The following is a 72,089-nucleotide window of genomic DNA, read 5'->3' on the forward strand; positions in this document are numbered from 1 at the left end:
ATTACTGAGAGTTCGTTCTTCTGTTTCATCCTTAGGTTCTAAAAAACCAAACTGAACAAAATCCCAAACATCATGAGCTTGCAAAGTGGTCACCATCTTAATGGCCCACACATCATAATCCTTCCCTATAAACGGTGGGAACTGACGCTGGAAATTTGAGAAAGACACCTTTCTTCAAAAAATTCTCTTGTGAAACCCTAAATTTCCCCTTTTATAAGCTTTGCAAAGCTCATTTTCAAAAAATTCCTTATGAATAAACTCCTTGTAATAAAACCCTTGTTATATATATATATATATATATATATATTTGATACCAATTTGTTGGAAAGGTAGAGGAGCCAAAACACAAATTTCACACACAAAACACACGAGTTGCGGCTCTTCTATTGATCACACAAAACTTGATTATTACAATGAACCCGGTGAAGGATATTTATATGTTTCCAACTAGCGACTCGCCTAAAATAACTTGACATGCAACCACACACTAAATTTGTCTATCACTTAACTCGACTTGACTCAACACTTAGTTAACTGACTCTCTAATTTTAGATTATGCGAGATTTAATTACCTATTTTAACAACCAAATGATAGATCACAAAATCGTTATTTTTTGTATGCAAAGCGCCAAGTGACATGTCAGGGTACAAAAGGTGCAGGCATGTTATCCTTCCACTACAGGGAGAGAGGATGTCCCTCGCAGTCTTGGACATTCAAATTCTATGTCTTTTAAATACAAGTCTCCACTCCTTCAAACTCCTCCTCCACTCTCTCTTCAATCCCATGTGCAAACAAAGAATAATGGAAATTGGTTGAAGAATAAGAGTGGCTAGTGCAACTTCCAGAAGAAGGTCCAAACATGTACTTCCAATCCTTTCCCATTGCAGTTATAAGAACAACAAGTATAATTCAGATTTTGACTAGACATGACAAATGACACCACACATACTTTATATCAAAAATTAGATCCACATACATGAGTAATTTTCTCAATGGCCTTACTCCCCTAATCGTCTTGCATACACAATGACCTAACTCCACTTACAACTGATTGTTGCACAATGTATGGAATGCATTCCACATACTCAATTTTTGTACTGTAATATGTAAGAATAATGATGGGGCCCAAGGAAATGAGCAAGCATGACATAGATTTAGTGCTCTGTTTGGACTAATTTGGCCCTTGCAAGATTGTAATTTTGGCAGTTTCACAATGCAAATTCTACACAGGTTGGCTTTTAGGCAAATATTATATCTTAGATTTGTGATCTCCCAAGGTTACAGTAATGGGCAGGTAATTTTATGCGTAATATTTTTATGACAATCAAACTATGATTTACAATTGTTGTCCAACTAGTAATAACATTTGGATTTCTAGCCTAGAAAGTCCCCTCCACAGGTAATATCAATTACAGAATACTAATAACGAAGCTTGGTGATGTCACTGGAGACATCATACCATAAAAATCGTAATCCTACTGGTCCTCGTCCTTTCTATGTGATGAATTGTTGATTATTGAAACCAAGAGTGTGTCTAAATATTCATGTTTGAAGAAGTAGTTTAAGGGTATAACACAGTTAAAACCGACGAGAAAAAGCTACTTGTTTTCACTCGATATCTAATTCATACGTTGGGAAAAAAACATGATGTAACAATTTGAATTGAAAATAACACATTGCTAGCACCTCTCCTCCCTTTATACATCTCATTTGTCCCAACCAAACTAAATTTTTGGAAATCTCGAAGTATTATCCCAATTGTACTAAATTTTTGGAAGCCTCAAATGATCACCCACTTCTATGTTGAACTTGATGCAAGTTTGTTACCCCTTTAAATTTTCTATTTCCAAGTCAAAAGCGACACAAGCGACATAACCATGCATTACTCTAAATGCAGGCATACCTCTATTAACACAAAATCCCGCGAAACGAAATCTTTTTCATAGGCCACCAGATGGGTGCTCAACCATTGTTCTACAGTTAGGTTCACCATCTTTCTCTGACCACATGTCTATGGATGATAAAAACGACTAAAATTAAGCTCCCTCAATTTTCCTCCAAACTCGAAGCACACATCACTCCACAGATGGTGGGGCACAGTGTCTTCGTTTATAGTACTCCATCGGTTGATATTCCATAGCACCATCTCCTTAGAACTGCATGGCATAAGTCAAGGAATGAATCCATCCATCTTCGAGTCCCTTCCCGTTTATTTTCCAGGATTCGCGGTGTCATCAACGTGCCTATAAGATCATTGCTTCTACCCGAGCTCAACCGATAGCTAATTCTCTGCGGGGCTTCTCTCTTCTTCATGTGTTCCATTACTGCACATTTTTCCTGCTCGCATCACGGTCAATGCCCTTTCCTTGCGACCCGCTAAAAGGCCATTGTGAAATGTTCTCAATGTTTTATTCTTTAACACATCGGGTTTGAAACGCCACTGCATTGTTATGCCACAAAAGCATCAGAGTCTATTCAAAAGCCTCAGATATGATTACCACATTGACTTGTGGAGCCCACTTGTCGATACCGCATTTCATTCTTGTGATAAATTCTGGTCGCTACTATCTGTGTTATCAACGCCATATGCATTGGACACACTACATAGGCAGTCCACAATGCATTTTGCTGCCGCATTTTCAATTCCGATTCCATAAATTACCCTCACTATCCATTTGTCAAGTTAGTAGTTCCAAACTCTCCATTAGAGGACAATATAAAAAACAACGTCCAAAGAGAACACAAGCGGAACACGCAAGATATGCCTTCGAACACTTAATTGGGAAAAACACATTCAAATATGTCTCCATTGTTACCTGGGCCAATTTGTGAAAAACCTGGGCCAATTTGTGGAAAACCTTGGCTAACGGACCAGGTGAGGCCACCCTGGGTGCTTTACAATGGAATTGTTTTTAGTGTGATTTTTTGGAAATTTTTACTGCTTTTCCGGTCAATTTTTTCTAAAATTCGGAATAAATTTATTGAAATCACAAACTTGATGGATAATCATGTGCAATCGGAGTGTCCTAGGGGTTTTCCAGTGTGCTGAATCCATACGGCATAAATTTATTGAAATCACAAACTTGATGGGTAATCATGTGCAATCAGAGTGTCCTAGGGGTTTTCCAGTGCACTGAATCCATATATACAGTAAAAAGAACTAGTTTAAATCATAGTTACCAAATTCGGCCGAATCGGCTTGAAAAATTCGAATATTCGGCAGTTCGATTCGGTTCGGTGATTAATACGGTTAAATTCGGTTCGGTGATTGGTTTCTTCTCCCAAATAATAGAACTGACGTGGACTTGGTATTATTAAGGAGGGTTAAATTCGGTTCGGTGATTGGTTTCTTCTCCCAAATAATATAACTGACGTGGACTTGGTATTATTAAGGAGGGTGAGATTCGTAGTATTTCCACCGATTAGAGAACATTTCTAATTTCCCTTGCTCCAATAGAGAAAATAAAAATTGAAAATATCAGTGAAATTAGGAAAAATCTGTTTTTTCGATCTTCAATTTAGAAAAGAAACAGAAAATAAGTGAAAGTAGCTTATTCTTTCTTTGTTATAAGATTCTAGGAATAGAAATAAATAGAGTTTAGATGGCATATATAAAGAAGAAAAATAAAAAGTTAAAAAGACAGAACAAAATAGAAAGTAAAATTGATATTAGAAAATTTTTGTTTTTTCAATCTTGGAAACCGAAATGTGTGAAGTAATTTAATTTTAAGTAATTAGTTTTTATTTATGGAGGGATTGATGTTTTGGAGAGAAAAGATGAATAGTAAATTTTTTAGATAATTATATTATTTAAAATTAATAAAAAATATTCATAATTCAAAATATATTAAGAAAAATTTAATAAAAAAAACAGTTTTTATGATGTCTATTATCGAATTTTTTGCGAATTGAATTTTTTTCATTCGAACTATGGTTTAAATATCACAAATTAAGATTTCACTTCAATTTTTTCCATCAAATTCCGGCACCAAAAAATATAAAAAATCACACTAAAAATAACTCGAATACACCAAACACTTAAATCAGCGCATTACATGAATGTGATGGTCTAACACCACGTCACATAACCGTGGACCAAGTTAAGGTGTCACCTACCATAAAATACAGTAATGGCCTACGATCTACTGTCTTGAGATTCACTATTCTTTGAAAAAATGCTTCCGAGTCTCACTGTAATGAACACTAGCTTCTGTAGCAAGGAACACTATGTTTTGTTCGTGCCATCTTCCTGCGTTCCTAGGTCATCACTATGTCATTTAGTGGTTAACCACACCTATTGCTACACCAATAACATCGGAACACTCTTTATAAACCTTTTAAACCTTTAAAAGATTTCAGAGAGTGGGTATTGATGCTATCAACTTTTCTCGACTATTTCAAAAATTATCGTCTTGCATTTGCATCCAACTTCACAATTTTGACCTCTCTGACCATCCAAATATAGTGTTGCGATGTGAGAAAGGCATCCACGCAACCTTATTTGCATCCCCGAAATTCCAATCTTTTGAACTACATGGCCCAAATGCTCAACCTCCCCCTTGAAGAAGTCACGATCTCACAATTTTGGCATTGGTGACTAAGCATAATCGCCAATAGTGACAAGCATGATTTTCATATTTTTGCGTGCAATGGGGACGTAATCTGTCAACTCGTTCCTTATATATGCTTTTCCCTTTGTATTGTAACTGTTAGTGGAATCCATATACAGGGTGGATGACATTTTGCAGTCGTTTTTACCATACAACTACGATCGCGAATATTTGCATATTAAACAACATCCTCCTTCATGTTCCTCCCGGGGAAATGTTTTGCAATGACCTCATTACGCCCTTTCCTTTCCATGTGATTCGTTCAATGACTCCCGCGAGTCTGACACTGAATTTTATTCAGGATTTAGTAGTGTCGCATAAGTATCCACTGCTTGGTTATGCCTCGAAATGTCATTTGCTATTGCAGAGTGCAGAGGGTGATGATTACTTTGTTAAGGATATTTGTTGGCGATACTGTGTGTCCTTTTCTTGTGCTTCTTTCACTCACGCTCTCAACATTCCATGTAAAGTAGGCTCAAAATAGAGTGCATATTAGGTTCTAGGGTATGCATCCGCAACCACATTTTCACTACCAACTTTATAAGTTATTTTTGCCCCATCCTCATCAAACAATGCAATGCCCGTCTTTACGTATGCTAGACCTTGAGCTCTCTGTTTGTGGAGAAATATACAATATTAGCCTATAATTCATGACAACACCAAGTTCATTATTCTTTTTGTAGCACTTGCAAGTTTCATTGGACGAAACGACTGCTGATAAAGATAGGATGCATCTGTGCTCTCACCACTCCTCCATCTCGTCATAAAACCATGTTGATCAGTGCACTGATAACATCGATATGAATGGAAAAGGTATTTGAAGCATCAACGAGAGAAAAAAGTAGTGATTGTGTGAATTTTGACTCGAACAGTCAATATTATGCCATTGTCAGTGGGTCCAAGCATACAATCTCTTCAGTTATTCTAACAATGGCTTTCGAAATACAGAACACGTTTTCAACAAACCCTCCACAAGAATTGGAGAAACCAAGAAATATCTTGACCTCAGGAATATTGGTTGGGGTTCTCCATTCCTCAATTACTGCCACGTTCTCGATGTCCATAGCGACAAACTCAGATGCCAATCGCAAGTTCTTGCATGGACGGTTTTAAAAGGTGATATGTTTCCAATTTGGCCTAGTTGTGTAACCATGTTCCATTTCTTCGTGGGTTTGAACTCTGAAAAGGAGTACGTATTATCCACATGGAAGTGCTGGAAGAAATAACAATCAAATCTTTGCTTCATGTTTTGGGAGAAACGAAGGGCCCTTCTTACCTTGTAACACCCACTGAAATTAGAAAATTCGTGATGACAATAGCTTCATTTGCAGGCGTGTGACCATATGTTGGTGTAGGGGAGTTGGACGAGAAGATCGAGGATAGGAAGTGTTGTTGAGTAACAATTAATAGGTTTTTTCAGAGAAACCAATTAATAGGTTAGGTCGTGAGTGGGGGCACTTATTCCTCAAAAGTCTTGATAGATTTGTGCCTAGACCCACCCATTTTTTTTGTCACTACATGTGTACACATGAGTCTTGAAAGGGAAAAAAAACATCCCACTTTCATTGATATTGTTAGTTTTTGTAGCATTGGATGGTGTTTTAGTCTTTACAGTTGTCAGAGAGGCCAAGTAACACTAGAACTCCATAATTTAGAAAAGGTTTCACGAAAATCCACCTAGAGATGCCTTAATTAAGTTAATTAATTAGTAACTATAATTAACAATAATTAATTGAGGAAGGTGAGGTCTCTCTAGAAACTTAAACAGATTGACTAAGAAATAATCTCAGCTATTGATTAAGTTTTAATAATGGACGTTGGAGTCCCATAATGAGATTATAAGAAGAAGTCGATGGGATGAAGGAACAGACTAGAGATTGATTTCTTTGGGCAATTTGATTTTCTAGAGAGCAACAACATTATGTCGGAAGAGTTCGAACTAGGGAAGGGAAGTAGAGACAAAAAGGGGCAAAGACAGTGAGTCCAAATGAAGTTTTACAGTTTTGGAGAGTAAAAAAGAGGAGGTCGAAAATTTTCTCCACGAGGCAGTGCAAAGCCTCAAGTGGGCTGTTTGAATTTGCTGAAGGGGAAGATGTTTTTAGTTCCAGAGGTCGGGAAGATTTTCTAGAGGGTTGGAGAATCATTTTCCCAGTCAGTAGTAGGAAGGATTGTTAGATTGACAGCTGTTTCAGGCGGTGTGTATAAAAAGCAGCGCTAGGGTGACACAAAGCCTGTGTAGACCACTTGGATGGCTAGCTTCCTAGAGGTCAAACAATGTCGAGATCGCTGAGAGAGAGGGTAAAATTCCTCATTAATTTTTCCCAGTATTTCTCTTTGGTAGAATTGCTAATTTGGCGACATTAATTGTACTCAGAATTTTCTCATTGTATCATAATAATAAAAACCCTCAACAGTTGCAACCGATTTTCCCACATTGGGTTTTTCTGGGTACTTTAGTCGAAAAATAACGCTATTATATTTTTATGTGTGTGTGCCATTATGTTCTCAGTTTCCAGTTTATCTTCCACAATATTTTTATTTGTGAATATTGCAATGTGATTAATTCGTTGTTGTCATAGCAATAAATTGCTAAAGTAACTTACAGTTATAAGAATTAATTACAGTTGTTGCAATAGAATTTCATTACTCAAATTTTCGCATGGTATGAGAGCGAATTTATTTAGACAGAGAAGCTCATAAGCGGAAGGAGAAAATTTTTTGTTAAGAGGGAGCAACTGGATGAATTTTTTGGGGGTTGCGTAGTGCCTAGCCAGGCTTTTTGAATTGTTGGGCAATTCAATTTTTAGGTACATGGTTGTAGACAAATTCGGCCTTCCAGAGTGAGTGATTCCAGTAGGTAGAGGGAGTACCAGTAGCTCAAATTTTCGATGAGAAGATTCCTTGTTTGGGCGCAAAAGGGTTTTGCAATAGTTGCTAGAGCAGAATCAACGTTGGGTGAAAGATTACAAGAAAGAGATGTCCAATGAGAAGCAAATGATCCTGGATGGAGTCTGAGACCATATAGTTTCACATATGTTTGGCAAGAACACTGCTAAGGAGATGTGAGATGCTCTCACTCAGCTATATGAGAATCCTTCCGAGCAGTGGAAGATGTTCCTGAGAAAAAGGTGAGAACATTAGGATGTATAAGGGTGAAGGAATTGATCCCTTTTTCACTAGAATTCAAGAAATTTGGGATTGGTTTACAGTGGTCGGAGAGGCACCTCAAACTATAGAGCTTGTGTGTTTGACCCTGAAAAGTGTCTTCGAGGAATGGAAATCTTTGTCCAAGAATTTTGGGATGAGATACATTACTAGGGCGAGATATGATGTGGTTAGACCCACAACAAGAGGAGATGAGGCAAGCACTTTTGAAAACCTCCATCAACTGAAACAATAATAAGGGTTTGAAAGGTGAGGAGGAGTAAGAAAATGTGGTCCTTGCATCAAAGGGTCCCAGCCATGGACAGGGGGAGAAGAAGAAAAAGAAGGACCTATTTAAGGTCAAGTGCTCTACGTGTGGAAAGTTTGGCCACTACAGTACTCAGTGTCCTCAAAGGAAGAAAGACAAGCAAGAGAAAAAAGACCAAGCGACGACATCCCTAGAGATAAACAAATTGTCCTCCAGGTTGGAGGAAGACTTTGCCATGTTTGCAACTATACCTCCACGAGTGAGGTGGGGCGATATGGAGCTATAGTCCCAGAGTTTCGCAGATGTTTGGGCAGGGTCCATTCAGGTATCTTCCTTATTGATCATTACCTTACTACAAGGGCCTACAATATTCAGTAGTAGGATGGATTAGTGCCAGTTGACGCAGTAAGATTCCAGAGTCACAGCTGTAGACTGTTTGCAGTGAAGCATTGAGGGGCATAGATGCGAGGTTGACAGCAGAGCGGGAGGCTCAATGGCAGAGTCAACAACAACACAGATTCCCCAGTGGATAGTGTAGTGGCTAGCAGCAGTCAGATGCTCAGGAGACAAATGTAGCACAAAGACACAATTGATTCAATATTTCGGGTGCCTCTTAGTTGTAGTAGTTGTCGTAGTAGCAATAAAAATGAGAGGGAGTTGCAGTGAAGATGCATAGTTGAAAACAATATAACAATGTCAACAGCAGCACAGATGCAACATCGGGGTTGCACAGTGGTTGGTGGGCAGTGGAAGGCAGTCACAGTAGCCAAATATCAGGAGTGTGTATGGGAAGATGATACAGAGACAGGGTATTGGATTACTTCATCACTAGAAAACCTTCCTCGCTAAGAGGAAGTGTTAGTTTTTGTAGCATCAGATGGTGTTCTAGTCTCAACAATTGTTGGAGAGGCTAAGTAAAACTAGGACTCCATAACCCAAAAAAAAATTCAAGAAAATCCACCTAGAGATGCCTTAATTAAGTTAATTAATCAGTAATTAAATTGTTCTTAAGTCTAACTTAGGGAAAATGATTAATTAACAATAATTAATTGAGGAATGTTAGATTTATCTAGAAATTCACACGGATCGACTAAGAAATAATCTCAGCCATTGATTAAGTTTTAATCATTAGGGGAATTTTGAGGTCTAAAATGGGCCTCCTAAGAAAAATGTACAACCAAATTAACTTTGTAAGAACCAATAGGATTCAAGATGATAATGTCAACCATGGGGGATGATTCACCTTTTTTGAAGTAAAATAAAATAAAATAATAAAATTACTTTTTCTCGTATTTTCAACTTATTTACCTAAAGATTTACTCAAATTTCGAGTGAAAGTACTCATTGGATGCAAAATTTAATTCCTCATCCTAGGAGTACCCATGTTGCATAGTTTTCATGGACCTTACTACATGAAAAATGAGAAATACATGGAAAAACGTGATTACAATCATGTTTTTCATGTATTTCTCATTTTTCGTGTAGTAATGTCTATCAAAAGTATGCAACATGGGTACTCCTTGGATGAGGAATCAAATTCTGCATCCAACGAGTGTTTCCGCTCGAAATTTGAGTAAACCCATTGAGAGATAAGTTGAAAACATGAGTTGAAAAAATAGTTTGTTTGTTTGTTTGTTTTTTTTTTTTTTGTTTTATTGTTTTTTTTTTATTTTTTTTGTTTTTTGTTTTGTTTTGTTTTTTGTTTTTTTTTTTGTTTTTGTTTTTTTGTTTTTTTTTTTTTTTCCTTCAAAATTTTGATGATGTAATCTAAACTTATTTTATTATCTCCCCTATTATTTTATAATTTCCTAAGGAGACCCATTTTGGATCTCAAAAGTCCCCTAATGTTTGGTCGTTGGAGTCCCACAGTGAGATTATAAGAAGAAGTCGATGGGTAGATGGAGGAACAAACTAGAGATCGATTTCCTTGGACAGTTCGATTTTCCAAAGAGCAGTAGCATTCTTCTAGAAGAGTTTGAGCCAGAGAAGGGAAGCAAAAACAGAGAAGGGTAGAGACAGTGGGTCTAGAAGAATTTGTCCAATTTTGGAGTGTAAGAAAGAGGAAGCCAAACATTTTCTCATTAGGAGAATTTTGAGGTCTAAAATGGGCCTCCTAAGAAAAATTTACAACCAAAATATTTTTTTTAAGAACCGATAGGATTCAAGATGATAATGTCAACCATGGGGGATGATTCACCATTTTTGGAGTAAAAAACTAAAAAGATTAAAAAATAATAAAACTACTTTTTCAACTCGTATTTTCAACTTATCTCCCTAAGTTTTTACTCAAATTTTGAGTGGGAGTACTCGTTGGATGAAAAATCTAATTCTTCATCGAAGGAATACCCATATTACATACTTTTGATGGACCCTGCTACACGAAAAATGAGAAATACATGAAAAAACGTGATTGTAATCACATGTTTCTCGTATTTCTCATTTTTCGTGTAGCAAGGTCCATAGAAAGTATGCAACATGGGTACTCCTTGGATGAGGAATCAAACTATGCATCCAACAAGTGTTTCCGCTCGAAAATTGAGTAAAACGATATGGAGATAAGTTGAAAATACGAGTTGAAAAAATATTTTTTTCTTTTTTCCCTCTAAAATTTGATGATGTAATCTAATCTTATTTTATTATTTCCACTATTATTTTATAATTTCCTTAGGAGGCCCATTTTAGACCTCAAAACTCCCCTAATGCTAGGAGGCAGCGCAAAGTCTCAAGTGGGCAGTTCGATTTGGGTGAAGGGGAAGACGTTTTCAATTCCAAAGGTCGGGATGATTTTCCAAAGGGTCGAAGAAGCATTTTCTGAGTCAACAACAGATAATACAACTACATTGGAAGTTGTTTCAAGCAGTGTGTGCGGTAGGCAACACTAGGGTGACACAGAGCCTGTGCAGACCATTTGGGTGACTAGCTTTTCAAAGGTCAGAAAATGTCAGGATTGCTCAGAGAGAGGGTAAAATCCCTCAATAAATTTTTGCCAGTATTTCTCTTGGGTAGATTCGCCAGTTTGGCAACATTTATTGTACTCATAATGTTCTCATTGTTGCTTGATAATGAAACCCCTCAGTTGCTACAACAGGTTTTCCCACATTGGGTTTTTATAGGAACTTTAGTCCAAAGATAACAATGTTAGATTTTTATGTGCACGCGCCAAAATTTTCTCAGTTTCTAGTTTGTCTTCCGCAATATATTTTTTTTTGAAGATTACAGTGTGATTAATTCGTTATTCGTAGAAATAAACTACTAAATTAATTTATAGTTAGAAGAATTAATTCCAATTACTGCAATAGAATTTTAGTAGTGAATTTTTCATAGACCTGACTCCCTGACTACCTGCTACTGACAACAGAAGACCAATGTTGAAATAGACTTTGTTTAGAAGCTCGTCCATGAATGTTACTAAATTTAAATTGGTTTGATTTGACCTGGTTTCGTAATTGCGTGCAATCTCTTTGGAGTTGTATGGTTGTGAAACTTTGGTGATTTATAGGCCTTCCTAATAAAAGGATGAGGAAGGAGGGGGTCTAAAATTCTAACTGTTAGTTATACATATTTCCAAGTGTTTGTTGTACAGAGAAACACGAATATAGAAATCAGATTGGGTTGCATTATTAAGCCATTTTGGTTTTGAAAGAGAAACACGAGTGGGAAGCTTCAACTCATCGATTGTTTTATAATTGTTGATTGGGTAAAGTTAGGATTGGATGGAATCTATTTGAAGAAATAAAGTGCTTCCCAAATTCGAAGTTGCTTCAAGCCTTTGTTCCATTAGATGTTGCACAAATGCTATCAGTGGTGTGCGTCACTACTCTTTTTTCTCAAAGGGTATATCGTTAAATACATGGGATTTCTTATGCGGGTTAGACCCATCAAAGGTCTGGATTTATTTCCCTTCACGAAAATATCAGTTGCACTTTTGTATACGGCAAGTCGAGAACTTGGTTCTTTTCCATTACTATACAATCCAACATGTGCGATTGCACTTTCAAATTCTGCATGCCAGGAAATTGGTCCTAATAAATTCAATTACAATCCGACTGCTAGGAAAAAACTTGGTCCATTCTAGCACATGGATCATGGAGAAGAAAATTAAGAAATAAAAATCATAATCAAAAGAATAATGTTGCAGGAACTATGCCACTCCACATCCCGAAGGTTGGAATCGTTCATTGTGTAGATTGGTTTTGACAATGCCCCCAAATTTTGGAACCACGCTTCCGCCCAAAATCACAATTCTTGCCATTGTGGAACTATGATGTTTTCGTGCAAAAACTTTCCATGGTTCCACAATAATTTGTGCATGTTTATGGAGGAAAATGCATGGTTCCATAGTGCGTTGCACGTGGTTCTGAGGGGGTGACATTTTTGTTTGTTTTTTTTTCATTAACTTTGGGTTGAGGGTGGGAGGTAAGGTGGGTTTAGGGATGAGGGAGAGTGAGAGTAGATGCATGTTTTCATATATTTTGTAGCTAATTTTACAACTCTCTTAATAGGAAAAAACAACTACTAATAGATCTTGTGATAATGATTATCTATCTCAACCTCTTGTAGATGGCCTAATTGCATATCTTGATGAGTTTGTTGATGGAGCACTCCACTTAGAGACCTTGGGAATCTAGAAAATGGAGCATGGCACGGTCTTATTCCCCTTTCGGATGGAGGTATAGTGGATTTATGTAGCTATTTTGTTGGAGACTTGAGCACATGGCATGATTAATCATTGTTTTATGTATTGTTGACGTCATCCACTTGGATTTGATAGTGGATATCGGTTTGTTATGAAATCATAAGCTAGATCCAAGGTTTGACATTGGATGTTCTTACTCTATTGTAGATGAAGATGGAGCTTTGTAATTGCTAGAATCTAGACGGTTAATTCCCGAACTATTAATCATTAATGTACCATGGATGCCATTTATATCTTGAATTATGTACAAATATGTATTTTTTCTTATATCCTGCAACGAATTTGGCATTTTGGATTTTTTTTTGAATATAAATGCAATTTAATACACACACATTATATGGATGCTTCAAGAATCCGAGGACTTTAGGAAAATGTTGCTTTTGACACTTTGTTTCTAAAGAACGCACCTGCTTCATCCTCGCTTTGTACAACATTGATGCGAAGCACACAAGGAAGATTGATCCTCACACGTAAGGAATGACTAGGAAGACCATTCAGAAGAAGTAAAACTCTGAATCAAAGAGGGGGGCCTCTCTTAATTGACACAAGCAAGGGAAAGTAAAACCAACATGAACCTATTCAAAGCCCAAAGGGTTGAAGAATATTTTTTGGAGTTTAAAGTCCAAAAGTCTATAGTTGAAAGCAGTATGAAGAATGGCATATGACACCCTCGTTTGGGGGATCTTCCTTGATGATTTCTACGAGATTCAAATAATTCCTAAGCACCTCCCTTGAGGTATATGGTGGTGACATCTCATGGTTAGCATTGTTCAAATTTGTGCTTTCCATGAATTGTATCTATTTGTGCATGATCGTTGCTAGCCTTACGTTGTCCTTATACTCTACAAACACCTTTCAATTAAACTAATTTTACAGGGTAATACTAGGCCTTGTAACCCACCACCTGTGGTTAGTATGCATATGAGAAAATGTTTCTCCTAGATGGTCCTTAGCTGGTAGCCAACAACCCCTTGCGTCCACCATATAGCTCGATGTGCCATTATCCTCACCGCCTGAGCTAGCCACGTGGCCCCTTGCCCATCTATTATGATCATAGGTTTGAAGGTGGTCTTTTCATTGGTATAGTTGAGTAATTTTCCTTACTTAACATGGACACTTTTGGGCATGGATTATTTGGGGGATTTGGCTGAAAGAGTGGGCTAGGTCTATACTTGTGTCTCCTCCTCTCAATTTGGTGGTTACTCTTGTATCCTAGTCCCATGGGATGTCCTTTACTGACCATTGGCTTTAGGGTTTACACTACATGGGAAACCCTAATTTTGGTTGTGTGGTACTGCTTCCCGACACCGTATATAACCCTATCTTCCACTCATTCTAACCTCATTCATCATTTTTCTCATCTGGGTCGACATAGGGTTAGCCTCCCCCTTGAAGAAGTCATAATCTCACAATTTTGGCATTGGTGACTGAGCATAATCGCCAGTAGTGACAAGCATTATTTCCATCATTTTTGCGTGAAATGGGGACATAATCCATCCACTCATTCCTTAGATACGGTTTTCCCTTTTTATTGTAACCGTTAGTGGCATCCATATACATGGTGGATGAAATTTTGCAGTTGTTTTTACCATATAACTATGCTAGCGAATATTTGCATATTAAGCAACATCCTCCATGTTCCTCCCATGGAAATGTTTTGCAGTGACCTCATTATGCCCTTCCATTTCCATGTGATTCGTTGAATGACTCCCATGATTATGAGACTGAATTTTATTCAGGATTTAATAGGGTCACATCAAAAGTATCCACTGCCTGGTTATGCCTTGAAATGTCATTTTCTATTGCAAAGTGCAAAGGGTGATGATTACTTTGTTGTGTTAAGGAGATTTTGTTTGAGACATTGCATGTCCTTTTCTTATGCTTCTTTCACCTGCGCTATCAACCTTCCATATGAAGTAAGCTCAAAATACAATGCATATTAGGTTCTAGGGAATGCGTCTGCAACCACATTTTGATTACCAACATTATAAGTTATTTTTTTCCCATGCTCATCAAACAATGCCCATCTTTACGTAGGATAGACCCTGAGCTCTCTCTTTGTGGAGAAATATACAATATTAGTCTATAATTCATGACAACACCAAGTTCATTATTCTTTTTGTAGCACTTGCAAGTTTCATTGGACAAAACAATTGCTGATAAATATAGGATGCCTCTCTGCTCTCACCACTCATCAATCTCTTCATAAAATTGTGTTGATCGGTAAACCGATAGCATCGACATGAATGGAAAAGGTGTTTGAAAGATTGACGAGAGAAAGTAGTAGTGATTTTGTGAATTTTGACTTGAACAAGTCAATATTATGCCATTATCGGTGGGACCAAGAATACAATATCTTCAGTTATTCTAACAATGGCTTTAGAGATACGAAACAAGTTTTTCAACAAACCCTCCTCAAGAATTGGAGAAACCAAAAAATATCCCAACCTCAAGAATATTGGTTGGGGTTCTAAATTCCCTAATTATTGCCATGTTTTTGGTGTCCATAATGACACACTCAGATGTCATTTGCAAGTTATCGTATGAATCGTGTTAAAAGGTGATATGTTTGCAATTTGGCCTAGTTGCATAACCATGTTCCATTTCTTCATGAATTTGAACTCTGAAAAGGAGTTCCCGACACACATATGTATCATCCACATGGAAGTGCTAGAAGAAATAACAATCAAAGCTTGCTTCATGTTTTGGGAGAAATGAAGGGCCCTTCTTACATTGTAACACCCACAAGAATTTAGAACATTCACGATGACAATAACTTCATTTGCAGGCGTGTGACCATATCTTGGTGTAGAGGAGTTGGATGAGAACACTGAGGATAGGAAGTTTTGTTGAGTACCAATTAATAGGTCATGATTGGGGGGCACTTATTGCTCAAAAGTCTAGTATAGATTTGCGCCTGGCCCCACCCATTTTTTCGTGACCACAAGTGCACACATGAGCCCTGAAGGGGGAAAAAACACCCCGCTTTCATTGACCTTGTTTATTTTTGTAGCATTGGATGGTGTTCTAGTCTCGACAATTGTTAGAGAGGCTAAGTAACACTAGAACCCCATAACCCATAAAAGGTTTAAGGAAAATCCACCTAGAGATGCCTTAATTAAGTTAATTAATCAATAATTAAATTTTTCCTAAGGATAACTTAGGAAAATGATTAATTAATAGTAATTAATTGAGGAAGGTGAGATTTATCTAGAAACTCACATCGATCAACTAGGAAATAATCTCATCCATTGATTAAGTTTTAATCTTGGTCATTGGAGTCCCACAGTAAGATTATAAGAAGAAGTCAATGGGTAGATGGAGGAACAGACTAGAGATCAATTTCCTTGTGCAATTTGATTTTCCAGAGAGTAATAAAATTCTACTGGAAAAGTTCAAGCCATAGAAGGGAAGCAGAGACAATGAGTTCGAAGGAAGTTTTCCTGTTTCAGAGAGTGAGAAAAAGGAGGCCAATTTTTTTATCTAGGAGGCAGCGCAGAGCCTCAAGTGGGTAGTTCGATTTGGTAGAAGGGGAAGACATTTTTAGTTCTAGAGCTCAGGAAGATTTTCCAGAGGGTCGGAGAACCATTTTACCAGTCAGTAGAAGCCATGACAACTAGATTGGCAGTTGTTTCAATTGGTACACGTGGAAAGCAACTCTGGGGTGATGCAAAGCTTACGTAGACCACTTGGATGGATAACTTTTCAGAGGTCAGACAGTGTCGGGATTGCTCGGAGAGAGGATAAAATCACCAGTAAATTTCTTCCAGTATTTCTCTTGGGTAGATTCGCCAGTTTGGCGATATTTATTGTACTCAAAATTTTTTCCCACACTGGGTTTTTCTGGTTACCTTAGTCCAGAAATAAAAGTATTATATTTTTATGTGTGTGTGCCAGTATTTTTTAAGTTTCCAGTTTATCTTGCAAATTATTTTTATTTATGAAGATTGCAATGTGATTAATTCATTGTTGTCGTAGAAATAAATTGCTAAATTAATTTATTGTTACAAGAATTAATTCAAGTTGTTGCAATATAATTTCATTAGTGAAATTTTCACATGGTATCAAAGTGAATTTATTCAGACAGGGAAGCTTAGAATCCGAAGAAGAAAATTTGTTGTTTAGAGGGATCAACTAGATGAATTTTCTAGGGGCTGTGTAAACCCTAGCCAGGTAGTGCAAATTGCTGGGCAGTTAGATTTTTTCAACATAAGGCTGCAAAAAAAATTGACTTGCTAGAGTGAGTGATTGCAATAGGTAGAGGGAGCACCAATAGCTCAAATTTTCACTAAGCAGATTCCTTGTTTGGGAGCAGAAGGGTTTTGTAGCAATTACTAGAGCAGAATTAGCATCAGGTGAAAGAGTACATGAAAGAGATGGTCAAGGTGAAGCAGATGATCTTGGATGGATTTTGAGACCATATAGTTTCACATATATTTGGCAAGAACATTGCCAAGGAGATGTGGGATGATCTCACTTAGCTATATTAGAGTCCTTCCGAGGAACGAAAGATGTTCCTGAAAGAGAAGCTGAGAAACATCGGGATGTATAAGGGTGAAGGAATTGATCCCTTTCTTACTAGAATTCAGAAAATTAGGGATCAACTTGTAGTCGTGGGAGAGGTGTCGCAAAATATAAAGCTTGTGCATTTGGACTTGAATGGTGTCTCCAAGGAATGGGAAATCTTCATCCAAGGCATTTGGGATAGGATACATTACCATTGTGGGAGGAGATGAGGTGAGCACTTGTGAAAACCTCCATCAGCGGCAATGACAGTAAGGGAACAGGAGGAGATGAGGTGAGCAGTTGTGAAAACCTCCATCAACGGCAATGACAGTAAGGGTTTGAAAAAGTGACCAGGAGGAAGAGAATGTGGCCATTGCATCAAAGGGTCCTAATCAAGGACAAGAGGAAAAGAAGAAAAACAAGGACCTATCTAAGGTAAAGTGCTTTAGGTGTGGAGAGTTTGGCCATTACAGTAATTGGTGTCCTCAAAGGAAGAAGGACAAGCAGGAGAAGCAAGACCAGGTGGCAACATCCGTAGAGAGATAAATTATTCTCCAAGTTGGAGGAAGACTTTTCCATGTTCAACTATACCTCCAGGAGTGAGGTGGGGCGATATAGAGCTATAAACAGATAGTCCCAGATTTTCGCAGAGGATTGGGTAGGGTTGATTCAGGTGTCTTCCTCATGGATCATTACCTTGAGCATAGGGGACCACAATATTCAGTAGTAGGATGGACTATTTTCAGTTGACGCAGTCAAATTCCAAAGTGACATTTGTAGACTATGTTATCACCCTGTAATTTGAAGGTTGTAGGAGAAATCACAAGAATGTAACATCAAACCAACTTCGGGTGGGAATAAAGCCCTTCCAATCCCAGAGAGGGCTCTCTCTATAAAATTTATCTTTGTTGCTTGAAAATCTTAGACTAGTTATGATAGTACTTGTGCTTTGGGTTTTGGAAGACTAATTGTATTCAATTTAATTAGCATCTATTGGCAATGGAGTCAAAAGGTAAACTGGATGGTTGCATCAATTTTTCACAGAGTAAACTCAGGGAAAGTTAGGAATGTTTACTGGATCTTTCAGAATAATAAGTGGATGATGGCAGAACAATGAAAACCTTCAGCAGAACTAGAGAGCAATTAAAAATTCTTTAGTGTGGCATTCAATCAATCAGGCAGAACTAAAGAGTAGTCAAGAATTCTTTAGTATGGCCTTCAGTAGAAAACACAGAGATTTCAAAAGCAGCCAAAATAAGGTACTCAAACGTAAATCCTATTTATCACATTTTTTGTTTTGTAATTGGAATTTAGATGATTAGAGTAAGAGATGATAGCGAAACACTTTAACATAAGAAAACATCACTAGTATTTAAGCCACAAGAATCCTATGAATGGTCTACTTAGTATTGATGCTCTAGTGCTTTAAAAAAAACTTACAATGCTCCAATAGATCACTAATATTTCTGATCTCAAATAATCGGCCCCTAATAATTCAAAAGCAGAAGTACTTATACAAAATTTACAAAGTGTTTACAATAAATTTTGTGTCTAACAGACAGGACATTTTTAGACTATAGATGAACAAAAAAGCTCTAAATGTTGCAGATTAATAGTTCTAGTGGAATGTGTTGTGCAAATGCTGTTGCTGTGGAAGTGGGAGCAGGTAGGATGTGGACCCAAATTTGTGGCTATGCTGGTAGATGAACTAATAGATGTAGATGTATCTCTCTTTTTCTTAGTAATTCACTCAACTGCTTGTTGATCCTCTGACTTGATAATCTTAGATTTCCCTCACTGATAGTTGACCCTGTCACTGCCTTGCTGTTTTATTATCCATTAGTGTCACAAAATATTTTGGAAAATATATAATAATATATATATTTGAATAATATTTCCAAAATATTTTAAATGAAATTTATAATTAAATTTCTACAAAACCATGTGTTGTTTCCAATCCATGGTTTTGTTTTCTCCTTTCATGAATTCACAAAACCATGTGTAGTTTTGTTTCTATTACTCCTTCCTCCGTAAATTCATTTTATCTGTATGTAAATTCCTTTTACCCTTGTGGAATACCTGGATGGTTTTGCAAAACCATGTGTTGATTTGTATGGTTGGAAGAGTATTCTCACTTTACTCTTTTACTTTCACCTGCACCATGATTTTACACTTGTAAATTGATTTCACCATGCCTGTAAATTGATTTCACCTTAACCTTTTATCATGAAATGCATTTACATGAATGCTATCTTTTCTCTCCTGTACATTAATTTCATGTGAAATTTTCCCTTTCATTTTATCTGATAAATTCATGATATCTGTGAATTTTATTTCATGTGTCATTGTAAAACCATTTTACTTTTGAATCTCATTCCACAACTTTAATCTCATATTGCTTGTAGCTATATAATTTTACCTCAAGTATGGTTTCACCCGTAGCTTTGAAATATTACCGCATTCTCATATCTCTGTATTTCACTTGAAATTAATCCACCCTAGATTCCCGTCACATTTATAAGATTCTTAATGGTTTATCGCACCGCTTTAAAGTGGTAGGTGGTATTATTTTGGAGGACGCGATAGCAAAAAGGTGGGCTGGAAAACCACTAATCTCACGTGCTTTTTGAGTGTTAAGTGTTGGATGCGCTGAGCGCGCGATATGGAATTTTAACTGTTCATTTATTTTTACGAATCTCAAGGCAAATAAAAATGAAGGGGGTTTAATTCTTAGTGTGGGGTGGGCCATTGGTTGACTTTGCAGGGGGAAGAGGTAGTATAGGCTTTCGGGGAGAAATTAATATAAAGTCCAAAACTTTATATTAATATGGTTTTGTGAAGTAAGGGGTAAAAAGAGGGATTATATATATATACTGTATGGGATTTATCCCACATTCACAAGGGAACATGCTTCATGATGGTTTATATAAACCCATAGTTACATTATGTTTTGACAAAATAAGTCCAAGGATACCCACTTGTGCTTGGTGTTAGGTGTGCTAGGCTTAGGTATTGTGAATGCAGGCTCCATGGAGATGGAGCGGGAGCTCAGCTTCTAGGCTTATTTTTATGCAAATTTCAATAAAATCCAAGGCTTTAAAACCAGAAGCTCTGCAATATATAACCTTTTTTTCACACAAACCTATTCTTAATGATTTGAAAGCAGGTATTCCGCTTATGCTGGGGTAATATTCAAATGAATTAACAAGGAAAGTGGGTGATAAAACAAGAAGTTGAGTAAAGGATGATGGAAAATGGAGAGGAAGCGAGGCGAGTCAGTAAGCCAAAAGCTTCATCATGAGAGCAACAAATAATATCTGAATCATCAGATTTCCTATAATTATAGGACCCTAACATCGGCTCCAGCTTAGGGATGGAAGTCTCCTTGGAGGTGCCAAGAACCACAGATCTCTGAGTTTATAGATCAGTGCCTTCTCCATTGGGTTGTTCCCAAATCTGCAACCTGTTCTGCGAACTCTCAAACTAAAATCAAAACCACTCTGCATACTAGTACACACTTAACTGAAAGTTGAGAAGCAAATTGAATTTGAAACTAAAAAAAAAGGGTCAGAGTCCTGAGATTATTTGCACCCTGCTACCTACCCTATATTGTTGAAAATCAGGCTGACTTAAATAATACAGAAATGCCAATGAAGCCAGTCAAGCAGCTGGAGAAACAAATGGATTGCTTGATTGATTGTCAGTAAACTCAGAAGTATAATTTGATCATGTGTCCATATAATCAAAGCTGTGATATATAATGGCAACTGATGATGTATTTGGTCCTTATAGAGAAAACATGTTTGAAAACTTGAGCCAAAAAGAACTTCCATGTAATCTGCTATAGGATCAACAAAAGCATAATGTATGATATTTGCTTCTTGTCCTTCAATGACTAATTGATCAACTGTATCCTCAATATTAAACCTTGAAACTACTTCTTCAGTCTTGTACTTGAAAGCATAATCATCTTCAATCTCCCATTCAAAAGATAGTAAAATTTCCTCTTGCTTTGGAGAAGGAAGATTTCCCAAGAATTATTTAGGATCTTGGAAATTATATAACTGAATTTGAGAATCCAAAAGTTTAATGCCATTTTCATATTTTTCAGCAACTAACTCAAGAACACATATCTTAACTTAAGGAGAAAATTTTCTTGATTTGAAAATAAGAAACACAGCTCTTAAAAAATATTCATCAAGCTGAAATTCTGATAACCCATCCCTGAATTCATTTAAATTTTCATGAAATGAAAGGTTTGCCACAAACCCTGTCATCCTGTATCACCATTAATGCTTTGGAATATGGATTCTTTGGTTATGGAATCGTTCTGAACTTTGAAGCTCTGGATCTTGAACAATGGAGTCGTCAGGTGAAAGGTACAACCTTCTGGTGTCTAATCGTTGTTCACCATCAAAAATCATATCTGAACTTTGATGCACTTTTCTGAGGAAGATAAAATGTTCTTTCCCCAGTATGGTCACCACCATGTTATCACCCTATAATTTGAAGGCTGTAAGACAAATCACAAGAATGTAACATCAAACCAACTTCGAGATGGGAATCTAGCCCTTCCAATCCTAGAGAGGGCTCTCTATGTAAAATTTATCTTTGTTGCTTGAAAATCTTAAACTAGTTATGATAGTACTTGTGTTTTGGGTTTTGGAAGATTGATTGTATTTAATTTAATTAGCCTCTATTGGGCAATGGAGTCAAAAGGTAAACTGGATGGTTGCATCAATTTTTCACAGAGTAAACTCAGGGAAAGTTAGGAATGTTTATTGGATCTTTCAGGATAATAAGTGGATGATGGCAGAACAATGAAAACCTTCAGCAGAACTAAAGAGCAATTAAGAATTATTTAGTGTGGCATTTAGTCAAAACTAAAGAGTAGTCAAGGATTCTTTAGTATGGCCCTCAGTAGAAAACATACAAATTGCAAAAGCAGCCAGAATAAGGTACTCAAAAGTAAATCCTATTCATCACATTTTCTATTTTGCAATTGGAATTTAGATGATTACAATGAAGAGATGACAGTGAAACACTTTAACATAAGAAAAACATCACCAGTATTTAAGCCATAAGAATCCTATGAATGGTCTACTTAGTATTGATGCTCCAGTGCTTTAAAAAAAAACTTACAATGCTCCAACAGATCACTAATATTTCTGATTTCAAACAAGCAAAAGTATTTATACAAAATTTACAAAGTGTTTACAATAAATGTTGTTTCTAAGAGACGAGATTTTTAGACTAAAGATGAACTAAAAAGCTCTAACTGTTGCAGATTAATAGTTCTGGTGGAATGTGTTGTGCAAATGTTGTTGCTGCGTAAGTGGGAGTAGGTAAGATGTGGACCCAAATTTGTGGTTGTGCTTAAAATTAACTAGCAAATGCAGATGTATCTCTCTTTTTCTTAGTAATTCACTAAACTGCTTGCTGATCCTGTGGCTGCCCTATTGTTTTATTATCCATTAGTGTCATAAAATATTTTGAAAATATATATATATATATATATATATATATATATGAATAATATTTCCAAAATATTTTAAATGAAATTTATAATTAAATTTCCATAAAACCATGTGTTGTTTCCAATCTGTGGTTTTGTTTTCTCTTTTCATGAATTCACAAAACCATGTGTAGTTTTGTTTCTATTACTCCTTCCTCTGTAAATTCATTTTATCTATATGTAAATTCCTTTACCCTTGTAGAATACCTGGATGGTTTTGCAAAACCATGTGTTGATTTGTATGGTTGGAAGAATATTCTTACTTTACTCTTTTAATTTCACCTGCAACATGATTTTACACCTGTAAATTGATTTCACCAAGCCTATAAATTGATTTCACCTTAATCTTTTATCGTGAAATGCATTTACATGAATGCTATCTTTGCTCTCCTGTACATTAATTTCATGTGAAATTTTCCTTTTTATATAATTTTACTTCAAGTATGGTTTCACCTAGCTCTAAAATATTACCGCATTCTCATATCTTTGTATTTCACTTGAAATTAATCCACCCTATATTCCTGTAACATTTATAAGATTCAAAACCAAAACAGTCAATGGTTTATCGCACCGCTTTTAAGTGATAGGTGGTATTATTTTTGGAGGACGCTACGTAGCAAAAAGGTGGGCTGGGAAAACCACTAATCTTGCATACTTTTTAAGTGTTAAGCGTTGGATGAGATGAGCGGGCGATATGGAATTTTAACCGTTCATTTACTTTTATGAATCTGGAGGCAAATAAAAATGAAGGGGCTTGAATTCTTAGTGTGGGGTGCGCCATTGGTTGACTTTGCAGGGGAAGAGGTAGTATAGGCTTGCCGGAGAAATTAATATAAAGTCCAAAACTTTATATTAATAGGGTTTTGTGAAGTAAGGGGTAAAAAGAGGGATTATATATATATATATATATATATATATATATATATATATAACTTTATGGGATTTATCCTACATTCACAAGGGAACATTCTTCATGATGGTTTATATAAGCCCATAGTTACATTGTGTTTTGACAAAATAAGCCCAAGGCTACCCACTTGTGCCTGGTGTTAGGTGTGGTATTGTGAATGCAGGTCGCATGGAGATGGAGCGGGAGCTAAGCTTTCGGGCTTATTTTTTATGCAAATTTCAATAAAATCCAAGGCTTTAAAACCAGAAGCTCTGCAATATATAACCTTTTTGTCACACAAACCTATTCTTAATGATTTGAAAGTAGGTATTCGACTTATGCTAGGGTAATATTCAGATGAATTAACAAGGAAAGTGGGTGATAAAGCAAGAAGTTGAGTAAAGGATGATGGAAAATGGAGAGGAAGCGGGGCGAGTCAGCAAGCCAAAAGCTTCATCACGAGAGCAACAAATAATATCTGAATCATCAGATTTCCTAAAATTATAGGACCCTAACAAACTAGTTGCAGTCAGGTGCTAAGGAGTGCAGATGCAACATTGACAACAGAGCCAGAGGCTTTATGGCAGAGTCAAAAATAGTGCAGATTCCCCAGTGGGCAATGCAGTGGCTAGTAGCAATTAGATGCAACACAAAGACACAGTTGATTTAGTATTTCAAACGCCTCTCAGTTTCAATAGTTGTCATATCAACAATAACAATGAGAGGGAGATGCATTGCAAATGCAGAGTTGGTAGCAGTATAACAGTGTTAGGAACAACACAAATGCAACATTAGAGTTGCACAATGGTTGGTTGGCAGTGGTAGGTAGTGACAATAGCCAAACATCATAAGCGTGTATGGGAGGATGATGTAGAGACATGGTGTTGGAGTATCTCAACACTAGAACACCTTCCTAGCTAAGAGGGATTGTTAGTTTTTGTAGCATTAGATGGTGTTCTAGTCTCGACAGTTGTTAGAGAGGTTAAGTAACACTACGACTCCATAACTTAGAAAAGGTTTAATGGAAATCCACCTAGAGATGCCTTAATTAAGTTAATTAATCATTAATTAAAATTTTCCTAAGTCTAACTTAGGGAAAACGATTAATTAACAATAATTAATTGAGGAAGGTGATATTTCTCTAGAAACTCACATGGATTGACTCGGAAATAATTACAGCCATTGATTAAGTTTTAATCTTGGTCGTTGGAGTCCCAAGATGAGATTATAAGAAGAATTCGATGGGTAGATAGAGGAACGGACTAGAGATCGATTTCCTTGGGCAGTTCAATTTTCCAAAGAGAAGCAACATTCTGTCGGAAGAGTACGAGCCAGAGAAGGGAAGTAGAGATAGAAAGGGGTAGAGACAACAATAGTGAAGATTCCCTAGTGGGCAATGCAGTGGCTAGTAGCAATTAGATGCAACACAAAGACACAATTGATTCAGTATTTCAGACGCCACAGTTGATTCAGTATTGGTAGAGTCAACAATAGTGCAGATTCCCCAGTGGGCAATGCAATGGCTAGTAGCAATTAGATGCAACACAAAGACACATTTGATTCAATATTTCAAACGCCTCTCAGTTGCAATAGTTGTCATAGCAACAATAACAGTGAGAGGGAGATGCAGTGCAAATGCAGAGTTGGCAACAGTATAACAGTGTTAGGAACAACAAAAATGCAACATCAGAGTTGCACAATGGTTGGTTGGCAGTGGCAGGTAGTCACAATAGCCAAACATCATAAGCGTCTATGGGAGGATGATGTAGAGACATGGTGTTGGAGTAGCTCAACACTAGAACACCTTCCTCGCTAAGAGGGAGTGTTAGTTTTTGTAGCATCAGATGGTGTTCTAGTCTCGACAGTTGTTAGAGAGGTTAAGTAACACTAGGACTCCATAACCTAGAAAAGGTTAAATGGAAATCCACCTAGAGATGCCTTAATTAAGTTAATTAATCAATAATTAAAATTTTCCTAAGTCTAACTTAGGGAAAATGATTAATTAACAATAATTAATTGAGGAAGGTGATATTTCTCTAGAAAATCACATGGATTGACTAGGAAATAATTACAGCCATTGATTAAGTTTAATCTTGGTCGTTGGAGTCCCACGGTAAGATTATAAGAAGAATTCGATGGGTAGATGGAGAAATGAACTAGAGATCGATTTCCTTGGGCAGTTCAATTTTCCAAAGAGAAGCAAAATTATATCGGAAGAGTTCAAGCCAGAGAAGGGAAGTAGAGACAGAGAGGGGCAGAGATAGTGAGTTTGAAGTAAGTTTTCTAGTTTCAGAGAGTCATAAAGAGGAGGGCGAAAATTTTCTTCAGGAGGCTGCACAGAGGCAGCACAAAACCTCATGTGGGTAGTTTGATTTGGCTTAAGGGGAAGACGTTTTTAGTTCTAGAGGTTGGGAATATTTTCCAGAGGGTCAGAGAAGCATTTTCCCAGTTAGCAGTAGGCAAGACAACTAGATTGGAAGTTGTTCCAAGAAGTGAGTGTGGTAGGTAGTGCTAGGGTGACAAAAGAGCCTACGCAGACCACTTGGACGACTAACTTTTAAGAGGTTAGACAATGTTTGAATTGCTCGGAGAGGGTAAAATCCCTCAGTGAATATTTTCTAGTATTTCTCTTGTGTAGATTTTGCCAGTTTGACAACATTTATTGTACTCAGAATTTTCTCACTGCTGCTTGATAATGAAAACCCTCAGCTGTTGCAACTGGTTTTCCCACATTGGGTTTTTCCAGGGAATTTAGTCCAAAAATAACGGTGTTATATTTTTATGTGTGTGTGCAAACATTTTCTCAGTTTCCAGTTAATATTTTGCAATATTTTTTTGTGTGAAGGCTGCAGTGTTATTAATTCGTTGTTGTCGTAGCAATAAAATGCTAAATTAATTTATAGTTAGAAGAATTAATTCCAGTTGCTGCAATATAATTTCGGTAGTGAAATCTTCAAAAATCTGACAACTTGCCACCAACAACATAAGACCAATGTTGAAATAGACTTCGTTTAGAAGCTCATCCATGAATGTTGTTAAATTTAAATTGTTTGATTTGACATGGTTTCATAGTTGCGTGCAATCTCTTTGGAGTTGGGTGGTTGTGAAACTTTGGCCATTTATAGGCCTTCCTATTAAAAGGATGAGGAAAGGAGGGGGGTCAAAAATTCCACCTGTTGGTTGTACAAAGAAACAAGAATATAGCAATAAGATTGGGCTGCATTATTAAGCCATTTTGGTTTTGAAAGAGAAGCAAGAGTGGGAAGATTCAACTCATCGATTGTTTTCTAATGAAAATATTATGATTTTTGATTGGGGAAGGTTACGACTCGCTGGAATCTATTTGAAGAAATAAAGTGCTTCCCAAATTCCAAGTTTCTTCGAGCCTTTGTTGCACTAGATGTTGTGCAAATGCTAGCAGTGGTGTGAGTCACTACTTTTTCTTCTCAAAGGGGATATCATTAGATACGTGGGAGCTCTTATGGGGATTATACCCATCAAAGGTCTGGATTTATTTCCCTTCACAAAAATATCAATTACACTTTTGTAAATTTGGTCCTATCCCATTCATATACAATCCAACATGTGCGATTGCACTTTTAGATTCTGCATGCTAGGAAATTGGTCCTAAGAAATTCGATTACAATCCAACTGCTAGGAAAAAACTTGGTCCATTCTAGCACATGGATCATGGAGAAGAAAATTAAGAAACTAAAAGCATAAACAAAAGAATATTGTTGCAGGAACTACGCCACTCCATATCCCGAAGGCTGGAACCATGCACCGCGCGGATTCCTGCTTGAACCGGTCTTGGAACAATGTCCCCAAATTTTGGAACCACAGTTCCACCCAAAATCACAGTTCTTGCCATTAAGGTGGGTTTAGGGATGAGGGAGAGTGAGAGTAGATGCATGTTTTCATATATTTTGTAGCTAATTTTGCAAGTCTCTTAATAGACAAAAACAACTACCAATAGATCTTGTGACAAGTTTGTTAATGGAGCACTACACTTAGAGGCCTTGGGAGGCTAGAAAATGGAGTATGATATGGTCTTACTCCCCTTTTGGATGGAGGTATCATGGCTTCATGTAGATATTTTGTTGGAGACTTGAACACGTGGCATGATTACTTATTGTTTTATGTATTTTTTATGTCATCCACTTTGATTTGATAGTAGATATTGGTTTTTTATGCAATCATAGGCTAGATCCAAGGTGCCATGTCCCTTCTCAAATGTATTAGTCACGGGGTGCGGCTACACAATTTTGGCATCATTTTTGGCTTAGGTGGAGGACCCCACATGCAGAACTTAGGAACTATAGGAAATTCAACATTATTTTTGGAAGCTAGTGGAATTTGGGGGCCACCCACATGAATAATTCGAACTTGTCCAAGGCATGCGTTGGATGGAATCGAATTAGTGGAAGGAGGGGCCCACAAGAGGCTAAGGGTACCCAAGGTGATAAAAGAGGAAGGAGCTCTCATTTTGCGACATCTTGATCGTTTGAAAAACAAACATACCTTTGTACGCTCTGCTGCTTAACAAGTTTACCGACTATTTAGCCACAAGTCTTCTGCAGGGGAGGTTCAACCTCTACTTCGGTGGACTATCTGTGCCCACCCTAGGGAGGTTGTTCCACAAAGATTTCATGGGTTCTAGCATTGACACATTCTATCCAGCCACGGAGGGGAGGAGACTATGTATTTTCTGGGCAACCAGAAACACATAGAAGAGGATTGAGCTAGCCGGGAGGTCCCTAGCTTGCTGAGAGTTTCGAGAGTTGGAAAGGTTGTTGGTCGAGGACATTTTTAGTGAGTTTTGCAGCCAACCAATTAGGGGTTACAGCATTACGAAATTCTGGGCAGAGGGATTATGTAGAGGCCTCTGGCAGCAAATTCGTGGTGCTTAGGAGAGAAGTTATCCAGGGAGCAAGGATTCTGTCATCACAGGTGAACCCAAAATTCTTGAGGTGTTTTCAGAGGGATTTGTAGGATATTTCCTGCAAGTTGAATTTCGTAGTCACAGCTGGGGAGAGGCTCCAAGGGGGCCGGAAATCCAAAGTCAAAATCAGATAAATTCCCTTCTAGGTTTTGTCCAAGGAGTATAAGGTTGAAAGGATATAATTTTCTGGGCTGTTTTTGTGCACATTCTAGCAGGTCAAAGTTCATAAGGACAACAATTTTACTGGGTCAGCGCAGTGCAGAGTGGTGCAGAAACTAGGCAGCCTTCAACTCAGCTATTCCATCACCTGGGTTTGGTCCATCTTGTCCTTGAGAAAAGCCCAAGTGCACCATCTCATTTATATTGTACCTATGCTCTCATATTTTATAATATATGGCTCAACAGTTCCAGATTTACAATGTTTTATGGGTGTATAATGCATGTTTTTAATTTTATTTTCTTGCGCTGTTTATTTGTTTAGAATATCACTCATATTACCACTTAGGAACATTATAGTGGTATCAGAGCCTAGTTCTTGGCTCAGCTGTGGGGTTGGTTTCCTATGAGAGGAGAAGACCGAGAGAAAATCACTTACTGGAGGCAGAGGTACAAGAGCAGAGAAAGGGAGCTATAAATTACACTAGATATGGAGGAAAGAGGGAAAGCAGTGGCCAAAGAGGAGGAAATGGCAGAGCCCAAGAGCAGGGAGGAGATGGCTTTCGATAGCCTCTTGAGGGCTTTCAGTGACTTGGCCAAGGGGCAGAAAGACATGCTAGAGGAGATCAAATCACATAACAAAGACATGGCCACACCAAGAGGGTTTTTGTGTGGAAAACTTCTAGGTCTTCTCAGCCTTTCGATCACCCCTCACGAGCAGCACATCGCCCTTAAGTTAGTGTACCAACTAGGGCTACATTACCTCTTTCATGCCAATGGCACAAATCAAACCAGTAAGGGAGGAAGACACCCCAGATGGGGGATTACTTCAGATAGTGGCAGGCAATGGATGAAGATTTCAAAGAAGCCCTCTCCTTCAGATATTACTGCAAGATCAAGAAGAGTGAGAGGAACAAGGGGTATGGAGGACAAGGGACCCAAAACTATGGGCTGCAAAGAACTATAGGGGGGATGTATTTCTCTATATTTGATGGCACTGCCAAGTGCACAGCCAGGGCTTGGGTTGAAAAGATGGAAACATACTTTCAACTCAACCGGATGACATAGCAGGAAGCCATTAAGATGGCAGCACTGCACTTAGAGGGGGAAGGACATGACTGGTGGTTTCACGGCCTGACCATTTTGGGGCATGCCCAGATAGTTTCTTATGAGGACTTCACCAGGAGGGTGGTGGAGCGACTTGATCAGAGGGATCCGGAGTCATCTTTCATGGAGTTGACACAACTGCGCCAAACAGGCAACCCAGAGCAGTACTTCTCAAATTTTATACATGTGTCAGTGATGGTCCCGGATCTGTCTAAGGCAAGGAGGGTATGCACCTTCATTGGGGGCTTTCTTGAGCATCTACGTGGACTGGTGAAGTCATGTGGACCCTCTACACTGCAAGAAGCGGTGGGGGTGCACAAGAGATTTACAAGGGGCCATCCCCAAGACCGGAGTGCCATTTCCTGAACAAACCTCTTTTCCACAAAAGGGGCATGAGACTAGACCCCCACCATCGAGGAACCACAAAAGGGAGGGGGCTGTTAGATGAGGAGACATGGAAGGACCTCTGAAGGAGGAAGCTGTACTTCACATGCAGAGAGCCCTTGGCACCTGCCATAGGTGCACAGTGGATAGAGCACATTACATTGAGGTATTTTCTGACAGTGACTAGGAGGATGAGGTGGAGCAAAATTGTGGTGGGATAGATGGAGAGAGTCCGGGGGATAGAGGGCCACCACCACCACCTCCATAGGGAGGGGCATCTCTTGCCTTATCAAGAAGAGTCCTTGCTTCTTTATGCGGGATTCCTAAGTTTTTGACACTCAGGATCAGAGGTACAGTACAGGGACAGAGGGTGTTGGTATTGGTGGATAGTGGGGCTACCCACAACTTCATAGATGCATAGTTGGTCCAGAGGAGGGGCCTCACCACAACAGAGTTTGAGGGGTTCTCCGTCCTAGTACCAGGTGACCGTACCATCCAGTGTACCAAATACGTGCCCTCCTTGACAATTGTTGTGGGAAACTACTCGATGACGGACCACTTCTTTGTGGTTGATGTGCCAGACACCAACATGGTGGTGGGTGTACAGTGGCTATATTCCCTTGGGCGAGTCATGACAGATTGGAGGAAACCTGAGATGGAGTTCACAGGGCCAGATGGAAAACTGGTGATCTTTAGAGGCATATAGTATTATCCGCCTCACACAGTTTCGGCCCGGAGGATAGAGGAATATCTTCAGCATGGGGACATTGCATGGGCAGTCGAGTTGAGGATCTCAATGGTTGGGGGTCAGGCATAATCACCACTAGTAGACATAAAGGATCTACTGGACAGGTACGCAGTAGTGTTCAAAGAAATTCTGCCAGGGCAACCACCAGATAGAGGTTTTGAGCACACTATTGAGTTGGAGCCGGGTATATAGACACTCATCAGTACTCCATACAAGCAGCCCAAAGCCTATAAAGAAGAGATAGAGAAGGCCATTTAGGAGCTGCTTGCGTTGGGCCATATCGGGCTTAGTTCTAGTCCTTTCCCTTCTTCCGTGGTGCTGGTGAAGAAGAAGGATGGGACCCTCAGGATGTGTATTGACTATCGAGCCCTTAACTGGAAGACCCTCAAGAACCGGTACCCCATTACCCGCATTGATGAGCCGATGGATGACCTTAGAGGAGCCAATTACTTCTCTAAGATTGATCTGTGTTTGGGGTACCAATAGATCAGAGTTCGGGATCACGACATCCCAAAGACAACATTCTGGTGCCACTATGGGCACTTTGAGTTTCTGGTCATGCCATTTGGACTGATCAACACTCCCGCCACATTTCAGTCTTGCATGAACCATATCTTTCGGGGATAGCTGAGGAGGTTTGTGCTAGTATTTTTTGATGACATCCTGTTCTATAGCCAGATGTGGGAGGAGCACCTCCAACACTCGGAGGAGGTACTACGCATTCTAGAGGAGCAGTAGTTTTATGCCAAGCTCTCCAAGTACAAGTTTGGATTGACGGAGATACTTTATCTCGGGCATATCATTGGAGCAGACGGGGTGAAGGTTCACGAGGAGAAGATTCGGGCCATCTGGGATTGGCTAGTACCCCGAGATGTGACTACGCTGAGAGGCTTCTTGGACATTTACACTTATTACAAAAAGTTTGTCAAAGGGTTCTCGCCAGTGTTTTAAGACCCGACCGAATTGACTCTGAAACGGTCGAGTCAAACCAGGTTAATGGGTGGCTGGGTCAAAATGGCCAGTGACTCGGATCAGTCGGCCAGGTTGTTACCCTTGGATACCGACTTGACCGGCTCGACCAAGTCTGAGCCAACTTGGCCAGCTCGGTAAGAGTGGCCAGTCAACAATTTTCATAGTTTTTTTTTAATTGGTTTTTTGGGACCCCAAAGCCCATTCTAATGTGCCTTTGGGTTCTTTGGGGTCCATTTCCCTCTCCTAAACCCTATAAAACCCACCCAACCCCTCTCATTTCCTCACAACCATCTCATTGCATTTGAGTGAGAATTTGTGAGGAGTTGTGGGGTTTGTTTTTGGAGCAGCAGTGAGGAGTCTTGGGCAAGCATTATAGTTGGAGTGAGGAGCTTCTTGGGTAGCCATTAGAGTAGCATTGAGGAGTTGGTTTGTTGGAGAAACTTTGAGGAGGTTGTTTGTGCCTAGAGGAATTTTTTTTCACTTCTAAAAATTTGTGTTTGCTTATTTATTCTTTTGTGTAAATATGGAAATTGAAAAGAAAGAAATGAACATTGAAGCAATGCTATTTTTTTGTTTTCATTTTCAGATTTTTTTTCTTTTTATTTCCAAGTGAAAACATGGAACCTAGAGTGAAAGATGTTGCTTGGGCATATGTTGAAATGGTTGATATTTAAATGCATTGCAAATTTTGCCATAGAAAAATTAAGGATGGTCTTGCGGACATTAATAGGCTGAAACAACACTTGGCAGGGATTAGAGGCCAAATCACTGCATGTGAATCACTAGAAATTAGGGAGATTATGAAGGATTTATTAAATAACTTTGAGAAGTTTAAAGGAGAAAATGCTAGGCAAAAAGAAATAGAGGCTGAAATTGGGCGGAAGAGGAGTATACAAAAAATGATGCTAGCAACTCCCATTTTGATTTTGAGGGTTCTTCTTCTATCTCTTGTACTGATGCATCCAACCCCTTCCGATATGTTCCTCTCTCTTTGGAGTCTATTCAAGAAAAGGGTAAGGGTAAAATGAAAAATAAGGGTGATATGAATATCAAAAGTTATTTCACTGTCACATCCTCCTCTCCATCAGATGCACATGGTCCTGAAGATGGTAGAACTTTGCAGCCCACTTTAGATGACCATTGGAAGAAAGAATTGAGGGAGACTGCTTGTGATTACATATGTAGATGGTAGTATGATGCTGATATCCCCTTCAATGCTCCCCGTTCACCATATTATGAGCCTATGTTTGATGCCATGCATGCTGCTGGAAAAGGCTTCAAAGGCCATACTATGCATGAGATAAGGGGGTATCGTTTGCAGAAATTAAGTGCCTCCATTAACGAGTATTTGAAAGATTTCAAGGACCCATGGGCAAGAACATGATGTACCATCATGTCAGATGGATGGACTGATCAAAGGAACCGTAAAATCATAAACTTTCTTATCTTCTGCCCATAGGGAACCATGTTTCTAAAATCAGTTGATGCATCTGATAGGGTGAAAGATGGACAATTGTTGTTTAAGCTATTGGATGAGGTTGTTGAGGAAGTGGGGGTGGCTAATGTTGTTCAAGTCATTACAGATAATGCCTCTAACTATGTTCTTGCTGGTAAATTGTTAGAGGAAAAGCACAAAACCATATTTTGGACCCCAAGTGTTGCACATTACATAGACCTCATGCTTGAGGATATTGGCAAATTAGATTGGGTGAAAAACACTGTACTCATGCCAAAAGAATAACAAAATTTATCTACAATCATTCATGGATTTTGAGCCTTATGAGGAGAAACACAGGGGGCAGGGATATTGTTAGGCCTGCCATCACTAGATTTGCTACTCATTTTTTGACATTGCAATCTATGCTTTCACAACATAGAAACTTGCAAAAGATATTTTCTAGTGATGAATGGAATCAAAGCCAATGGTCTCTCAAACAGGAAGGCAAATAATTGAAAAAGAAAGTTAATGAAGAAATATTTTGGAGAAAGGCAAAAAAGATTGTGAAGGTTGCTGAGCCACTCGTTAAGGTGTTGCAGTTGGTGGATGGGTAAAGATTGGCTATGGGATTCATTTATGAGGCTATGGATTAAGCAAAAGAGCAAATAAAGAGGGCATACAAGGATAAAGTGGCTAAGTATGGGCCCTATTGATGACTCCCATAGCAGTACACCCACTTTTTTCGCAAAAGGGATAGCGCCTGATCGACGTGTCTGTGTCGTTCAACTATCATCATCGGCTTGATCATCATGTCATATTGTAAACCCTTTCTGCATGTGTAAATTGTAAATAATCTCAGCAGATCCGTGTCGTGTATGTAATTCCCTAGGTAAACCTACTTTTCTGGTGATGATCTACATTCTAGGAGGTTTTTTGTCTCACTGATCCATTCTCAGATGGTCGGCAAAGTTTTCCTTCAACCTTACCTCAAAGCCGGAATGGATTTTGTCATTGGGATCTTAGGGGAGTCCTAGTGTTCTAGATTGAGTCTATCTAAAAGTGATTTGTGAATAATCCTAACTATTTGGTTAGAATATTTTATTACAAATTGCTTGATCTGCTAGATTATATTTGTGTCGCAGAATTGGGTAGTCTGTGAGGGTCTTTTGCAAATGGATTTTCCCCCTTGAGATGTAAAAAATGTAAAAATCATGATGTAAAGTGCCTTGGTGTTAGAAAAATAATTTATCCCCTCATAAGTTAATTAATTAAAATTTCTGGCCAAAATTAATTAAAATCCTAAGCCAGAAATTTGATTAATTCTAGGCCCTAGGTAAATTTAAATTCTCCAAAGGTAAAATTTGTTGGTCCCTAAAAAATTAAATTTAAGAGATCCAGGGACTAAGGTAAATTAATTATTTTGTTAAATTTTAAGCCTTTGGTCCCTGGGGTTAAGTCAAAGTCAAAATTTTGAGGGAATTAATTCAAAATTTTAATTTTTGAATTAACTAAAATGCATTTAATTGAAAATTTTGAATTTCCTCAATAATTTAAAATTTCGACGGATGAGATTAAAAGAAATTTTAATCCTCATCAACGGTCGAGATTGCTTTGACAAGGATCACTCGAACTAGCCGTTTGAGGATTTATCTTTAAATAGGAGGTCATTTGTTAGTTAGTTCCATGGGATCTCTTGATCGTGCACTAAGCGAAAAGCTCTCTTATAATATTTTTATGAGCAATAAAGAAAGACTTTGGGGTTAATTTCTGTTGGTGTTACTCTTCGTGGAAATACTGTAAGATGTGTCATTGTCATGCATAGATTTGTTTTTAGCCATTGATGATAGCTTTTTGAAGAATGATTTGAGTACAGGTATCTTGCTCAGTCGCTGGGGTTTGAATGATAATTTAAGTTTTGAATATAATAGCAGGTATCTCTATTAAATCTGAATTTTATTATCATTTTCTCACTTTATGTTGATGGCTGAATTGAGTTTTGCAGGAAAGTCTTGATTTTTTAGATCATCAGGCATTCGGGGAAGCCCTCGGTTGAACCAGCCAACTCCCGATCCGTGTTTTCTGAAGAGCCAAACTTAAATTTGATCCCAGGTTTATCATAAGATATTTTTATGGGTGATGCATGAAGGGTTTTAAGCTCAGTACCTCCTCTAAAACTCAATATATATATATATATATATATATATATATATATATATATATATATATATTTTTTTTTTTGTTATCGTGCTAAATCGATAGATCTGGCTGTTGAGAGCCTCAAATCATCAAATCTGGGAGCGGAGTCAGACCCACACTCCCTAGATCTGATAGAACTACCATTTATGTACACAGATCTGTAATTTTCTTCAATTTTCTGACTTGGGTTTTCTGGGTTTTAGTTTTTTTTTGGGTTATTGTATATATCGTTTGGGTGTTCCTTGTTGTCCTGCAGCTATAGATTTGAAGCAGAAAATTGTGCAGAGTCCAGATCTAGGTCCTGGAGGGTAAGATCTGGATCTCTGAGATTCATCAACATCATTTTTGCAGGGATCATATCCAGATCTTGCAGTCCAAGGGTTTTAAATAATTTAAATTTAGATCTGAATTTTTTTTAAGGGTATTAGGGTCAAATATGAAGTAGGTGGATTTAATATTTTAATTAAATCTGGAGAATTTTCATAAGGGTTTCATTGACAAATTTAAAGCATAAGTATAACATTACAATTTGTGAATTCTTGGGCTACAGTTTCTTTGCTTCCTGGGTTTCCTGAGCAGAAAATTTTGAATTTGTTTTTACTGTTGTTTTCTAGAGAATTTCGATTTTTTATTTTATTTTTAGAGTTTTAAATCTGAAAATTTTTATGAGATCTGGAAAATCTTGGGTTTCTTCCTGCGTTTTTATTCTGTCTACCCTCCCAACAGTGACCTTTCCAAACCCTAACTCAGTTGCCCACTGTTTTCTTTGCTACTAAACCTGCAAAAGAAATCTCAAACCCTTGCTGGCAGCAATACCCCCATCTCCTCGTGGCTTCACCCAGCTCTCTTCTCCCAAAACCTCCTCCACACAGCCATTTCCTTTGTCTAGCTATCTTCACCATCGTAGCCTCCTCACTCTTCTCGTAGCTCCTTTAAACCTCCACGCAACTCATCAGATTTTCGTTGCCAAAAGCTCGACCCTCATTCCAGCACCCCTCGGTCTCTCCTCCCTCCACACAGTCTCTCCCTTTCCCTTCGAGCTCTCCTTCATCTGATGCCCATACCTGCATATTTCTCCTCCTATGCTCTCTACGTATTAACCTGCAGCTGCAACGCAAATAACATTTCGACTTATTTTTTTTATTTGTATAGCGTATGGGCATTTAACTTAAGATAGGCATATGTATAAAACAAAAAATTATTTTTAGTTTTGTTTGATTTTTAGGTTTAGATTTAGTTAATTTTTCATTTTAGTTTAGGTTTGTATAGTTTGATTTTCGTATTTCTTAGTTTTTCTTTTTATTTCAAATTTAATTTTGTTTTCATTTTTTTGTATGATTTCGATTTCGATTATTTTTATTTAGGTTTTAAAGCTTTAAAATCTATAAAAAGAAGAAGAAAGAAGGTAAAAACCTTTCAAAAAATTAACCTTTTTTCATATGTGATTCTTTCCCCTTTTTTTTTATTATTTAAATTCTAAAAATTTATTAAAAATCATAAAAAAATTCTAAAAACTTAAAAATTCTTAACATTTTTTTTTGAAAAATCCTAAACATTAAAAAATTCTAATTTTTCTTTTTAAATTTGTGACTAAGGAAAATGAAATAAATTAAGGGGATTTCGCTTAAACATTAAAATTCTTAATGTGGCCTATGGCCCATTAAAAATTTCGATTCTTTTTTTTTTTTAACCTATCGATTTGTTTTATTTCTTTAGTTATTACCTAAGGAATAATTTAAAAATTTAAACCTAAAGTTCCTTAGTGTTATTTGGTCATTAAATGCATTTTTATGGTTTTCCTATGGTCAAAGTACGATAAATGTTTGAAGTTATATTGACTATTGGAGAAAATTAATTAATTCTAGATCTTGGTCATTAACGATAATCATTTTAAATCTAGAATCTTTTGCATGTCACAGTGTTGGGCGTTTATGTTGATTATTCATGATTGTCATTATTCGTCACATATTTGTAAAGTGTTCTGGATAACTTGTTTTACTTTATCTACGGTTAATTTAACATAAAGGCACTGGTCTATAATTGTTTCTATCTTGTGGTTGTGTCTTGTTTACGTTGGCGTTTAATCTATTCATCTGAATTAATCGAGATTCATTTAGATTCATCAGGTTGTCCATCATTAAAATCTCCTAGAGCCTGTGATCCACAGGTTTTCTCATCCATTTACCTTAGGGACTACCCCCCTTGACTTGTCTAGGAGAGAGTCTAAACAGAGTGAGTAAGGATCAAGAGTGACAACCCTTACTCTGAGCCTTTTCGCGGTGCCTAGACACTTTGCGTGACAACAAGCCCATTTGGGAAATCATTGATGAAAGATGGAACAATCAGCTCCATCACCCTATACTTGCAGCTGGGTATTTTTTGAACCCACAGTATCATTATAAAGCTTTGGCGGAAAGAGCTTTGAGTGGGGAGGTTAGAGATGGATTTATTGACTGCATTGATCACATGATCCAATTGGAGTGTTATTAGCTAGAGATATACCGACAAGTCACAACCTTCAGCAAAGCCATAGGTACCTTTGGGAAGAAACTAGCAAAGATTGCAAGGGAAGCAGATGAGCTAGGTAAACAAAAATTTCAATTTTCAAATTATTAATACTTATTTTGTTAAATCGTTTATAATTTGAAAGTTCGATATAATTTGTAATTTTGTTGAGCTAACTCATTACACTCCTATGTTTTGCAGCACAATGGTGGGAGGCTTTTGGTAGCCATTGTCCTCAATTGCAGAAGTTTGCAATTCGTATTTTGAGTCAAACTTGTAGTGCTACTGGGTGTAAGCATAATTGGTCTATCTTTGATAGGATTCACACGAAGAAGAGAAACCGTTTGGATCAAAAATGATTAAATGATCTAGTCTATGTCCAATAAAACCTCCAGCTCAGATGCAACCAATTGCTGAACAAAAGACCTGATTCAGATCCCATTGTGTTGGAAGATATTGATTCAACATCAAATTGGGTAGTGGAGAGTCATCCAGCAGAGTTTGATTCTGATGAGGAAGTTGATTTTGATTTACATACGGTGCATCACTTGAACATAATGTCCATTTGAATGTAGATCCACTTGTACCAGCCTTAAGGCCAGCCCCAAGTCCTCCAGTTATAGGCGCTTCCTCTGCTCAGACACAACGGAACCACATATCTCGTCTATCTCAGCAGCCACCAGCTACACAGCCTGCTAGTGCTACCACTTCTACAGTTGCAGTTGGAGATTATGATGAGGAGGAGCCATGGGCTTCCCTGTCTGACTCTGATTCAGAGGTTGAGCCAAATGATGTTGGCTCCTATAGCAGTAGCCAATAGTATTGGTCACAGTTTACTTTTGTTGTAGAGGCCATTTCTAGCCTCCTTGGTTATGTGTTTTTGTTTTGATCTCTATATCATCATCATGTATGTATTGGACAATGCATTGGGTGCCATTTTGATATAATGGAATATTCATGCGCCTACTTTGATCATATGTTGTCTTCTATATATATTCTAAAGCTTTGTATTTGGAAACATGAATGAAAATATAAATATTTAATGTATTTTTTACAACTATCGAGTCATTGACATCGAACCAGCCGAGTTGATATAGAGTCGGAGTCGACCCTCAGTCGAGTCAGAGTTGGAGTTGGAGTTTTAAAACATTAGTTCTCGCAGCTGGCAGCACCCTTGACTGACTTGACCAAGAAAGGGGCCTTCGCATGGACTGTGGTAGCACAGGCCACCTTCGATCGCCTCAAGGAGGTGATGAGCAGTTGCCTTGTTTTGGCAATCCTATATTTTTCCTAGCCATTCACAGTGGAGTGTGATGCATTAGGGGTAGGAGTTGGAGCCGTATTGTCACAGGAGGGGCATCCCATAACTTTCGAGAGTCGGAAGCTCCTACCGCATGAGCTGTCATATTCCATATATGACAAGGAGATACTGGCCGTTATGCATGAATTGGCTAAGTTCCGCCAGTACTTGGTGGGCAACCGATTCCGAGTGAAGACTGATCACAATAGTCTTCAACATTTCATGGGGTAGCAGGGCTTCAATGACAAGCAGTAGAGATGGGTCAGCAAGGTGTAGTCCTACAATTTTGACATTGAGTATGTGCAGGGCAAGCATAATGTGGTGGCCGATGCTCTATCCAGGAGACCATCTGGGCTATCTCTCATGAGCATCTGCCAGGATTGGAAGGCTCAGCTGTTGGTAGACTACTCCAAGGACAGGAAGGCCTGCGAGGTGCTAGAGGGGACACATGCAAATGAGTGTTATCATGTGATGGATGAGGTCATCTATTACAAGGGGTGCATTTACTTGGTGCCCAACTCGCAGTTGAGGGAGAGGGTACTCTAGGCAGCTCACGATTCACCACTGTTTGGACACCAGGGGTTCTGGAAGACTTACATGGTTGTTCAAGAGAGGTTCACGTGGAAAGGCCTCAAGGAGGACGTGTTGCAGCACGTAAGGGAGTGTGAGGCCTTCCAACAAAACAAGGGGGAGATGACTCACCCTGTAGGGCTACTAAAGCCACTTCCCATTCCAGAGGGGAAATTGGAAATTATTTCGATGGATTTCATCACTGGGCTCCCCATGGTACAGGGGAAGGATTGCATATATGTAGTGGTCGATAGGTTGACCAAATTTCCCCACTTCTTCACCATCCCCACTAGATACACTACCGCACAAGTTGCCGAGTTATTCTTCTGGGAGGTTTTCAGGCTACATGGGCTCCCCAAGAACATTGTGAGCGACAAAGACAACATATTTATGGGTGGCTTTTGGCGAGAGCTCTTCAAGTTCATTGCGACAGAGTTCACTCCTAGCACCAGTTATCACCCTCAAATGGACAGCCACACGGAGAGGGTCAACTAGTGGGTGGAGCACTACCTGAGGAATTATGTGACAGGTCAGCAAAGGATGTGGATTTGGTGGTTGCACTTGGGCGAGTTCTGCTACAACACCACACACCACATGTCTATCGATATGACTCCTTTTCGTGCCCTCTATGGTGGTTGCACTTGGGCGAGTTCTGCTACAACACCACACACCACATGCCTATCGGTATGACTCCTTTCCATGCCCTCTATGGTTATGATGCACCAACTTTTTATGATGTTATTTTCAGAGACAGTCAGGCCTCAAAGGCCAAAGACTAGGTCCAAGAGAGCCAAGATATCCTCAAAACTCTCAAGGATAATCTAGTGACAACCCAAAACTAGCAAAAACTGTATGCAGATCGACACAGGATAGAGAGGCACTTTGATGAGGGTGACTTAGAATACCTTCGATTGCAGCCTTACAAAAATTCTATGCTTCTATGGGTCCTACCAGGTGACTAGGCGGGTTGAGGAGGTGGCTTATGAGCTAGGGTTGCCTCGGGGGAGTAGAATCCATAATGTATTTCATGTCTCATGCTTGAAGAAGTTGTTGGGACAACAGGTGACTGCACCAGCTGATCTACCCCCATTGGATGATGAGGGCCATTTGGTGTTGGAACCAAAGGCCATTCTGGAGAGCAGGGAGAGGAGACTAAGGAGCAGGATCATCAGGGAGTTCTTGGTACGTTGGAAGAACTTGTCGGATGAGGATGCCACCTGGGAGGGTGAGCACATACTAGAGCACCCAGATTTGAGGTTGCTTGAGGGAACATAACATTTGGGAGGGGAGGATTGTCATGTCCCTTCTCAAATGTATTAGTCACGGGGTGCAGCTACACAATTTTGGCATTATTTTTTACTTAGGTGGAGGACCCCACATGCAGAACTTAGGAACTATAGGCAATTCGACTTTATTTCTGGCAGCTAGTGGAATGTGGAGGCAACCCACATGAATAATTCGAACTTGGCCAAGGCATGCATTGGAGGGAATCGAATTAGTGGAAGGAGAGGCCCACAAGAGGCTAGGGGGACCCAAGGTGATAAAAGAGGAATGAGCTCTCATTTTGCGGCATCTTGATCATTTGACAAACAAACTTACCTTTGTATGCTTCACTTCTTAGCGAGTCTACCAACTGTTTAGCCACGAGTCTTCCGGAGGGGAGATTCAACCTCTACTTCGGGGGACTATCCATGCCTGCCCTAGGGAGACTGCTCCATAGAGATTTTAGGGGTTCCAACATTGACACATATGCCATCCAGCCATGCAGGGGAGGAGACTGCGTATTTTATGGGCATCCATAAACACGCAGAAGAGGATTGAGCCAGTCGGGAGGACCCTAGCTTGTTGGGAGTTTCATGAGCTGGAAAGGTTGTTGGTTGAGGACATTTTGAGTGAGTTTTTTAGCCAACTAGTCAAGGGTTACAACAGTACGAAATTCTGGGTAGAGGGATTGCATAGAGGCCTCTGGCAGCAAATTCGTGGTGCTTAGGAGAGTAGTCATCTGGGCCAAGGATCATCTGAGGAGAAAGGAGTCTGTCATCATAGGGGAACCCAACATTCTTGGGGTGTTTTTAGAGGTATTTGAAGAGAATTTCTTGCAAGTCAAATTTGGCAGCAGCAGTTGGGGAGAGGCTCCAAGGAGGCCGAAAATCCAAAGTCAAAACCATAGAAATTCCCTTTTGGGTTTTTATAGGTTTTGTCCAAGGAGTCTAAGGCTGGAAGGATATAATTTTCTAGGTGGTTTTTGGTCACATTCCAACAGGTCGAAGTTCAGCAAGACAATAGTTATACTGGGACAGTGTAGTGCAGAGTGGTGTAGCAACTAGGCAGCCTTCAACTTAGCTATTCCATCACCTGGGTTTGGTCCAGCTTGTCCTTGAGACAAGCTCAGATGCACCATCTCATTTATATTGTAACTATGCTCTCTATTTTATAATATATGGCTCAACAATTCCAGATTTACATTGTTTTATGGGTGTATAATGCATTTTTTTAATTTTAAGTTGCTGCACTGTTTATTTGTTTAGAATATCACTCATATTACCACTTAGGAACATTGCACAAGGTTTGAATTGGATGTTCATACTCTATTGTAGATGAATATGGAGATTTTTAATTGCTAGAATCTAGACAATTGATGCTCAAACTATTAATCATTAATGTATTGTGCATTCCATTTATATCTTGAATTATGTACAAATATGTATGTTTTCCTATATCCTGCAACTAATTTGGCATTCTAGATGTTTTTTTAATATAAATGAAATATAACACACACAATATATATATATATATATATATATATATATATATATATATATATATATATATAGAGAGAGAGAGAGAGAGAGAGAGAGAGAGAGAGAGATGCTTTTGGGATGCTTCAAGAATGAGAGGACTTTTGGAAAATGTTGCTTATGACACTTTGTTTCTAAAGAAGGCACCTGATTCGTCCTCACTTTATGCAACATTGATGTGGAGCACACAAGGAAGACCGGTCCTCACAAGTAAGGAAGGACTAGGAAGACTATTTAGAAGAAGTAAAACTCCAAATCAAAGAGGGAGGCCTCTCTTAATCAACACAAGCAAGGGAAAGTAAAACCGACATGAACCTATTCAAAGCCCAAAGGGATGAAGAATATTTTTGTAGGTTAAAATCCAAAATCCTCTAGTTGAAAGTGAGTATCAGATATGGAATATGACACCCTCGTCCGGGGGAGTTTCCTTGGTGATTTCTACGAGATTCAAAGCATTCCTAAGCACCTCCCTTAAGGCATATGGTGGTGACATTTGGTGATTAGCATTGTTCAAATTTGTGCTCGTCCCCGAGTTGTCTCTATTTGTGCATGATCGTTGCTAGCCATGCATTGTCCTTATACTCTACAAATACCTTTCAATTAAACTAATTTTATAGGGTAATACTAGGCCTTGTAACCCACCACCTGTGGGTAGTATGTCTAGGAGATGGTCCTCAACCGACATCTAGTAGCCCCTTGTAGCCACTAGATAGCTTGATGTGCGATTATCTCCACCACTTGAGCTATCCATGTGGTCCCTCTCCCATCTGCTATGATCGTATGTTTGACGGTGGGCCTCCCGACCCCGAAGGCATGGATTTTCATTGTTATAGTTGAGTAATTTTCCTTACTGATCATGGACACTTTTGGGCATGAATCAGTGGGGGGATTCGGTGAAAAGAGTGGGCTAGGTTTGTACTCTTGTCTCCTCCACTCGATTTGTTGGTTACTCTTGTATCCTAGTCCCATGGGATGTTCTTTACTGACCATTAGCTTTAGGGTTGACACCTCATGGGAAATATTGACTTTGGTTGCATGGTCTCGCTTCCCGACACCGTATACAACCCTCCCTTCCACTCATTCTACCCCATTCATCATTTTTTCCCATCCGGGTCCACATGTGTCCATTGGGTCCACATAGGATTAGCATGCCCCTCTCCTTGTCCACAGCTTAGGTTGGGCTTGAAACGATGCCCCGGAGGTTGATGCAACTAAAAAGAAAAGAAAAAGGATAATTTGTCTAATCTCAATAGGAAATGTACCATCAAATGCAAAGTATGGTCGAGCCATACAAATTTAGCACGTGGGAAAAAGTCAATTATGAGCTCTGCCCCTTAGTTATGGCCATCACCCTGGTTCCTATGGGTCCTAGATGATCCCCCTCCACATTAAGGAACCCATGATTGTCCAAGCCCCTGGTGGGCAATGAAATGCCCCATCTTAAAGGGGATAAGGACAGCTATATCCTACACATCATGATCTCATCCCCTGGAGCCTCGAGCAGCTATGAAGAAAATTCAATCAAAAGCAAAAGGCATATAAAGAAGGGTGGAAAAACAAAGGTCGAGGTAACTCATGAACCATGATTTTCTCCCTCTTACACTCATATACCCAGGTGTGGGCTTCCCTTATTGTAACTAACCTTGTACCATGGCATGTGGCTTGTAACATTCCCCTGACCCCATTTCGTTTTATTATTATATCATTTTCCACCTACCACCTGATGGATGTACCATGGACATGTCACCCCCTTTAAAGGTTGAAACCACCTAATAGGATCCTTGATTAACCCCCCTTATTGAGCTTAGAGACACTTGTACATGCCAAAGCCCACTATGGAAGGGCATGTCACCATGAAGTGCCCCATTGATTCCATGAATTGTAAGCTCTTTTACTTGATTATTCTAATGATTTGTTTTATTGGAGGGAAAGGGGGCGTATTGGATCTTATGCAAGATTGCAGGTGGGTCTCCATTTGGGGCTTGGTCTCCCTATACGGGGTCCTCACCCTCCAGAGGGCCACATTAGCACTTCTAGGGTTAGCATTGAGAGCCACATGCCTCCACCATAATAGAAATTACTTCATGGACCTCCAACACCGCTCATTGATTGCTCGTGTTCTACCTTTTTGGATGAGGATGTTGCACTTGGTTCAACATGCCCAATCAACTCCACACTTGCACCATACACTTGGCAGATGTTCCAGGGTCCAGATGAGGATGTGTCTCAGTGCAGGAGACAAAGGGAGGGATTATGTCATCATTCTAACCCTTACAGATGGTTTATAGGCATTTTCGATCCACTCGGAGACCCATAGTGGAAAACAAGGGGCCAACCCCTTCTCCACTATGTTTGGAGTCCATTTTCTCACCATGACATATTTTGGACTTCTTTAGGCCTCCTCAAAGGCCCAAGAATTCATTTTATTGATCATTCTTCCCTCTTGAGAGGCTTATTTTTATGTTATTGAGCTATCTTGGTGGGCTTGTCACCAAGGGATGTTATTATTGCACATTATTTTATTATTTAGGGCTTAATTAGGCCAATTAGGCAAATCAAACTCATTAGAGATGGTATAAATAGATGAGAGGTGATTCATTTCTCTCATCATCACTTGGATTTGGGTTAGTAGCTACTTGGAGAATTTCACATTCCCTTTTGGAGGATGAGTTTGGTTTCATGGATGAGTTTTGATGTTTGGATTCTATCTTCTTGGCCTTGGAGCTTCATTAATGACATAATTTGATGATTAGATATACTCATTGTACATGTAAGTGATTTTTTCCATGTTTATTCTTGCTATTTACGTTGTCAGATGAATGTTTTTGGGATTTTCTCTATATAGGTATGAAATTTACTACTATTCTATGCGAAATTGTGGAAATTTTGGTCTTTTGAAGCGTTGCATAATTGCATGTGCCATTTATGAATGGGTGAATGTTCTTAGAGGTTATCTTTTTTTTTAAATACCTTGATAAGTCATCAATTATTGCATATCGAAGTATAAAATCTTATGGTAGCTACTCTCATGCCCTAATCTCCATGTGAAGTTGTCTAGAGGTCTCCTTGATTGGGTATAGTCTCTCCAAATCACAAGTTCATCTTGACTCCATCTCTCCCAAAGGCAAGGCAGTAGTCCATCCACTGGTGCTTACCTAAACACTTATTTGTTTGCCTCCTCTCTCTGGCCTAACCACCATAGGTCACCTAGGGCATCAAAAAAATTGCATTGTAACCATCAAAACACCTCGATTTTTGGTCCATAACTGCGCTAGGGTTTCCTCTAGAGGTCCTCCAAATTTGAAGCAATTCCGATGGTGGGATCCCGAGATATAGCAAGCCTTGGCTCTAGGACCATTTCTTGCCCTAGGTTTCCCTTAGCTAATGTTCTCATTTGGATCATTAGATTCAATCCTCAAAATAAAATTTGTTTGTTGGTCCTCTTCTCTTCCCTTATTAAGTCAAGCCCCTCCTTGGTTGATCAATTCCATACCCTTGTCCTAATTCTAGGTCCACTTGGTCCTTTGTGGTCCCGCAACTTTATAACTCTAATTTCATAAAGATTACATAAAGGCCAATTCTCCATAAGGATTTTTCGGTCCAGGAACCATCTTTACAAGATATATTCCTAAACCCTAGCCTTGAGAGTCCTCATAGCCTTTCCTAGAGAGCCTATCACCTTTCTTTCAAAGCAAGCAAGCTATCTAATTGAGTCTCTCTTGTGAATAGGCCTTGGGAATCACTCCTTATCCTCTTATTGATCCATTCATATAGTGGTCACCCTTATACCGAGTCTCCTCCCATTGGTGAAAATATGTAAAGGGCAAGGAGCTTTAGCTAAGGTGACAGTGGGCTATCACTCCATTATTGCCCCTCGACCTAGTAATTGCTCCATAGGATCCTCTCATAGGACCCCTGCTAGCTTGAGCGGTAACAAGCCTCATTTTCATTGGGACCTTAAAGCTTGTTCAATAAAGATGCGACCACCCATCCATTGTGTAAATTCAACATCTTTGCATATTAGGATGTGTTACACTCACAAGGTGGATGGCCTAATATGGTAAATAACTTGACCAATAAACCCATAGTGCTCCAATTTGCTTGCAAGCTTTTGACTTTTGTTACAACGCACATTAAGTCTTTTTTTTTTGGTTTAATAAACAATCATTGTCCCATTTACCTTTCTTTGTCTTTATAACTATGATGCGATTGAGATGGTAAGATGATAACCACTCACTTGTCGAAAAATTGGGTACCAAATGCAAATTATTAATTTTCTAATGCTCAATAGCTTAGGTAAGCGTTACAAGATATATGAGTGAACACACAGGGATGTTTCATTAATGAGCAAACATTTTTGTGTATATTTAAGTAGTGTGGTTGTAGTATGAGCTAGAGTTGGAACCAAGACAATTTTATGAAATCACGGTTATATCCATACAAAATTACATATGCATTCAATGAAAAAGTATGAAATCGTTTTGAAAGAATTATGATTGTATACAGTGCCTCTCAAGATAGAAGCATTTTAATTTACTAAGAACTAGAGCATCTACCCATTGATTAAAATACATATGAGTTTGTTTCAAGGAAAATGACAAAAAAAAAAAAAGTAAAAAAGAATTCCAAGCACAAAAGGGAGTACTATAAAAGAGATACCAAAAAAAATTGAATAGATAATATACATTTAAGGAATAAATAGAAGACAAAATAAATGTAAGAACCCAGATAAAAAAATTTGGGAAAAATAAAAAAATTCTAAGCACAAAGGGGAGTACTATAAAAGAAGAAAAAAAATTGAGCAGATAATATGCATTTAAAGAATAAATAGAAAACAAAATAGATGTAAGAACCAAGATAAAGAATTAAATTAAGATAATCCAAGCACAAAGGGAAGTACTACCAAGAAAATTTGAGTAGATAATATGTATTTAAGAAATAAATAGAAAACAAAATAGATATAAAAACCAAGATAAGAAATTTTATTTGAAAATTTGAATAGATAATATGCATTTAAGGAATAAATAGAAAACAAAATAAATGTAAGAACCCAGATAAAGATTTTTATTTTTAGAATAATTCACAATATATTACTAAGGAGCAGGCACATTATCCTTCCATTGCAGAGAGCGGGAGGTGGTTGTTGCTCTGTGAAGCCAGCCTCACGCGGTCCCCCCCCCCCCCCCCTAAAGGTGCATTATACTTCTTCACCAAAGGATCCTCTGGACCCCACTGTTCGGCGAGAAACAATGCACTAACTCTCTACTTGGAGCAGGGCACACCCACTTACCTATCACTTCTTCGTGCTAGCTATTATCAATGCTTCTAGTTATTTTGTCGTGGCACGTGTGGGATATATATGCATATAATGTGTGTCTTGCTCCCCGTTACCAGGGAAAATTTTAAAAACCACCCTAAATTTATATGTATAATAAATGGGCGAATCTCCATGACACATAGGAAAAATGGGAGGCGATTTTATCAGTAATATATATATATATATATATATATTGGTGAATCTCTCACTAAATTATATTATCTTGTAAAGTCATGGCGGATCTTTCACTGAATTATAAAATCTTGTAAGATCTTGGAAAATCTTTCACTGAATAATAAAAAATTGTGAAGTCTTGGTGAATGTTTTGTTAAAGTATCAAACCATATATGATAATAATAAAACATATTCATTAAACTGTAATATACTAACATACATGTTTGGAAAAAAGAAACATAATTTTCACTTCCTACAAACAATGTTGCAAGTTTTAGTGGCCATGTTTGTCATGGTAGGAGAAAGTAATGTTTTCTCTACCACTTTTGCCAAGCTATCAAATTTATTTCTTATTCCATAGACTCCAACTGCGAGATTAAAAAAAAAAAAAAAAAAAAAAAAAAATTTGTTTACCCTAACACGCCAACAAGTAGCAAGCCCCAACTATATAATATAATGTAGTAGATATCCCAACGGCCTGAAGGGGATCTAATGGAAAGAAGTGACCGTTGTCAGAAGCCTTCCAATCAATATATAAATATATAAATGTAGATTTATTATTTTAATTGGACATCTTCAATTAAATAATAAATTTTAATTACGTCTCTCCCAATCTAAATTTCTTATTAGCATAATTCACTACCTTCATACCATTTTTAACAGCATTGTAACATGTGGATTAATTTCCTTTTTGGTGCACAATCTCTGCCTTTTAGGACAATATGGTGCAGTGACCCAACCCCTACAGATCATTATGACAAACTAAGAATAACAAAGAAGATGAAAGGTTGTACAAACCAGCATATTTTTCAAACAACTAATCCAAGATCAATACCTTAACTTTTTCATGAAGATATCATATTGAGAATGTTTGAAAAAATGGTGGGAAATCTGAGCACCGACTATCTCTCTTCTGCGAGGGTGATGCGGAAAGAGTTAAGATTTCATTGTTTTGATTTTTTTTTTGTTAAATCAGAAAAACCAATATTAATGGAGATATCAGTATTTTTTACTAAATTTTGTGAAGTGACTAAATGTAGCTTTAACCATTCACCTTAAGATTTTTTTTACAATATAATTTCGTAAGTCTATTTAATATCTTCATTATCATGAAAACCAACTTATATCCATCTTAACTCCACATCTACCACTCTTAAAGGGATGAAATCTATTTATCCCTCCCAGCACTTGGTAGACCCAGAATTAAGATGGATCTAAGCTGATAGAATTTCCCCTTTAAATAGTCTATGCTCACATGAATACCATGGTATTACCATGGGTTATCAATTTTTATTTATTTATTTTCTCTGCGTAAAGGCTACTTCTATTAAAAAAGAGAAAATATATGTACAAAGAGGTCAAGACCTCAGAGGGGGCTGAAGCCTGCCCTCAACCAGATATCCTGATACACATAAACCCCTTTGACAACCATCCCGGGATTGAGAAACCTTGAAGCATATTTTTTAAATCCCTTACAGACAAAAGTGTAAACCAGAGTTGTGTTTAACACTACAGTACTATCGACGACTATGGCTTTACTGATAAACATTCTGCCCTGATAGCCATATGCAAAATTAGACCAAAACAATGGCTTGCTGAGCCATGACCTGATACAATTCATAGGACTATAATGGCGCGCATCGATACTAAACCAAGAGCTGAAGCAAAACAGAGTTGGCATTATCCAGAGAAGCATAACAGAAAAATGAAAAAGACCAGAAGAGAGATTGCCATCAGTGGGCATTGTACCAAATTCATCAAACATGTTTCTGAGAGTCGAGAGCATCCCTTTCCACCTGGCTAGGAGAGCCTATCCACGTGACGACCGCGTTGTCTGCATCTCCCATGTCGCCGCCACCTGGAGGAGTTTCCAAATTCAGAATGCCACCGGGAGGATGCTCCGGCTCACCTGCATGCACATTGCGCTGTGTAGAGTCCACTGGAGGCTGAGGAGCTTCAGGCGCATTACCCTCTTCCTGCATATTGTCACCATTGAACACGACACCAGCCACCTCTCCCTGAAGAACGCTATCATCCTGAGACTGAGACGTAGTGGTATGGGCCGAGCTGCTAGGCTTATCCTCCTCCTCAGCAAGGATTACTGTTATACTGGCTGACAAAACGGGCTTATTGAGCCTACTATGGAATTTGAAGCGGGTTGTTTGGAAGGAATTGTGCGGGAGGGGCCTGCCATGACCAGAAGGCGGAGAGGACGGGGAGGCAGAGGCCAGAGGGACTATGTTCTGGGGAGCAGATTGAGAAGCGCGGCCTCGATTGCCAGTGGTGCCTCCACGGCGAGAAACTCCACGACGTCGGACCATTTCCGAATTAACTGAGAGACCAGGGAAGGGAATTAGGCAGGACCAGATGGGAAAGGGCCGAGCGCAGGCGGACCAGGCCAAAACCAAAAACCAGATGAGCTTCCAAGCAGCCAGAACGAAGCAGGGGTGCGGGAAGAATAGCAGACAGATATAGAAGGAGCCGAGGAGGGTGATTGCATGAGCGCGCATTCAATACCAAATGCCTGACCATAATTCTGTACCCTGAAGAATTCATTTCAAATGCGGTGAGTTTGTGGGATCCGCGCCCATGAGCCATGTGCAGGGACAGCTGCCGGCGGGGAGTAACTCCGCCTTAAATGGGCTACAGTGACACCCGCATCCGGGTGAATACCATGGGTTATCATAAACGTGGAGCTTAAAAACTATTATTAGTAATTTATAAAAATTAATAAAATTAATAATTGATTTTTATTTTATTTTTTATTTTAACCAAGTTAAAATGTTTAAGTGACATTAAATTACAAGATCCATTTTGACTCTTGATCTACAAGCCCCCAAAGGGATCAAATATTTTTTCACTCTATGTTAGTTTGCATATCACTATATTTGATCCAGAGTAAAGATGGATCTATGCTAGTTTAATTCCCTCTTTAAATAGGGGGCATTCCATGTGAATACCATGGGTCAATACCATGTGACATCTTTATTTTTATTAATACTAATATTAAGGTTAATAATGTTAATTTGGCCCATGGTATTTGGCCAATAGGCTTCACGTAAATGTAACACATTTTTTGAGTGTTCATAAATATAAAGTGACTTATGGAGTAAATATAAAAAATGTTTTATTTATTTACCATACCTCTCATTTATTTATATTTTTATTAATTTACCATACCTCTTTTATAAATGTGGTATTTGGACCATAAGATTCAATTAAATAAAACTTCTTTTTTGACCCTTCTTAAATAGAAAAGAGAGTTATGGACTAAATATAAAAAGAGGTTTTATTTATTTACCATATCTATAGTTTTTTTATATTTTTATTAATTTACCATACCGCTTTTATAAATATGGTATAATGAAACTTCGTTTTTGAACTTTCTTAAATAGAAAGAAGGTTATAGACTAAATATAAAAAGAGGTTTTATTTATTTACCATACCTCTAGGTTATTTGTATTTTTATTTATTTACCATACCTTTGGAGTAAGTATAAAAAGAGCTTTTATTTATTTACCATACTTTTAGTGTATTTATATTTTTATTTATAACTATCATAAATAAATTTTTTTGAAAATGAGGGCCAATGGAAGATTGTAACTCCTAATTTCAAAGCTAATTTTTTTTTTTTTACCCTCTCTCTTAAAATAAAGTAGGCTAACCTCCATGCCTAATTTTTTATAAAATAAATTTGAGGCTATCTGTAACAATGTACTCTAATACACAATACTCGCCCTATAAAAATATAAAACCCCTTAATTTAATTCAAAGGTGAAATTTTGCACTTAAAATTTTGTATAGCATATATGCTATGGTCTTTGCTGCCCTCATCGTTGCCTGGCACGCTTATTATTGTTATGCCATCCATCAATATTTTCCCTTTTTGTTTTCTCAGGCCCAAAGAGGAGGGCCGAGCTGAAGAAGAGAACTGAGTCTACACTACATCAAATACAACAACCAATTTCTCACGCACACACACGACTCTAAAATACAGTACGTATAATATGCATTTCAAACCTGACAGTTTATAAATTCGCCTATTTCACTGTAAAATTGTGTTTCTCGTGTTTGGTGAAAATATCCATATGAACAGAACATGGGTGTTGACGATTTTGAGAAAATTGGGCCCGCTTTGCATTTCAATTTCAATATTTCAGCATCAGAGCTCCTGGAAGACGAAAAATAATTCGCGTTTGGTTTTACGCGGGAAACTAGAAACTGGACTCAAAATCACCGTTTATCGTTCAGGGGAAGCAAGCACCAGGCCCAACTCACCTTCAAAACCCTCACAATGTACCACTGTAACTCATCTCCATCCACCATTCTTGACAACGGCACTTGGGGCACACTGAGACACAGCTTCAGGAAAACATAAATATCCTGTACATTAACTTCAACTTCCAGTGCAATCGCTCTACTTTCTCAATCCAACCCAAACATATATGTCTGTACATATATTTAAGGTCCAGCCTTCAGCAGCACTTCCGAAGTGATTATCCCGTCATCATAGAGTAGGTCGGGTTTAACTAATTGATTAAGCTAGCTAATATTATGTTACATTATATTGTTTGGAGGTTTGCATTGCCATCTCTCGGTTTTATGAGTGTTCACTGTTCGGTGACTCCCAGGTGGCAATCAATCAATTGGGGATTAAGGGGAAGCTAGTTCAGAAAATAAAAAAGGATTTATCTTGGCTGTCTTATCTACAGGAAGGGAGCAAAAACAAAATGTTGACACATATTCATTGTCAAAAGAGGCCCCTCCAATCATAGAGGGGTTCTCGTAACTCTTGGATCTGAAACATGTATGGCTGCACTGCACTCTGAAGACACACTATCTATTTACGATGGCTGAATCTGATGTTTATAGTTGAGATGCTGGAGCAACGTACATATATATAACCCAAATCTGATGTTTATAGTTGAGATGTTGGAGCAACCGTGCAACGTACATATATATAACCCAAATCTGATGTTCATAGTTTAGATGCTGTAGCAACATATATATATATATATATATATATATATCAATTTTCTGAGTTATGGGTGTGCTCAGGAAACCTCTTGTGCTCCAGAGACATTTGTGGTCAATGATGTCGTCTTCATCCATTTAAATCCAATTTTGATTTCTGTTTGAGGAAACATCATAATTGTTGTCAATAATTTTTGAAAGATAAAATCTGCTACAGAGTTTTCTTCCCACAATTATTAACCACATGAGTAACTGTGAAAATCTACATTCACTTGTAACTATCATAATCATTCCTTTTGCACATTCTTAGTATATTTCTTTAATACCAAAAATGTTAATATTTATTGACCCAGTCACCACCCTCAACCTTTTAAAAATATTGAGTTGTGAAGATGTCCGTCCTGCACATTAAAATAAAAGTCTTCACGCTTCCAAACTCTTCTTCCACTCTCTCTTCAATCCCATGGGCAAACAAACAATAATCGAAATTGGTTGCAGAATAACAGTGGCCAGTGCAGCTTCCAGAAGCAGGTCCGAACATGTGTCTCCAATCCTTTCCCGTTGCACTTACAGGAACAAGTAGTATAGTTCAGATTTTTACTAGACACAATATACCACACCACACTGCCTTTCCATAAAAAATTAGATCAACATATATGAGTACTTTTCTCAACGGCCTTACTCCCCTGATCCTCTTGCATAGACAATGGCCTTACTCCACTTACAACTGGCTGTTACACAATGTATGGAATACATTCCACATACTCAATATTTGTATTGTAAGCTGTAAGATGTTGATGGGGTCTGAGGAAATGAGCAAGCATGACATAGATTTAGCGCTCTGTCCGGACTAATTTGGCCCTTACAAGACTCTGATTTTGGCAGTTATGCAATACAAACTCTACATCGGCCAGCTTATATGCAAATCTTATATGGTAGATTTGTGATCTCCGAAGGTTATAGTAATGGGCAGCATAATTTTATGCGTAATATTTTTATAACAATCACACTAGGATTTACAATTGTTGTCCAACTGGTAATAACATTTTAGAATTCTAGCCTGGAAAGTCCCCTCCAAAGGCAATACCAATTAGAGAATACTAATAACAAAGCGTGGTGATGTCACTCGAGACATCGTACCAATAAAATTGTCATTGTCCTTGTCCTTTCCATAGGATGAATTGTTGATCACTGAAACCAAGAGTGTGTCTAAATACTCATGTGTGAACACGAAAGTAAGTAGTTTAAGGGCATAATGCAGCGAAAACCAATTAGATAAAGCTACTTGTTTCCACTTGATATTTAGTTCATACTGAGCAAAATATGATGTAACAATTTGCATTGAAAATAATACGTTGTTAGCCCCTATCTTCCCTTTATACATCTCATTTGTCCCAACCACACTAAATAATCGGAAACCTCGAAGGATTTTCCCAATTGTACAACAGCTTTGGAAGTCTCAAACGGTTGTCCACTTGTATGTTGGTCTTGATGCAACTTTGTTACCCCTTGAATTTTCGAATTTTCTATTTCTAGGTCAAAATGAACGAGGGGGACACAACCATCATTACTCTAAATAGGCATATCTATACTAATGCATAACCCCACAAAAGGAAACATTTTTGACGCGTCGCCAGATGGGTGTTCAACCTTGGTTCTACAACTATCCTCACCCTCAGTGCTCTGACCACACGTGTTTGGATTATAAAAACGACTAAAAGTAAGCTCCCTCAATTTTCCTCCAAACCCGGAGCACACGTCACTCCACATATCTTTGGGTACATTGTCTTTGTTTATAGTACTCCATTGATTGATATTCCATAGAACTATGTGGCATAAGGTAAGGAATGAATCCATCTATCTTTGAGTGCCTTCCCATTTATTTTCTAGGATTCACAGTGTCATCAATGTGCTTACAAGATCATTGCTTCTAGTCGAGCTCACACGATAGCTAATTTTGTGTGGCGATGCTCTCTTCTTCATGTGTTCCATTACTACACGTTTTCCCTACTCGAGTTGCGGTCATTTCCCTTTCCTTAGTGACCTATTAAAAGGCCATCGTGGAATGTTCTCAAAGTTTTATTCTTTATCACATTGGTTTTGAAATCACTATTGCGTTGTTATGCCACAAAAGCATCAGAGTCTATTCAAAAGCCTTAAAGACAACTACCGCATTGACTTGACAAGCCTACTTGTTGATACCACATTTCATTATTGTGATAAATTCATACCACTACTCTCTACATTATCAATGCCATAAGCACTAGACACACTGCATAGGTAGTTAGTTGTGTATTTTTCTACCGCATTTTCAATTCTTATTCCATAAATTACCCTCATTGTCCATTTGTCTTTAGTAGCTCCAAACTCTTCATTATAGGGCAATATAAAAAACAATGTCCAAACAGAACACAAGCGGCACACACAAGATATACCTTGGAAACCCTTAATCGGGAAAAACATGTTCAAATATGTCTTTGTTGTTACCTTGGCCAATCTGGGAAAGAACTTGGCTAATCCAACCACCTGAGGCCACTTTGCGGGGCTTTACAATGGGATACACCAAGCCCTTAAATGGTCCCAATTACATGAATGTTATAGGCTAACACCACGTCACATAACCCTAGTCTGAGATAAGGTCACCGCCTAATAGAAAACACAGTAATGGCCTACGATCTATTTGCCTAAAATTCGTTATTCTTTGAAAAATTGCTTTCGAGTCTTAATGTAATGAACGCTTGCTTGTGTAGCAAGGAACACTGTGTTTTGTTTGTGCCATCTTCCTGCATTCCTAGGTCACCTCTCTCACATTTAGTGGTGAACCACACATATTGCTACACCATTAGCATCAATATACTCTTTATAAACCTTTGAAAGATTTCTAAGAGTGGGTATTGATGTTATCAACATTTTTTTACAGTTTCAAAAACTATCGTCTTGCATTTGCATCCAACTCCACCTTTTTAACGTCTCTAACTATCCAACTATGGTTTTGTGATGTGAGAAGGGCATCCATGCAACCTTCTTTGCATCCTCCAAATTCCAATCTTTTGAACTACGTGGCTCAAATGCTCAAGTCACGCTCTCACAATTTTGGCATTGGTGTTTGAGCATAATCACCAGTGGTGAGAAGCATGATTTTCATCCTTTTTGCATGCAATGGGGACATAATCCCTCTGCTTGTTCCTTAGATATGTTTTTCCCTTTGTGTTGTAACCATTAGTGGCATCCATATATAGGGTGGATGATATTTTGCAGTTGTGTTTACCATACAACTACGCTGCTGAATATTTGCATATCAAGCAATATCCTCCTTCATGTTTCTCACATGGTGTGAGGGCCTCGAGTTGGCACCAAGGCCAAATGGGTGCCCATGACGGTCCATGCCAACTTTAAGTGGGTAAAAACAGAGGTTAAAATGTGGTCCTGTGGGCATCATGTGCACGACATGAAGTCGAGTTCCTTGGGAACGCCCGCATAAGTACTAATTGAATACGTAGAAATATTGAACTTGAATAATTAACTAAGTATTGAATGGTAAATAAGTTAGGCATAGTCCAAGAGAGAGCAGTTGAGCACCTCGATACGAAATCTCGTCAGTGTTGCACGCCCATGGTGGTCTAAGTGGTGTGACCATCGTTAGGGTTGTAACAGATGGTATCAAAACCTTCTTTGCAAAGGTGGGAATTTTGCTGAAGTTGAAGTGGACGATGGTATGGCAACCACTATTGCGATGGGTGATGAGATGATCTTGTTGAAGGAAAATGTGTAGGTTGCTCGAAAAAAGAAGGAACTACTTGCAAGAAGAAATTAATATGTTGAACGATTCCCTTCATGCATTGGCAAGATAAAGAGAGTCAAATTCGGGCATGAAGGAACTCTTGCAAATCGTTGAGAGAGTAAAGTGCCTAGAAGAAGAAAGGGTGAAGTTGGAAAAGGAACTTGTTGTACTTCCTGAGAAGATGTCTGAAATTGAAGAGAAAATTGAAGAACTTGAGAATTAAACCAAGAAGGAAACTCTTGGTCACGGAGAAGGTGCCTGATCAGGTTGGCACTTTTGAAGAATAATGTTTGGTTGAACATATTGTAGTTATTAACCATGTTGAAGAAGAAATTGTGATGTATGAAGAGAAAGTTGGCCCAATGGTCAAGTGTGAAGTAAGTATTGTGAACGTGTTGCTGAAAGTGTTGAAAAGTGTGCAACAAGAAATGCTTGTTGAGAATGCAACAAGATGATGGAGCTTAGTGAAAAGAGTCGCCTTCACTAAGTGGGCCCACAGGCAAATTATGGCGCAAGTTCTATTTTTGGATCCCAGCAGGGATGATCACAACAGGAGTGACCACAACAGGGATGATCACAACAGGAGTGACCACAGCAGGGATGATCACAGCAGGAGTGACCACAGCAGGAGTGATCAAAGTCTATTTTTAGACTGGCTGTCCAAAATAGAAAAGTCAAATATTATTGTCTCATAATAATATTTAAACCACAACAGGGATGATCACAGCAGGAGTGACCACAACAAGAGTGATCACAGCAGGAGTGATCAAAGTCTATTTTTAGACTGGTTGTCCAAAATAGAAAAGTCAAATATTATTGTCTCATAATAATATTTGGACTATAAACTTGATCTTATTCTCTTGGAGCACTTCAGGATGAGCTACGGATGTGGTACATGCAGATCCCAGAAGGAAATACGTGGTTACCTATGGGATGACTAATATTTGCATGCAAGACTTCAGTTAGAACTCAAGTGAGTTGAGTTTAGTGGACTGGAGGTGCAGTTGATGGAGTTGTATTTAGTTTAACTTTGTTAAACTAGTTGTATTTAGTCTAATTGATCAATAGAATAGAGATGAGTTGGGTGAATTAGTTATTAATTAATTCACAAGTTATTAACTCATAATGCAACTATAGAATACATCACTTAACTCAGTTGCATGTCAGTGCATGTTCAGTTCAGGAGGGGCAGGTGTTAGAGGATCAGATTGCTATCAGTTGTGACTATAGTTGTGCATAATGATTTACACAATCAGAGGGATTGATTATGCCAATGAATTGGCCAATACCAAGAATTGTAGCATGTGCTCACGTCCAACACAGTGTGAGTGATTATTTGCAGGTCAAATACGAGTTTGGTAAACCATTCTCATCAATTCTTGAGCAGGTGTTGTGCAGTGGAGGCAGGCAAGCAACGGGGGAGATTTGGAGATCAGATCTGAGTTGTATTGTGTGTAGCATGTGGAGATAGTACTAAGTACTTGTGAGGAGTATTGTACTATGTATTGTTACATGATTCAATCACTATAATATACAGATAGTTGGGGCTTTTAGCGAGATGCTTTCCCCGGGAAAATACTGTGTTGATATGTGTGATTGATGCTTCTATGTACGCCTGTGAATGTTTCTGCTTCTGTAAATTGATGATCAACGTAGAGGAGGTTATGTATTATGCATGTTCTGCTTATAAGTGTATAATCAGGATAATCTAGGTGAATATGTGTCATATTATTCAAAATTTCTACATGGTATCAGAGTTGCTTGATTTGTAGAAGAGATTTTTACAGGATATCAAGCGAGGATTTATCATCAGATCTATTATTCAAAAAGTGTTTACATTTTATTTCTTCAGGCAGAGTCTGTAATCGGGCCAGGTAGCCTCTGGATTCATCCTTCTTTTGGAAGGTGAAATATCTGGTGAATTCCAGTACAATCGATCTCTGTACAAGAAATACTTTGTTCTCACGAATTTTAGATCGGAAGCGGTTGAGTTTTGAGCTGGTGGAATTCGTTTATTCCAAAGCAAGAGTGACCAGAGGAAGTTGGCGCTCAAGGATAAACTCAGAAACATTCAGTGTGAGAATGGAGACAGTATGCCCAAGTATCTCACGAAGTTCACCCAATGCCGGGATGAGCTGGGAAGTGTGGGGGTGACTGTCGGATGGGGATGGTGAGTCTAAAACTCCTTGACCTTCCTAAGAGTTGGCATAGCTACCAGGACTCGGTGAATGGAAGGGAGAAACTGCCAAATTGTGAACGACTATGGTCTGATTTGATGCAAGAGGAGATTAGACAGAGCACCATAGATAGTTCTTCATCTATGCATGATGAGGAGAACCGTGCCTTAGCGAGTAAGGCAAAGAAGGGAGAGAAGAAGGTTTCTCTTTCTGAATCTAGTTCTTCCAGTGATGGGAAGAAGGTTGACAAGTCGAAGGTGAGATGCTTTCATTGTCATGAGATTGGTTCACGGGTCAGGAACCTATATGCTCTTGAGGTTCAAGATGCATGCGAAGCCTTGAGTAGCGAGGCAACTGATGGAGACTTGGTGGTTGAGAGGGAGCGTATATTACTTCTCAACATGCAGAGCCAGAAGAAGTCTCAGACGATTGTGGAGGAGCCACGATTGGTACAACAGCTTCAGGAGGTTGTGGAGGAGCCACAACAAGGCAAGCTGAGAGGAGATCGAGTAGAGACATCTACTCATGCAGAGACCTCCAGTAGGGGGAAACTTCGAGCCAGGTGGGCTGAGGGATCGCATGCAGCCATACCTCCACGTAGGAGGTGGGGTGATGTGGATTGATCGTCCCAAGGAAGAGGGGCAGGATCCTTGAGGTACCAAACCTCTTGGATGATACCTTGCTACGGGAGCTCCGATGTGGAGTAGCAGGAACTGATTGATTGGGTAGAGATAGATGCGGATGGAGCGGCAGAGAGAGCGACAGTGTAGGGAATCCCAGGACAACGCATAGCTAGTAGGCTGCAACAATGCAAGAGGCACAAGTGTTTTGCACAGTGCTAGGTGGCACAGAGAGGTGTGCAATGGTGCGAGATGCATGGAGATGTTGCAGTAGCGTAGATGTCAGAGAGGGAGCACTTGTCAGGTAGAGCTTCAGCATCAGAGGATGTTTCTAGCCCAACAGGGAGGTCAGTTGGGAGGTGCAGTGCAGATGCAATGCTGGGAGATAGAACTAGCAGCAGCACAGATGCAGTCAGAGATCAAAGTGACAGAGGCTAGAGCAGTCAGATACTGAAGAGCACAGAGATGCAGAGTTTTCAGTCGACAGAGGCAATAGCAGTCAGAGACTTTGATGACAGAGCAAGTGGACCGGCTAGATGTGTTGCATGGAGAACATTCCAGAGTTTCAGGTTCAGGTTTGAGAGGAAGCATTTCTTGTTGAGAGGGAGTGTTGAGAAGTGTGCAACAAGAAATGCTTGTTGAGAATGCAACAAAATGATGGAGCTTAGTGAAAAGATTCGCCTTCACTAAGTGGGCCCACAGGCAAATTATGGCGCAAGTTCTATTTTTGGATCCCAGTAGGGATGATCACAGTAGGGATTGTCACAGCAGGAGTGACCACAGCAGATATGATCACAGCAGGAGTGACCATAGCAGGGATGATCACAGCAGGAGTGACCACAGCAGGAGAGATCACAGCAGGAGTGATCAACGTCTATTTTTAGACTGGCTGTCCAAAATAGAAAAGTCAAATATTATTGTCTCATAATAATATTTGGACTATAAACTTGATCTTATTCTCTTGGAGCACTTCAGGATGAGCTACGGATGTGGTACATGCAGATCCCAGAAGGAAATACGTGGTTACCTATGGGATGACTAATATTTGCATGCAAGACTTCAGTTAGAACTCAAGTGAGTTGAGTTTAGTGGACTGCAGGTGCAATTGATGGAGTTGTATTCAGTTTAACTTTGTTAAACTAGTTGTATTTAGTCTAACTAATCAATAGACTAGAGATGAGTTGGGTGAATTAGTTATTAATTAATTCACAAGTTATTATCTCATAATGCAACTATAGAATACATCAGTTAACTTAGTTACATGTCAGTGCATGTTCAGTTCAGGAGGGATAGTGTTAGAGGATTAGATTGGTATCAGTTGTGACTATAGTTGTGCATGATGATTTGCACAATCAGAGGGATTGAGTATGCCAATGAATTGGCCAATACCAAGAATTGTAGCCTGTGCTCACGTCCAACATAGTGTGAGTGATTATTTGCAGGTCAAATATGAGTTTGGTAAACCATTCTCATCAATTCTTGAGCAGGTATTGTGCAGTGGAGGCAGGCAAGCAGCGGGGGAGATTCAGATATCAGATCTGAGCTGTATTGTGTGTAGCATGTGGAGATAGTATTGAGTACTTGTGAGGAGTATTGTACTATGTATTGTTACATGATTCAATCACTATAATATACAGATAGTTGGGGTTTTTAGCGAGATGCTTTCCCCGGGAAAATACTGTGTTGATATGTGTGATTGATGCTTCTATGTACGCCTGTGAATGTTTCTGCTTCTGTAAATTGATGATCAACATAGAGGAGGTTATGTATTATGCATGTTCCGCTTATAAGTGTATAATCAGGATAATCTCTGTGAATATGTGTCATACTATTCAAAATTTCTACAGAAAGAGGAAGAGTTTGGTGGGACAAAGCCTACCATAGTTGAACCAAATTTGGGCATGTCGCGACCATTGAAGGAAGAAGTTGACTTTGGGGTCAAGTATGAAGAAACAAGTGTTGCGAGTGTGACAATGAAAGAGGAAGAACTTGTTGAGATGAATCTTGCCGAAGTTGAACCAAATTCATGCACAATGTAGCCATTGAAGGAAAATGGAGGCACTCTCTTGGAGAGACCTCATGCGAATGAAGTAAGTATTGTAGTCACTCATGTTTTGTTGAAATCTCTTGAAGTTGGCTCTTACGCAGATATGGGCAAAGGAAGCTTATGTTTGTCGATGCGATGAATGAATTTCCTTTGGAAGGTTGGGATGACTAGGGTGGAACATGATGAATTTATGTGATAATTAAGTCATGCTTGGCCAAATGAAGATTTGGCTAAGTGTCTGGCATGACTCATGGAAAGAAGGAAGGAAGGGTACACTAAAGAGGAAGCAATATGATACATAATTGGGTGGACTTGTTGAGATTGCAACAAGATGATGGAGCTTAGTGAAAAGAGTCGCCTTCACTAAGTGGGCCCGCAGGCTATTTTTGGCGCAAGTCTATTTTTAGACTATGTCTATTTTTAGACATATGGATCATGTATATGGATTGCAGGTTGCTGTTTATGGATGATTGATCAAGTTGGGAAAAAATAGATGGACTTCTATTTTTGATGAAAGTGTGAGTAATCACAATGTGAGTGATCAAAGTCTATTTTTAGACTGGCTGTCAAAAATAGAAAAGTCAAATATTATTATCTCACAATAATATTTGGACTATAAACTTAATCTTATTCTCTTGGAGCACTTCAGTTTGAGCTACAGAGGTGGCACATGCAGCTGTCAGAAGGAAATACGCTTTTCTTATGAGTTAGTTGAGTTGTTGCATGCATGACTTCAGTTAGAACTCAATCAGTTGAGTTTGGTGGAGTTGATTGTGGAGTTGATGGAGTTGTGTTCAGTTTAGCTTTGTTAAACTGGTTGTATTTAGTCTAACTGGAAAATAGACTAGAGATGAGTTGGGTGAATTAGTTATTAATTAATTCACAAGTTATTAACTCATAATACAACTAATGAATACATCAGTTAACTCAGTTGCATGTCAGTGCATGTTCAGTTCAACAGGGACAGGTGGTAGAGAATCAGATTGCTATCAGTTGTGACTATAGTTGTGCACCAGATCTTGCACAATCAAGGGATTGAGTATGCCAATGAGTTTGCTCACGTATTTTCCCACATTATAGCTTGTGCTCACGTCCAACAAAGAGTGAGTGACTATTTTGCAGGTGAAAAACGGGTTTGGTGAGCCATTCTCATCAGTTCTTGAGCAGGTATTGAGCAGTGGAGGCAGGCAAGCAGTGGAAGAGATTTGGAGATCAGATCTGAGTTGTATTGTGTGTAACAGAGGTGGAGATACTTGTGAGAAGTATTATGCTGTGTAATGTTACATGAATCAATCATTAATATACAGATAGTTGGGGTTTTTAGCGAGATGCTTTCCCCGGGATACATACTGTGTTAATGTGTGAATGCTCTTGATGTTTTATTGTTATTGATGCTGCTATATTGATGATCAACGTAGAGGAGCTTATGTATTGTGTATGTATTCCGCAATAGTACATGATCAGGATAATCTCTGTTGAATATGTGTTAAATTATTCAAAATTTCTACAGGACTTCTGTTATTTTGGTATGTTCTATGCTAGAGCAATTCATTTAATTTCTTTTCCATATTAGCAATCACATCAGCATAAAGTAAACTGCAGATAGAACATAAATATAAATCACAGAAGACAAGCCAAGACAAGAGGACACAAGATTTGGCGCAAGCCAGGGACAAACCCCACAATGTGTGGGGAAACCCTTGATCAATTCTTCTTTTATGTTCTTCAAAGTTCAGCAGAGAAAGTGAGAGAGATAGTACATTTACAATAGAAGCAATCACTTTGACTTTTGATATCGTCATGAGATTAGTTGAAGACATATTGCTTCAAATGATTCTCTAAGGTGATTCGTTCATCTATCATAGTGTTGCATCTAGTCCTCTAGCAGCACCACTGCATACTGCACCATGCTTCACTATTCATGATAATCATCATGCTGCCATGTCCATGATATTATCATGTTGCCCTTCATGATCATGATCTTATCATGATGCCCATACTAATATGCATCATTGTCCTTACAGATGTGTATTATCATTATGTTGCTGCCCTTGCAGATGTGTATTATCATTATGTTGCTACCCTTACATCATGTTATTTTGTCACTTCTTTGAAACATGATGAGCTAGATCTGATTGTAGTGATGATACGTATGCCAAGGATCTTCTCATTGAATTCTTATAGCAAGACTGTAACAAGTCTGCTACATGACTACCACGAAATCAGAACTGCTCCTAAGATTGCCATGACTTAATTCATCCAAGTAGACTGAACTCACTACAGTTCCATGACCTTGTCTATAAATCCATTTGACTGTGACTTTTCTTGACTGCAGCTCTTTGCGGCTTCATGCCTTTACAGTGATTCCTCTTCATAACTGCGACTGTGTATAAAGAGTTTCCATGACAGCGTATAGATTCCATGACCGTCCTTGTTGTGCGTATAGATTCTATAACTACGTATTGTTTCCATTGCTGTGCATTTGGTTTCTATTGCAATGTATAAGGTCTTCCAACGTATCTGCGTATGACCTGTGAATGAGTCTTCATAACAATGTGTTGACTGCAAGGGATCAGTCTTCAAGACTGCGTTGGTTCATGATTGCGTTTCAATATTTCAATGACCGCATATTCCATGGCTGCGTATAGACTGTGTCTCCGGGAACATCTAGAGTCTTCACGCTATTGCGTATGTATATCTATGTATTCTATTACACAATGGAGCAGATTCATCATGTTGTCATGAACTGTGAGTTTCATGAGAAGCGTATATCGTCTTACGTTGACTGAGGGCATCACGTTGTCATGAACTGCGTGTAAGGAGATTCATCACGTTTCATGAATAGTGTATATGGTCTTACATTGACTGAGGGAATCACGTTGTCATGAACTACATGTAAGGAGATTCATCACATTTCATGGCCTTATGTTGACCAAGTGTAGAAGTCTTCCATTGTTGCGTATGTGTAGCTAGATCTTCATTTGCCAACGTAGATAAAACCTCATCTGCTGCCTGGATGTGCCGTCATCATAGCGTATGGACTGCGGATCTTTCTACTACAACTATATCTGCAGTTAGGGAATCCAACATATTATATTTATGTGTCTTCTCCTTTTCCAAAAAACCAAGACGTGGAGAGGAGGATTTCACCTGCAGAATGTATCTCAAATGACATCAAATCCTCATCTATTTATACCAAAAACGTATAGGTTGAATAGACATGACGTTTGGGCTTCTTGAGCCTACATAAGAGCTAGTTGGCTTGATAATAATTACTTAATCAAAATAAATTCATATCTCCATAAATACTTATTGGAATCAGATGATCTTTGGATCAATCCTACACCTCTCGACGAGAGGAATTCAATAAAAATATCAGTTGCCATAAATCATCTGGCGCACATGGAGTTTGGCCCTAGTTTCCAATTTTAACACTCCCTCTCAACTAGGGAGAACTCCATCCATTGATCTATATGACCGACTGTACTATCTCTGTTATTGGTGCCTTGAACCTCTTTGTTGGCTTTGCTTTTCTCTACTCAGCTCTGCTGGCTTTGCTATGCTCTGCTCAGCTTTGCTGTCTCTACTCTGCTAGCTCTACTCAGGTCTGCTAGCTCTGCTCAACTTAGCTCTCCTAAACTATGAAGAAGAAGAATTGATCGAGAATGTCTCATACCATTCTCCATTGACCCGAAGTCAGTCTCAGAGTGTGTACCACTAGTCCCAGACCAGTCTCAACCGACCCAAAGTCAGCATCATAGTGGGTACAACTCCTACCACTGGTCCCAGACCAATGGCGCAGTCTTAGAGAGTGTACCACTGGTCCCAGACTAGTCTCAACCAACCCAAAGTCAGTGTCATAGTATGTACCACTCTCACTGGTCCCAGACCAGTATTGCACTGACACAAAGTCAGCCTCATAGTATGTACCACTGGTCCTAGACTAGTCTCAACCGACCCGAAGTCAGCGTCATAGTATGGTACAACTCCTACCACTGATCCCAGACCAGTATCATTGATCCCAGATCAATGGAGGTCATCCTAGCGTAGGGAGTATGATAGGTACAATGATGCGTCCATCGGTACTACTGTGGTCCCTAACTTCATTTCCCTGCTCATTGATCAGATGAGAGGTACTTCCCATGAGTCCTAGACTGCATGGGTAGGATGTCTCGACAGGAGAACTTAATCAATCCCGTCCTCATAGGAGAACACATCAATCCTGCTACAATCGCCATGGAGAACACATCAATCCAAGCCTCACAGGAGAACACATCAATCCTGCTATAGTCGTCATGGAGAACACATCAATCCAGGCCTCACAGGAGAACACATCAATCCTGCTACAATCGCCATGGAGAACACATCATCCAGGCCTCACAGGAGAACACACCAATCCTACTACAATCGCCATGGAGAACACATCAATCCAGACCGCCATGGAGAACACACCAATCCAGGCCTCACAGGAGAACACATCAATCCTACTACAGTCGCCATGGAGAACACATCAATCCAAGCCTCACAGGAGAACACATCAATCCTGCTACAGTCGCCATGGAGAACACATCATCGAGGCCTCACAAGAGAACACATCATCCTGCTACACAGGAGAGCGAATCATCCTGTTCCACAAGAGAGCAAATCATCTTGTCCCACAAGAGAGTGAATCATCTTGTTCCAGTGCACACCACCTGGGGAGGGTGAATCACCCTGTGGTCGTATGTTGCTCCAGTAAGAACCGCAAGCCCTTAGAGCTCCCAAAGCTCAATGTATGCAACATGGAGGACCCTTGTACAAGGGTTTCTTGTCGACTCCAAGTCATTTGGGAAAATCACAGATTAGATCTTTCCTCAGGGCTTTGACAAGGTGTATCTACCTATACATCATCTTAATGTGATGGAGCCATGGAGCCTCCTTGCTCATCGACTTACCATATCCCAGATGATGTCTATCTACTGGAGCAATCGACGAATACGAGATTCCTCAATAATTGAATCCCACCTCTAGTTGTTACAGAGAATCACAGTGGTATGTGTTCAAACAGCTCATTGAAGAGCTTCCCCAACCAGGCAGCTTCATACAAGATCATACTCGTAGATATGTATCTGGTCTCGGTGGTGCTTATGGAAACCGACTTCTGCTTCCTACTCATCCATTATATTGAAGCAGAATCCAAAGAGAAATAGCACTAAAAGTGCTCCAGTGATCCTCCACACTACCTGCCTAATCAACATTCGACTAATCATGCAGTTTCATATTTCCAGCAGTGTATCTCAATCCATGAGAGATTGTGTCCTGAAGACATCTCGGAAGCTTCTTAACACCAATCTAGTGATGCTCAACCAAATATGAGCTCACAATGCTAACTGCAAAACATATGATCGGATGGAGGTTCACCAAGAACATCAACGCGAATGAGTTTATGAAACTCAGAGGCATTTCCCAAATCTGGTCTGACATCACTACCATATAACTTCTGAAAGTTAAGATCCTCGAGGTAGGTACAGACTAGCACTTTATCTTTCCACATTCGGAATCCAACTCCCTCTATCTTCTACAAATGAGAGGGTCTGCACCTATCAGACATAGGTGCCAGTATGAGAGGTTTGTCATCCACAACCTTCGGATGGTTTGGATCGATTTCACTCCTAGTGATTCTTAGCTTCATCAAACAGCTGCTAATCCTCTCATACTATGCTCAGGATGTCTTGCTTCAAGCCATAGAGGGCTTTATATCACCTGCATGCATTAGATTCCCGATCATGAATCAAACTCCTCGGGTCGTTCCAAACCTGTGGACCTATGGCATGAGGGGGATGGTCCCCTTATAAGATTTTCCTTCGGTACATCTCAAATATGTACCTTCATGCTCCTTTTGAATTCAGGCTTCCCTGTCACCATCTGACTCACAGACCTCTAGTGCTATGTGTCAATGGACACGGTCCCCAGTTGACTTCCTGTAACTTAATACATCCCTGAACTCAAAAGCATCCTTGAAAATCCTATTTTCAAACACATACCTTTCCATCAACGAATGCCACCGTAAAACCTTCGACTTTCATTCCTAGGGTTCCTTTCTTCCTTTGAGAGTTGGCCATGTCCTTGATGACCTGCATTTCTACCATTCGGACACTCCTTCGCATAAGGGCTGAACTCATAACCAAGACATCTACCTTTCCTTCCACCCTTAAATCCGAACTTCGAAATGAAGTGATATTTAGGTATGCCATCAAAAGTTCATTGCACCATTATGATAATGTGCTCTGCTTCGACTTCACCCTAAGTGAATTGTGAAAAACTCATTGATCCTTTTGTCTTGTCCCAACTGTCTTTGGTGATTGCTCTTTCACTCTTGCTTGGGCATTGTCTTCACCTCAGCTCCGATACCATGTTAATTTTGGAATGTTCTATGCTAGAGAAATTTATTGAATTTCTTTTCCATATTAGCAATCACATCAGCATAAAGTAAACTGTAGATAGAACATAAATATAAATCGTAGAAGACAAGCCAAGACAAGAGGACACAAGATTTGGTGCAAGCCAGGGACAAACCCCACAATGTGTGGGGAAATCCTTGATCAATTCTTCTTTTATGTTCTTCAAAGCTCAGTAGAGAAAGTGAGAGAGATAGTACATTTACAATAGAAGTCAATCATTTTGACTTTTGATATCGTCATGAGATCAGTTGAAGACATATTGCTTCAACTGATTCTCTAAGGTGACTCGTTCACGTATCATAGTGTTGCATCTGGTCCTCTAGCAGCACCACTGCATACTGCACCATGCTTCACTAATCATGATAATCATCATGTTGCCCTGTCCATGATCTTATCGTGCTACCCTTCATGATCATGATCTTATCATGTTGCCCATACTAATATGCATCATTATCCTTACAGATGTGTATTATCATTATGTTGTTGCCCTTGCAGATGTGTATTATCATTATGTTGCTGCCCTTACATCATGCTACTTTGTCACTTCTTTGAAACATGATGAGCTAGATCTGATTGTAGTGATGATACGTATGCCAAGGATCTTCTCATTGAATTATTATAGCAAGACTGTAACAAGTCTGCTACAGGACTGCCACGAAATCAAAACTGCTCCTAAGATTGCCATGACTTAATTCATCCAAGTAGACTAAACTCACTATGGTTCCCTGACCTTGTCTATAAATCCATTTGACTGTGACTTTGCCTCACTACAGCTCTTTGCGGCTTCATGCCTTTACAGTGATTCCTCTTCATAACTGCAGCTGTGTATAAAGAGTTTCCATGACAGTGTATAGATTCCATGACTGTCCTTGCTGTGCGTATAGATTCTACAACTACGTATTGTTCCATTGCTGTGCATTTGGTTTCTATTGCAGTGTATAAGGTCTTCCAACATATCTGCGTATGACCTGTGAATGAGTCTTCATAACAATGTGTTGAGTGCAAGGGATCAGTCTTCAAGACTACGTTGGTTCATGATTGTGTTTCAAAATTTCCAAGACCGCATATTCCATGGCTGCATATAGACTGTGTCTCTAGGAACGTCTAGAGTCTTCATGCTGTTGCGTATGTATATCTGCGTATTCTATTACACAATGGAGCAGATTCATCATGTTGTCATGAACTTCGTTTTTCATGAACAACGTATATGGTCTTACGTTGACTGATGGCATCACGTTGTCATGAACTGCGTGTAAGGAGATTCATCACATTTCATGAACAGCGTATATGGTCTTATGTTGCCTGAGGGCATCACGTTGTCATGAATTGCGTGTAAGGAGATTCATCACATTTCATGGCCTTACGTTGACCAAGTGTAGAAGTCTTCCATTGCTGTGTATGTGTAGATAGATCTTCATTTGCCAACATAGATAAAACCTCATCTGCTGCGTGGATGTGGCGTCATCATAGCGTATGGACTGCGGCTCTTTCTACTACAACTATATCTGTAGCTAGGGAATCCAACGTATTCTATTTATGTGTCTTCTCCTTCTCCAAAAACCCAAGACATGGAGAGGAGGAGTTCACCTGGAGAATGTATCTCAAATGACATCAAATCCTCATCTATTTATACCAAAAACGTATAGGTTGAATAGACATGACGTTTGGGCTTCTTGAGCCTACATAAGAGCTAGTCGGCTTGATAATAATTACATAATCAAAATAAATTCATATCTCCATAAATACTTATCTGAATCGGATGATCTTTGGATCAATCCTACACGTCTCGACAAGAGGGATTCGATAAAAATATCAGCTTCCATAAATAAGCTGGCACACATGGTGTTTGGCCCTAGTTGCCAATTTTAACAACTTCATCATTGGAGTCTTGTTTGGGCCAAGGAGAAGTATTTGGATAACCTATAGTGGGGGAGGCGACAATGAATGACGGGACCTATGATGATGAAATAAGGGTAGGGTGACTGGGGACGCCAACCTAACTAAAGGAAAGGATGTGATGACCAAAGTTGTGTTGGTCCTTTCGAAGTGGATGAGTTGATCAACCGAAGTTGTGAACATCAAGTTGAAGAAGAAGGGCATGGAAGACTTCGTGCAGGGACATTAAGCAAGGGTGCTAGCAGGGGATGTCACATATGGGCATTAAGTACAGGTGCCAAGTGAGGATGTTGTGTAGGATTATCATGGTGGTGCCATATGAAAAAGTTGTGCAAAAGGACTGATGGGGATGTTGGGTGCATTCATGCAGCAAGACCATGCTCATTTTTTAAGGAAGACATGGACAGGTTGTTCATGCGACAAAGAAGGTAGAGACAATTTGTAAAGGGACTTATGACCAAGATAAGTGCGCCTACCTGAAGTGATGAGGCGAAGATGGTGCAAAGGATATTGAGAGAACTTGAAGTGAGTTGCAGTTGACGAAGACATCGCGCGATGGTGGTCTTGGAGTATCTATTTTGTTGATGAGTTGAGGTTAGTCTTGGACTTGACTTTGATGTGGTATGGGACGCATACCTTGGGCATAGTATGGGATTTGTTTGCAAGGAGTGACTTGACGGATGGGATAGGAGCAAGATGCCTTGAAGTTGGATGGTGGTTGCAGTAGTGAAGGTGCCTTAGTGGGAGCACTTGGGAATGGGTTGAGTCTAATGAAACTTAGCCATTTTTATGGACATGGTTGTTGGTCTATGACCAAGGGAAGCACATGGACGATATGATGAGGCAAGTGAAGACTTTCCCCTTTGAAAGAATTGATGATCAGCATATCCGATATGATATGAAGTTTCTTCATGGACCTGGATATGGGACAACAGTTGAGCATTGATTGAAGGACAAATGAATGAATATGGGAATATTTCTTGATGAAGATTGAAGATGTGACAAAGTGTTGGAGAAACAATTGATGAAGGCATGAGGAGGTGCATTCTCATGAATTAGGTGTGACAGTTGGATTAGCTACCTAACTAGTTCAAGTCACAGGGTCATGAAATGTATTGAGGTGTGTTGGAGTATGAAAACAATGGTTCACATGATGATGAGATGTGGTGGATTGGCACGATGCGAGTAGCGATTGAAGCATGTAGCCAAGTTGGAAGGGGTGACCTTCTATGAGTTGGAGTAGTGCGGAGGATTGCGATGAGTTTTGGTTGATGTCCATGAGAATGAGGAGTCTTACCCACATGAAGGCATGGGCCTTGATGAAGGTTCGTGCGAAGGAAGTTGAAGAGTTTGTGAAGTAGGGACTTGAGCAACAAGTTGAGTGCAGTTGAGGGTAGATAGCTTCACAATGTTTGGACTTGGCAAAGAAGTTTATTAGGTGGAGTTGTTGTCGAGTACGATAATTGTTTTAAACTCAAGGAGGATGTCAGGGCTCTGAGCTGGCATGAAGGCCAAACAGGTGCCCATGAAATTCCATGCGGACTTGAAGTGGCAAAGAACTGAAGTTAAAATGAAGTGGACTCGTGGGCATTGCGTGCACGACATGAAGGCAAGTGCCTTGGACATTCTCACACGAAGGAGAGGCACTCGAACGCCCATAAGCAGCATGATGGGCACAGGCAGGCGTTGAGTGGGTGAGTCGACAGAAGATGTTGGCGACACGACAGGCATGAGCCAAGTGAGATGTGTCGAGGTGGTTCGAGAAACATGGTTGGAGGTCAGCATAACTGGCACAAGCAAACGGTCGACACAATGTGTGAACAAAGGAAACAAATGGTAAAGGCTAACCTAATCGAAAAAAGGATAAGGAGAATTCCTTTTGTTGTATCAAAACTTACTATTCAATATGCAATTAAAA

This window comes from Pinus tabuliformis, chromosome 8, assembly GCF_031772625.1.
Source record: "Pinus tabuliformis cultivar Carrire ecotype Pingquan chromosome 8, CPIR1, whole genome shotgun sequence".
In the NCBI taxonomy this organism is placed as follows: domain Eukaryota; kingdom Viridiplantae; phylum Streptophyta; class Pinopsida; order Pinales; family Pinaceae; genus Pinus; species Pinus tabuliformis.